Here is a 72,089-nt window from a genome sequence, read left to right as displayed (position 1 = left end):
TTGATAGTGTTTCCTGCTTGGCAGGGGGTTGGACTGGATGGCCCTTGGGGTCTCTTCCAACTCTAGGATTCTATGATTCATTCTAAAGGAAATCAGCCCTGAGTGCTCATTGGAAGGACAGATTCTGAAGCTTTGGCCACCTCATGAGAAGAGAAGACTCCCTGGAAAAGACCCTGATGTTGGGAAAGATGGAGGGCACAAGGAGAAGGGGACGACAGAGCACGAGATGGTTGGATGGTGTTCTCGAGGCTACCAACATGAGTTTGACCAAACTGCGGGAGGCAGTGGAACACAGGAGTGCCTGGCGTGCTCTGGTCCATGGGGTCACAAAGATTTGGACATGACTAAACGACTAAACAACAAAGTAAATTTGGGGTTTGTTCCTTGGCCCATCTGTTGCAACACTTTCCATTAGGAACAGAATGGGGGTGGGGGTGGGGATTATCACCCGGAGTCGAAGAAAACAGCCCTCCGCATGAGGCAGCCACATGCTCCACCAGCCACATCCCACAGAATTAACTGTCTCTACTTAGAAAGGGTTAGGAGTCCCCCGAGGTTAATTAGCAGATGCAGCTCGGCTGTGGAAAACCTTGTAAGAACGTGTCGGCATCTCCGAGAAGCCCAGCATAGGATTACTACGAACTCGGCAGGAACCCTTTTGAATTAGCGGCGTGTGGATCACGGCCTGTTTCATCCACACTCGGAGCTTGGAACATTTTAGCCTCGGCTGGTCTAGTTGCCCATTGCAAACCTCGCCATTTGTTTAAAAAGAGAATAGTTCATTGGGCGCGAGGGGTGATTCTATAACATTTTCTACGTAGCGATGGCGACACAGTCCCTCGTGACGCAGGGTGCAATTTTCAAAAGCACAGCATGCAAATCAGCAAGCAAAACTTGTGGAATCGTAGAGCTGGAAGGGATTACATACCACATTTTTCGCTCCATAAGACGCACTTTTTTCCTCCTGAAAAGTAAGGGGAAATATCTGTGCGTCTTATGGAGCGAATGGTGGTCCCTGGAGCTGAATTGCCCAGGGGCCAAAAGAGGATCATGCTTTTTATTTTACAAAGAGAAAAGGGAGTGTTGAAAGGACCCCGCTCAGCAGCTGATCAGCAAGAGATGGGGAGAGAGATAAGAGTCCCGGCTCCCTTTCAGCCCAGCCCTCCTTTGTTGAATGTGCTGCAGAGGGAGGTTGTTTGTTTCCCCAGCGACATGGGACTGGCTGACTAGATTATCTGTCTGGAAACTGTAGAAAAGGCTCCCTTTCCTTTAGAAGCTGCAGAAATGTGAGTTGAACCCCATAAAAACGGAGCTTTTCCTCTTTGCTTTTCCCCCTTTGCAAAAGGAGCTTTGCTTTTCCCCCTTTGCAAAAAAAGCTGCAAAACTTTTAGCTGATCCTCAAAAAAACCAGGGATTTTCCCTTTGCCAAAAAAGGCTGCAAAACTTTTAGATGATTAGAGACGGGATTGTGGACAGCGGAGTCTTGTCTCTTTTCTTTTCAAACATAGTTTGTGCCACTGTGAAAGTATTAATCCGCTTCTGTTTGTATGTATGTTTGTTTGTTTGATGCCAATAAAAGGTTGATGATGATGATATTAGTTTCGCCTTTTAAGTTGAATAACTGAAAGAAATGAACCTTTCCACGATATTCTAATTTTTCGAGTTTCACCTGTATATCCTCATCCACATCCCTAAGCATTCCCACACTAGTCACATGCAAGGAAGGTTGCTCCAGGCAAGGAGGAACAGGAAGTTCCGACTGGCCGGACGAGACATTCCCTTGCATGTCCACTCTAGGAAAACACGGAATGTTGTATTTGACTGCTCCCACTGGATTACAGCCAAAACTCATCTCTCCTGTAATTCCACTCCCTGTGGGGTTTATAAAAGCCCTCTTCCCTGTGCAGTCTCCTCCAGATTTCAAGAAGCAACGGAAATTTCAAGAAGCAAATTTCTAATTTATAACAAACACGGGAAGAAATAAAGAAGGGTCATAAAACAACGAAATGAGCGTTCCGTGTTATGGAGGATACATGGAACTTTTTATCGCCGGCAATAAAGCAAGCAACTTTGCCAGGAGATCTTAGGGCCGTCAATCGTGGGGTTTTAGGTGCTATTTAAAATTTTTCGAGTTTCACCTATGTTTGAACACTTTCCCCAAATGACTTTTGTCCCAAAGTCTGGAACCTTGCAGGGACATCTGACTCCACCCTCTGAGCTGTCATTTTCGGGGCCTTGATCTTCAGAGGCATTCAATCCAAGCCGGTAGCGGAGCCTCTCTCTGGGGGGGGGGGGCGGGGAGGGCTGGCGTCTCCTTCCCTTTGCGATTCCATCCATCTATCTCCCACGTTGCGCTGACGCCTCCCTTTGTCAAAGCAATTTCCATTTGCTCTGTCGGAAGGCAAAGAACTGCCATCGAGTCATGGGAGGTTTGTCACTGCGGGTCTAATTAACAATCGCGCAGAGTGGTTTCTCTGATTTGACATAAGAGCAAGAGAAATGAGCCTGTGCAAATTTGCCTTTGTTTCCACACACTGAACTGAGCAACCTCTGGGATCTCGTGAAAATGTTTGCAGCCCCTTTCGGATGCTGTGGAAGTGAGCGTGGCGGGTTGGCTCTTTTGGGAGACGAAAGATGCACTCCAAGACCAGGGGAGAGATGTCTGCCGGCACTTCCCCTTACGGTTCGCCTTTGACAGGACTTAACTGTCCAGAGGTCCTTTACCTTCACCAATACATGATTGCAGCCCATGATGGTGGCCCTCCAGTTATTGCTGGACTTCACCTCCTGCCAGCCCTAGCCAGGAAAGATGGGAGTTGGAGTCCAGCAACATCCGGATGGCTTCAGTTTCCCCATCCATCCCTGGCCTAAGCTTTAGCTTTCAACTCAAAACAGCCCCTAGGGAATCCCTGACCTGCTAGGATCCTTAATCCACAAAGGAAACTGCTCTGTATCCATTAGACTCATTATCGTCAATCCTGGGGTCTCAGTTGGTAATAAAACCAATCTGATCCTTTAGTCTTTGCATGAGCTAAAAGTCCCCCACACCGAGTCCATTTCCCCCTGCTCTCCAACCCACTTTCTGGCCCATATCTCTTTCCATAGCCTCCAGGGACATGGGTGGCGCTGTAGTCTAAACCACTGACCTTCCTGGGCTTGCCAATTGGAAGGTCGGCGGTTTGAATCCCCACGACGGAGTGAGCTCCCGTTGCTCTGTCCCAGCTCCTGCCAACTTAGTAGTTAAAAAGCACACCAGTGAAAGTAGATAAATAGGTACCACTGTTGCAGGAAGATAAACAGCGTTTCATGCGCTCTGGCTTCTGTCATGGTGTCCTGTTGCTCTAGAAGCAGTTTCGTCCTGCTGGCCACATGACCCGGAAAGCTGTATGTGGACAAACGCCAGCTCCCTCGGCCTGAAAGCGAGATGAGCGCCGTAACCCCATAGTCTCCTCTGACTGGACTTAACCGTCCGGGGTCCTTTACCTTATACCTTTTTCTTAGCCTCCATTCTTTATGGAGTCTCTTTCCCCTCTACATTCCTGCACTACTAACATATCCTGCCACCAGCATGTACAGTTGTTGCTGTTGTTTTTTAGTCGTTTAGTCGTGTCCGACTCTTCGTGACCCCATGGACCAGAGCACAGCAGGCACTCCTGTCTTCCACTGCCTCCCGCAGTTTGGCCAAACTCATGTTAGTAGCTTCGAGAACACTATCCAACCATCTCATCCTCTGTCGTCCCCTTCTCCTTGTGCCCTCCATCTATCCCAACCTCAGGGTGTTTTCCAGGGAGTCTTCTCTTCTCATGAGGTGGCCAAAATACTGGAGCCTCAACTTCAGGATCTGTCCTTCTAGTGAGCACTCAGGGCCGATTTCCTTGAGAATGGATAGGTTTGATCTTCTTGCAGTCCATGGGACTCTCAAGAGTCTCCTCCAGCACCAGAATTCAAAAGCATCAATTCTTCGGCGATCAGCCTTCTTGATGGTCCAGCTCTCACTTCCGTACATTACTACTGGGAAAACCATAGCTTTAACTATACAGACGTTTGTCGGCAAGGTGATGTCTTTGCTTTTCATGTACAGTAGCTCCTCTCATCTCTAGGTGTGTGAGGTTTACCAGCCAAACTGACCATTTCCTTCCCTCACAGGAGCTAAACTACAATCGGGAGCTGCCTGAGCTAGGAACATAGAACCCACCAATCTATGTGCTGCTGCCCCAAGTGGTGAAACAGCAACACTACAGAATAGAACATTCCCGCTGCCCAGAGCAGTGAATAGATTATATATAGTTTTAATTCCACATCTCTTTTTCCTTGTTTCTCGGGGACTCTTGTTTTAATTGATTGTAGATATACAGCCCTGCAAGTTCTTTTTAGCTGAGGAGTAATGGCAGGAGGGAGCTCCAGTTCAATAAATAAAATATCAGCACGAACTGCCTCTAGGGACGGGGGGGGGGGGGATGCGATTCGGTTAACATTTAAAGGTGTATCTACCTGATTTGAATCTACCTTTCCAAACACACACAAAAACTGATACACAGTCATCATCAATTCACACTTCTCCACATTTTGAAATGTGGCTCTCCGGCTAAGTTAAGTGTCAGAACGTGTGTGGTGTTTATGCTTAAACCCACGATGCGTGAGTTCAAAGAAAAGAAAGACAAAGGAAGTTGACCAGCAACAACCTGTATGAGAGAATGGGGGAAAGAAAAGAAGTTCCCCTTGCTCTCATCCAGGAACTTTTATCGAACACACAAAAAAACCACCTTACAAGATTCAAATCAGCCAATCACAGTGTCCAGAGCAAACTCCCCCCACAGGCCATGTGGCCATGAGGAGAACAAAGAACTCTTTGAACTTAGCAGAAACCAGTTTAACCTAGTAACTAACTTCCTAGCTACAGGTCATCAGCATTCCAAGATCAGGTAGAAGAAAGACACAAGATTGATAGGAGAAAGTGAAGAACAAGCATCCTGGCCATATTGACACTTCCCAGGCCTCCAGGATGTTAGCAGATATACTTCAAAGGAACAAGATGCTCAGGGGTTATCAGAGGTTATCAAAGAACACATCCTTTGCCATGTGCTTGTAAATTAAACAGCAACCAAATTGAAAGAAGAGACGTGACTCTGTGCTTCCCAATGATGGAAGCTTAAGGAACACAGCCAATTGATACAGCCAGATTCAGGTCATGTAGGATTTATCATAGGAAATCATATTTTGCCAACAAAACCAGCAGGAAGCTTTGCACTCAGCACAACCTCAGGGGTATCGGAATGTCCCGCTCTCCGCACAATGTCTTTAGACAATGTATTATTCCTTATTTTATCCTGCATGAACACTACAAACGTGCACAAAGTGTGCACAAAAATTCATTGATTGCTGGAAAAAAGAGCATAAAGTGCATTATTGTTATTTTGTATATTTGTACCTCTTTTCAAGGGAAGTAATAGTACCACTGTATTCCGCTCTGGTCAGACCTCACCTGGAATACTGTGTCCAGTTCTGGGCACCACAGTTCAAGAAGGATACTGACAAGCTGGAACATGTCCAGAGGAGGGCAACCAAAATGGTCCAAGGCCTGGAAACGATGCCTTAGGAGGAACAGCTTAGGGAGCTGGGTATGTTTAGCCTGGAGAAGAGAAGGTTAAGGGGTGATATGATAGCCATGTTCAAATATATCAAAGGATGTCATATAGAGGAGGGAGAAAGGTTGTTTTCTGCTGCTCCAGAGAAGCGGACACGGGGCAATGGATTCAAACTACAAGAAAGAAGATTCCACCTAAACATTAGGAAGAACTTCCTGACAGTAAGAGCTGTTGAACAGTGGAATTTGCTGCCAAGGAGTGTGGTGGAGTCTCCTTCTTTGGAGGTCTTGAAGCGGAGGCTTGACAGCCATCTGTCAGGAATGCTTTGATGGTGTTTCCTGCTTGGCAGGGGGTTGGACTGGATGGCCCTTGGGGTCTCTTCCAACTCTATGATTCTATGATTCAAGTAGGTAAAGAATAACAAAGACGTCTTCAGCAGTAATAATATAATAATAATTTATTATTTATGCCCCGCCCATCTGGCTGGGCCTCCCCAGCCACTCTGGGCGGCTTCCAACACAATATTAAAATACAATAATTCACCAGACATTAAAAGCTTTCCTAAACAGGGCTGCCTTAACATGTCTTCTAAAAGTCTGGTAGTTGTTGTTCTCTTTGACATCTGGTGGGAGGGTATTCCACAGGGCGGGTGCCACTACCGAGAAGGCCCTCTGTCTGGTTCCTTGTAGCTTGGCTTCTCGTAATGAGGGAACCGCCAGAAGGCCCTCGGCGCTGGACCTCAGTGTCCGGTTAGATAGTGTTAGAGATTTCAAAGTGCCTACGTGCAGAAAGTCAGCTATCCACCTCTGGCAATTAACTGTTGGCTGCAGGCCAAGATCTACTCTCTCTCTAGACCCTTAGTAACAATCTTGTTATGTATTGAAGTTCTCACCCTAGGCCACTAGGGGTGTGTGTATATATTCTGCTGCAGTTTTCACTCAGGTCCGCATATGCAAATGAAGGATTGTAAACTGACGTTCAGGGATTGGGTAACTGCAGAAAGTTGTTACTGTTGCTTTGTAGCTGAGTTCTATATAAGCAGGTTGCTGAGCCCTTCAGCTCAGTTCTGTTCCAGCCTGAGAATAAACAAGAGCTGTTTGGAAATCACTGTGTCGTCTGCTGTGTCCACCCACGACTTAACAGATCTTGTGGCTGGTTAAGGAGTTCCTAAAGAGATGAGCTCTGTGTGGGGTTTTCTGTGGTGATGTGTAGTTTCGTTAATGAAGGCTGAGAGAAAGAGAGAGAGAGAGAGAGAGAGAGAGAGAGAGAGAGAGAGAGAGAGAGAGAGAGGTTTTACTTTTGTTTCTTTTATTTCCTAAGTCTGTGTATAGTAACTTATGGATACTTGTTGCTTCAATAAATGCTGTATATAGTTATCCAAAGCGTAGTTGCTGAGTTAATGCGTTGTGCTGTCCAGTCAATGCTCTACAGCCAGAAGCTTCCAAAAAACCTGCGTTCACTCTGCTGTGTCCAGGACTACGTTATTCCTGACACTGAATCTTAATAGATAGATGGGGGTGGAGACGCTCCTTCAGATATACTGGACCGAGGCCATTTAGGCTTTAAAGGTCAGCACCAACACTTTGAAATGTGCTCAGAAACGGAAGCAGTACAGATATGTGTCATTTTTGAATCCGTAACAGTTATTTCAATGGTTGATGTATATACAATACACCAAGTAACAATAGAACAAATTACTATTTACCCTCCTCGCAAAACAAGACATAAAATGTATTATATTAGGGGAAATTGCTATGCAAAAAAAAGGGTACACTGGGCAAATTTTCATACAAACATGTGTATACTAAGATATATTTTCACTAAAATGCTCATGAATTTTCATGAAGTTTTATTTTTTTATATAAAAAACACACACACCCAAAAACTGATGTGAACTGAATTTACAATCGGGAAAATGAGAAATAGAGAGAAACCAAAACTTGCACGTTCACCAAGTGTGGTGTAGTGGTTAAGAGAGCGGCGGACTCGTAATCTGGTGAACCAGGTTCGCGTCTCCACTCCTCCACATGCAGCTGCTGGGTGACCTTGGGCTAGTCACACTTCTCTGAAGTCTCTCAGCCCCACTCACCTCACAGAGTGTTTGTTGTTGGGGAGGAAGGGAAAGGAGATTGTTAGCCGCTTTGAGACTCCTTCGGGTAGTGATAAAGCGGGATATCAAATCCAAACTCTTCTTCTTCTTCTTCTTCTATACCAGAAATCTCTCCCTATTTGAGCAGCTCAGTCATAAGGTTGTGGCCCAAAAAAACTATTCCCATATGTCTCACTTTACGTTGTTGTTCCTCCCACATTTTTCTCTCCACTCAGTCCCTTTTCTCTTTCCATTCCTCTCTTTTCTGACTTGTTTCCGTATTAAAAAATTGCATAATTAATCAGTCGTAAAGAGACATCTCTTGAGGGGAGAGGTTATGGGGTGTGGGGGGTCGAACCTGCCACTTTTTCCAGCGAGCGCAGGAGACAAGATTTAACAGAGTGTGCCAAAATTGGCTAAACAGCGCCAGAAAGGATTAGCTAAAATAACAAAAAGAAACAAAAAATCCACCTCTTTGGAATATATAACTTCTTTGCAAGTGGGCTGCTGTTACATAGCTCAGAGTTCCCCAGAAAGCCTTGGGGAGAGGCCAGGAAACAGATTAGGGGTGGAGTGAGATTTTACACCGAATGTTTTACCTCTGCTTTGTCCAGAGCTGTGCTGTTTTCACTCCCCGCCCTTGCCACTCATTATCGAACATCTCCGTTTACAGATGAGAAATGGGGGGGCACTTTCAAGACTGGGGGGGGACTTCAGAGGTCGGGGAAAACAGCCAGTTGTGCTGCCGATGATTCAGTCTCAATCTGGCAGGCAGCTGCCCTTTTCCTCCCAGAACACCTCTTGGAATAACAAGGCAGCGAAAACGGATCCCTGAGACGGGGGGACGATTTGGAGAATGGACGTGAAAATTTCCTGAGATTTTGGAGCGCAGCTGTAGTCCTTGTTGCACTCAAAGGGGTGCCTTCAGATTCCTGGGTGAAACCTTTAGTGAAAAAAGGCAGAGGGCCTTCTCGGTGGTGGCGCCCACCCTGTGGAACGCCCTCCCATCAGATGTCAAGGAAATAAACAACTATCTGACTTTTAGAAGACATCTGAAGGCAGCCCTGTTTAGGGAAGTTTTAATGTTTGATATTTTATTGCTTCTTCTTCTTCTTCTTCTGTTGGGAGCTGCCTGGAGTGGTTGGGGAAACCCAGCCAGATGGATGGGGTATAAATAAATTATTATTATTATTATTATTATTATTATTATTATTATTGAATGAATTTATTTTTACAGTCACAGACCAACTTACTAAATCAATAATACAAAAATAATACATTAAAATTTGCACAACAAAAACCATACACGTGTATATATACGTATACAGCAGCATTTAAAATATATAAATTAGAATTGGAGCATTAAAATATGGCCTAAAAATTGCCATTTAGGATCCTATTCATAGCGATAACACCACTTGTTCTCTGAGCTTTATGGCTGCTACACAGTATTATTATTATTATTATTATTATTATTATTATTATTAACCCTCTCTTAGAAGTGTCTTATGGAGGCACTGAAAGTCAAAGAACAGAAAACCGTAAGGACATTGTTGAAGTTCCAGTTTTGTACATTTTTGTCATTTTTACTGGTGTAATATACCATGTATACATCATTTTCATATAGTCTTCCTGACAGTAAGAGCTGTTGGACAGTGGGATTTGCTGCCAAGGAGTGTGGTGGAGTCTCCTTCTTTGGAGGTCTTTAAGAAGAGGCTTGACAGCCATCTGTCAGGGATGCTTTGATGGTGTTTCCTGCTTGGCAGGGGGTTGGACTGGATGGCCCTTGGGGTCTCTTCCATCTCTATGATACTATGATTCTAAGATTCCTTCAAAAGAGAACAGTCTGTAAATTTCAAATCTACCTTCCACAATTTCCCCCAATCATCAAATTGTATGTTACGTCCTACACCTTGCGCCCACTTGATCATAACCGATTTAACCTCTTCATCTTTCGTTTCCCATTCTAGCAGAATACTACATACTTTTTCCAACAGCTTCTTGTCTTCTTCTATAACCTCCTTTTGAAATCTAGAGATTGTATAGCTAAACCCTTTTTTTGTTGTCTTCCTTGTAAATCTCATTTAAATAATAATAATAATAATATCATTTTTATTGTTTTTATATAAATACATTGAGAAAAACTTTCACATTTATCTTTCCATTCATTTAACATTTTGGCCTTTTAGGGCCATGACTTCCCTCAAACCCTCCACATGATTTTCTAATATCTATTACTTTATACTATACTTCTTAACTCAGTCATTGCTTTAGATCATCTTATCCAACTTAATCCCTGCAATTTCATATTTACAATGACATTTCTTCGAAATCTCATTTAATTGTCTGTAGCGCAGCCAACTCTGAACATGTTCTTTAATTTCATCAAAAATATTTTAATTTCCATTTTCCTTCTTGATCTCTCAATAAGTCTCTGTGTGTAGGCCACTTTCCCTTTTTGCCAAGTGGTTTGAGTAACGAAGCTTCAGTTGGTGAAAACCACCATGGTATCTTTTGTTCTATTAAATCTTTGTACCTCTCCCACACTCTCATTAATGATCTCCTAATTATATGATTGTAAAATCCTTTATGCACCATATTTTTTGCTCCATAGGGCGCACCGGACCATAGGGCGCACCTTGTTTTTAGAGGAGGGAACAAGAAAAAAAAAAAAAAATTCTGGTTTTCCTCCTCTAAAAGCCCTGTTTTTTTGAGGATCAGCTAAAAGTTTTGCAGCTTTTTTGCAAAGGGAAAAGCCCTGTTTTTTGAGGATCAGTTAAAAGTTTTGCAGCTTTTTTGCAAAGGGAAAAGCCCTGTTTTTTTGAGGATCAGCTAAAAGTTTTGCAGCTTTCTTGCAAAGGGAGAAAAGCAAAGTTCCTTTTGCAAAGGGGGTTCAACTCACATTTCTGCAGCTTCTGAAGGAAAGGGAGCCTTTTCTACAGTTTCCAGACAGATAATCTAATCAGCCAGTCACATGTAGCTGGGGAAACAAACAGCCTCCCTCTGCAGCACATTTAACAATGGAGGCCTGGGCAAGAGGGCAGGGCTGAAAGGGAGCCTGGACTCTTATCTCTCTCCCGATCTCTTGCTGATCAGCTGCTGAGCGGGGTCCTTTCAACACCCCCTTTTCTCTTTGCAAAATAAAAAGCAGTATCTGCTTTTGGCCCCTGGGCAATTCAGCTCCAGGGACCACCATTCGCTCCATAAGACGCACAGATATTTCCCCTTAATTTTTAGGAGGAAAAAAGTGTGTCTTATGGAGTGAAAAATACGGTACTTTCCCTTTCCCAAGGTATGACTATATGCCTTTTAAGCATTCTCCTGCTCAGTACTATATGGAATTGAGTGATAACCAACCCTGGAAAGCCTTGTCAAGATCTTTCCGACTACTATTATTTCCCAGAACTGAGCTCTGCTTTGACCTTGAGTAAGTGACAACTAAAGGATTGGCTTAGACGGGACCATCAACTAATTAGAAACACCAGATTTCCCCCTTGGTATCCACTCTTGAGAACAGAGCATATTAGACCTAGTTATCTGACCAAACTCCCACCAGGCTTCCTTAATAAATGCCTTTACTGAGCTGTTTTTTCCAAGTGACGCCAACCGCAGTCTTGGATGGCAACTACAACAAAATCCCGTACACAGACGGACGTCATATTTGTGGTCAACCCGAGGTGGGAGACATCACTCAGTAACTGTTAGTTTGCCCCTTATATAGAGAGACCCAAGAGATCGCTTTCTGAAACCTTTATTCACAAAAGGAAGCAGATTGCATCGCAGCAGAAACGGTCCAGTTTCTTTTGAGTAACAACAATCTTCGTAACACAGAGAAGGCCCCTCTGTGCGCTGGCTGCAAACAAACAAACAAAGAACAGGAAAAAGGAGTTAGATAAAATCAGCGTAAATAGTTGGGGCGATTCAGAGATTTAATCTGAAATGAAGCTGGATTTGAGTTCGTTGGTTTCTCTGATAACTTCTCCCTTACATCATGGATGTTGGCTCATATTATAGATGTGTGATCTGTACTGTTTTATTGGCACTGCTGCAGGGTTTGTCACGGCCTTTGGCTAGAAAGATAAACTCGTATTGAACTGATAAATAAAAAAATTCCTTCCAGTAGCACCTTAGAGACCAACTAAGTTTGTTCTTGGTATGAGCTTTCGTGTGCATGCACACTTCTTCAGATACACGAAAGCTCATACCAAGAACAAACTTAGTTGGTCTCTAAGGTGCTACTGGAAGGATTTATTTATTTATTGTTTTGTTTTGACTATGGCAGAGCAACACGGCTACCTACCTGTAACTTGTATTGAACTGTTTGTGTCTTGTTTGTGAATTAGGGAAGTTTAGGTTCAAATGCAAAGGGAATCAAATTTCTCCCCAGTCCCTACCTAAGCAGCAGACTGAGCAGCACGCAGGACAGAGTCTCCCCTGCTGTTTGGGGGTGTGGGGTGTTATTGCACTTCTATTTAAATAATTCTTTCTAAATTTGCATCGATGCATAAATTAGCATATGCAGATCTCGCGATGCACCCCCCTCCTTATGGACAACGCCTTACTTGCGAACTGAGCTGTGGATGCTTTCCTGGAATGTAAGCAGCCCCTGTCTCTTGGAAATAGCCTACACTGCAGATCCAAACATCTCCTAGACTGAAGCCTGGATCCTTGTAGCTATAGCTCCCCGGGAGGGAAGGCAGCTTCGTTCCAACTGCTGCACGAGCTTCGCTCAATCTTGCCACATAATAATAATCATTTTTTATAAAAATTTATTATTTATACCCTGCCCATCTGGCTGGGTTTCCCCAGCCACTCTGGGCGGCTCCCAACAGAATATTAAAAACACAATAAAACATCAAACATTAAAAACTTCCCTAAACAGGGCTGCCTTCGGATGTCTTCTAAAAGTCAGATAGTTGTTTATTTCCTTGACATCTGATGGGAGGGCGCCACTACCGAGAAGGCCCTGTGCCTGGTTCCTTGTAACCTTACATCTGGCAGTGAGGGAACCGCCAGAAGACCCTCGGAGCTGGACCTCAGTGTCCAGGTTGAACGGTGGGGGTGGAGACACTCCTTCAGGTCTACTGGGCCAAGGCCGTTTAGGGCTTTCAAGATCAGCACCAACACTTTGAATTGTGCTCGGAAACGTCCTGGGAGCCAATGTAGGTCTTTGAGGACCGGTATTATATGGTCTCGGCAGCTACTCCCAGTCACCAGTCTAGTGGCCACATTCTGGATTAGTTGTAGTTTCTGGGTCACCTTCAAAGGCAGCCCCACGTAGAGCACATTGCAGTAGTCCAAGCGGGAGATAACTAGAGCATGCACCACTCTGGCGAGACAGTTTGCAGGCAGGGAGGGTCTCAGCCTGCGTACCAGATGGAGCTGGTAGACAGCAGCCCTGGACACAGAATTGACCTGTGCCTCCATGGACAGCTGTGAGTCCAAAATGACTCATAAATGACATGTGTCTTTATCAGCCTTACCCTAGAGCAGGTTCAGCTCTTCTCCAGTCAGTTTTCAATAGCACAAACACCTTGGAAGCTCCTTCTTGAGGAAGCCACAGGCAACTTGCAAGAAGCCAAGGGGGTCCTTTGGCATAACACGCTGAATGAGATCCAAGGGGAAAGAGAGAACGCTTTTGGCAAATCCCACAAGTGACAGCAACGTGTTTTCTGCTTCCTCCCATCCCAGATTCCGAGACGCTCCCAGTTTGCTCATTGCAGAGATTCTGATGAGGATGCACCTGCCGTCTGCCTACATCAGGGCCATTTAAACCAGGGAATTCACAAATGCCAAACGAAGGGGAAATCTGGGAATTAACAATGTCTGCTTGAAAATGATCTCTCTCTCTGCTGCTGCCCCACTGTTCCCCTCCAACCGCCCCAAAGGTGTATCCTTTTGCTCAAAGGACATTGACTGCTCTCTGCTGACTCCGGTGAAGTCAAGGCAGGCATGTTACCATCAAGCTGGGCTGGGACAAGCCACCTGAGGAACAAGTGAGGAAGGCCCAGGCAAGATGGGCAAAGTCAGGTCCAAAGCCCTTATGCAGGAGGGCAGGCAAAAGCAGCACCTTGGACAGCACCCAGCAATCAAGGTCTCAATAGGGAACAAGATCTCCACTGGGCAAAGGATTTGGGTCATGGTATTGATGCACAAGGAGAAGGGGACGACAGAGGATGAGATGGTGGGACAGTGTTCTCGAAGCGACTAGCATGAGTTTGGCCAAACTGCGGGAGGCAGTTTAGGATAGAGGTGCCTGGCGTGCTCTGGTCCATGGGGTCACGAAGAGTCAGACACAACTGAACAACAACAACAATTCAGATTTCAGACTGGGAAAGGTTATGGAAAATGGATTTGAAACTCATGGAGTGTTGTACGCTGAAAGCAAGTTATATGAAAGTGATGTACCAGTGGTATTTAACTCCTAGTAAGTTAGAGGCAGTGAGAGATTTTACTTTCTTGGGCTCCATTATCACTGCAGATGATGACAGGAGTCATGAAATTAAAAGACTCCTGCTTCTTGGGAGAAAAGCGATGACAAACCTAGACAGCATCTGAAAAAGCAAAGACACTACCACTCTACCACTCTTAACCACTACACCACACTGGCTCTCGTTTTATTTGTTTTTTATCTTATATTTTGGAAATGTACATCCCGGTGTTTTATTTCCTTTACATTTTTTTGGGGGGGGGCAAGACAGTGGGGCCCTAAGCTATAGCTTGTTTAGCTCATACATAAATCCGGCACTGCCTGCACCTGTGTGCAGTGTGGTGTAGTGGTTAAGAGTGGTAGACTCGCAATCTGGTGAACCGGGTTCGCGTCTCCACTTCCTCCACATCCAGCTGCTGGGTGACCTTGGGCTAGTCACACTTCTTTGAAGTCTCTAAGCCCCGCTCACCTCACAGGGTGTTTGTTGTGGGGGAGGAAGGGAAAGGAGAATGTGAGCCGCTTTGAGACTCCTTCGGGTAGTGATAAAGTGGGATGTCAAATCCAAACTCTTCTTCTTCTTCTTCTTCTTTCTCCGACTGCTCAGACGCTTCGCCTTCCTCCAGTGCTGCCTCCTGCCTCGCGGGTGGCACAAGACCCAATAAATTGCTGACTTCTTCCACTGGATCAGCCCCTGGGTCCCTTTAGCCCTGCCACACACACCTCTGTGTGCCAGTCTCTGACACCCAGCGAAAATCAGCCCTACACCTGAGCCGGCCAGCAAGGAAACTCGAGGCGCACGGCCACCTTGCAGCAGAGCTAAATCCGGGCCGTCGAATGTTAGTGAGCGACGCTTTGGCCCTACCTGCAATGTAATTATACGTGAGATTAAGTGGGGAGGGATATACCTTCCATTTAATCGATAGCTCAGCTCCGTCCGAAGCTTGTGGCGCACTCCCTTGCTGAAGGCAGGAGCCCCCCCCCCCCAAAAGAGACATCTGTGCCACCACTCAGAGCTCTTAATTACTAGCCGTCTCCCGCAGGGTGGGGACAAAGAGGAACAGCCAAGCTTCCTCCCTCTGAGCACTCCCCGCTTGCCTTCTACGGAAGAGAAGCCAGTAATGTCAGGCTTAAGGACATAATTCTCCCGTTAGCTTCTAAAATCCAGGGCCCCTGGAACTGTGACAATTAGAACCAGCGGGCTTTGATCTCCCATCAAAGAGCATCCCCGAAACCTAGTGCGGAGCTCAGTCGGCCCCTTCCAGTGAAAGATCCCCCTCCCGCCTCCTCCACGATGATTTACTACTTCTTATGCACTTCCTACTTTTTAAGTTCACTGTACTTGGGGCTGTTTCCAATGCTGGACCAGCTCAGAGAAGAAACGTTGCAATGAATGGTCCGAAGTCAGTCACAGAATCGTAGAGTCGGAAGGGACCACAAGAGTCATCTAGTCCAACCTCCTGTAATGCAGGAATCTCTCTCTCTCTCTCTCTCTCTCTCTCTCTCTCTCTCTCTCTCCCTCTCCCTCTCCCTCTCCCTCTCCCTCTCTCTCTCCTGATTGGCCTGCAGGAGCCTCCCAATCCGGCTCCAGGAGGAAGTGAATCAGCAACCTGATTGGCCTACAGGAGCAGCCCAATCAGGCTCAAGGAGGGGAATTGAATCAGCCAATCACATGAGACCCATTGTGTAAATAATGTACGGTATATATAGCCAGAGGTTTTGGGGGATCGGTTTACGAACTTAATCTGTCCCGGAAGTCCGTTCTTAAACCAAAACTGTGACACCCCTCCTCGCTGGCCGCCCTTGCAGCTCCACCCCGGCAGTGCCGAAAATAGCCTAAAAAGGGGGGGGAGGCCCAGGGGGCGGGGCCACCACCCGAAGTATCCCCCCCAGCAGGGTCGCTGCCCGGGGCCCCCCACCCCCTCTGCCCCCCTTGCTACGGCCCTGCTTGCACACATGGCTCAGTTCCCCCCCCCCTGCCCTCCTGTGTGTGGGGAGGTCAACCCTGTAGCAACAGAACAATAAAGATCAAGCTTACTAGCTGCTTTGCTTCTAATTATTCTCTGGTTGGCCTCTGTTTTTTACTCCTACCGATGGAGAACCTGCAAAGGACTTTATAAGGGAATAAGGGCAGATTTTTTTTTCTTATAACACCATTGGGCTAGATGTGCCACCGGCCTGATCCAGCAGCTGCTCTTACATTGCCAGCCACAATTCTCAGTCTGCCGGCAACGCTGGAGCCTCTATTCTGGGCTTCTCTGCTTCTATTTATGCTCTGTTATTTATTTAAAAGATTTATAACCTGCCCTTCGTCAGGACAGATGCCAGGACATTTGCACAACATACAGATAAGCAGCAACCGCACTCAGAACCAGCACATAGAATCGAGAACAAACAAACAGAGGAAATCGTCAGGAATGGTTGGAGTTCGCAAAGCAGTAGAAGCTACATGAAGGCACCCTTGAAACGCTCATGCCCCCAGCATTATTTTTTCAGCCCCCTAATTTACGGGGGTCCGTATAGTTAAAGCTATGGTTTTCCCAGTAGTAATGTACGGAAGTGAGAGCTGGACCATCAAGAAGGCTGATCGCTGAAGAATTGATGCTTTTGAATTCTGGTGCTGGAGGAGACTCTTGAGAGTCCCATGGACTGCAAGAAGATCAAACCTATCCATTCTTAAAGAAATCAGCCCTGAGTACTCACTAGAAGGACAGATCCTGAAGTTGAGGCTCCAGTACTTTGGCCACCTCATGAGAAGAGAAGACTCCCTGGAAAAGACCCTGATGTGGGGAAAGATGGAGGGCACAAGGAGAAGGGGACGACAGAGGATGAGATGGTTGGACAGTGTTCTCGAAGCTACTAACATGAGTTTGGCCAAACTGCGGGAGGCAGTGAAGGATAGGCGTGCCTGGCGTGCTCTGGTCCATGGGGTCACGAAGAGTCGGACACAACTGAACGACTGAACAACAACAATTTACGGGGGAAGTTGTGGTTCGTTGCTGCTGCTGTTGAACTTTGGGGAGTCAGAAGCTCTCTCTCGCCGATCTGCCAAAAATGGCGACTGGGCACCGCTCCCCTCCACAAGCAGGATGTCGCCTACACTATGTCGGAAGCCCCCAGGCCAGGGAGTGCTGTAGCAGGTCAGGATTGCACCTTGCAATTAGTAACAAACGCACCTCGCCAAAAAAAAAAAAAAATTGCTCCCAGTAAACACCGAATTTATTTTCTCCCCTTTGGTGTTGTGGAGCAGCTATTTTTAAGATATATATTCAGAGAGAGAGAGAGATCTGTATCTCTATCTATATCTGTGCGCGCAGATAATTATATCTAGTCCGCGATGATGAAAAGGTATTTAGATGCTTTGAGGCAAGATCATTTGAAGTTCTAAATCTTCAGAAGATAGCATCGCTGCCGGGGCTTGCCAGGGGGGTCGCCTTCTGTCACATGCGCCGAGAGATAAACAGGTTACTGAGCGCCAAAGATTAAAGGCTCTTTGCAGGGGGGGTCTCTCTCACAGCCATGCACTTACCCCAGACTCAAAGGGCAGTTGCTGCCCTTTGACAGTGACCAGTGCAAATCCCAATCTGCTCCCTTCCCTCATCCTCCTAGCATCTCCTTCCTCCATCTACCTGCGTAGGTAGGTGTGCCCTCCAGCAGAGCCAAACCATTGCCAGTGTGGTGTAGTGGTTAAGAGCGGTAGACTCGTAATCCGGGGAACCGGGTTCGCGTCTCCCCTCCTCCCACATGCAGCTGCTGGGTGACCTTGGGCTAGTCACACTTCTCTGAAGTCTCTCAGCTCCACTCACCTCACAGAGTGTTTGTTGTGGGGGAGAAAGGGAAAGGAGAATGTGAGCCGCTTGGAGACTCCTTCGGGTAGTGAAAAGCGGGATATCAAATCCAAACTCTTCTTCTTCTTCTTCTTCTTCTCCTTGTCTGAGCCGACGAGCTCAGTGGGCAGAGCATGAGAATCTTGATCTCGGGGTTGTGGGTTCGAGCCCCACGCTGGGTAAAAGATTCCTGCTTCGCGGGGGGTTGGTTCGGCGACTCTTGAATGCTGTAAAGCAGGCATGTCCAACAGGTAGATCACTACCGGTAGATCACCGGACGTCTGTGGTAGTAGATCACCAGCAGATCAGTGGCTCCCCCCAAAGAAGCTAAAAAACTATACTTACCTGGCAGGGGAGATACCATGATCACAAAGAAGCTAAAAAACTTTGGCTCCCCTAAAAGAAGCTCAACATCTTTGCCCTGCACCTCTAAAATGACCTGAACCACCAAAAACAGGGTTTTCCTTCCTAAAAAAAAGCTCAATGTTGCTTTCCTCGTCCCTAAAGAAGCTCAAGAACTTTTACGTGAACCCCCCAAAACAGGGCTTTCCTTCCTCAAAAAAAAAAGCTCAACAACTTTGACCTGAACCCCCCAAAAGGGGGTAGATCACTGCCAGTTTTTAAACTCTGTGAGTAGTTCGCAGTCTCTTGGAGGTTGGCCACCCCTGCTAGAAAGAATTCTAAGGTCTCAAATCTAAAATTAAACACATACATAAGTCTATAAGCCACGTGTCTGAAATAGTACAGGAGAGCAATCCTGAAGCCATTTTGACTCTCCCAAATTGACCTCAAATATTTCTCTGCAGTAAGGGGGGGAAATGGGGAAAGCCTCCCTATTGTCTTTTCACTTACAAATCCTGTCTTAAGGGCATATTTGTGTATGGATAGGGTGAGCCTGTGACCCAGACTCAGGAACTAAAGTATTAACCATCACAAAAGAATGGCCACGCTGCCCAGGTAATGCAATCAGTGACCATTATCAGGTATCCTGGCAGACGGAATTTCTGCTGTAGACAGCCTCCTTCTGTGATGTAGTTATGATGTTTTTTGGGGGGGTGGGGGTCTTGGGCTACAGGGTGGGCAATTTCAAAAGTCTATTTAAGGGCTTGCACACCATTGTTCAGGGTTCTCCTCCCTCCCGCACGTGGTGAGTGGGGACGCTGTTGCAACAGTTTATTTCATTTAATAAAGATCAGGCTTCCTAGCCACTTTGCTTCTCAATATACTCTCGTTAAAGGTAAAGGTAAAGGGACCCCTGACCGTTAGGTCCAGGGGTTGCGGCGCTCATCTCGCTTTACTGGCCGAGGGAGCCGGCGTACAGCTTCCGGGTCATGTGGCCAGCATGACTAAGCCGCTTCTGGCGAACCAGAGCAGCGCACGGAAATGCCGTTTACCTTCCCGCCAGAGTGGTACCTATTTATCTACTTGCACTTTTTCGCATGCTTTCGGACTGCTAGGTTGGCAGGAGCTGGGACCGAGCAACGGGAGTTCACCCCATCATTGCGGGGATTCGAACCGCCGACCTTCTGATCGGCAATCCCTAGGCTCTGTGGTTTAACCCACAGCTTTCTCCTGCCAATAGGGAACCCACTTAAGGACTCTATACGGGCTCTTGGATAGCCCATAAGGGAAAAGGAGCAGTTGTTTTTTGTTTTTTTCTTATAACACATTGCCCCTTCCAGCTTTGCAGTTCTTTGATTCTATGTACACGCCGCATGTTGAAAATGCATAGGTTCCCCGGGAGAAGCCCAGGAAATGCATAATCGTAGAATCATAGAATTGTAGAGTTTAAGGGGACCCCAAGGATCATCTACCCCACTTCTTGAAATGCAGGAATCTATCCCCCAATGTGGGACTTGAACCCATGACCCAGAAATTAAGAGTCTCATGCTTTGCTGACTAATGTAGTTTCCCCGTTCACAGAGCTGAAGCCCCCAGCACCCTTAGCGCACTATAGTTCCCAGGATTCGCGTGGACATTTTTTTCCCCCTTTTCCTTCTTAAAAGAAAAATAAATTGCAAACTCATGTACCGGTAGAAAGGTGGAGATTGTAAGGAAGAAGGCGAGATTCTGTGGGCACCACAGTTCAAGAAGGATACTGACAAGCTGGAACGTGTCCAGAGGAGGGCAACCAAAATGGTCCAAGGCCTGGAAACGATGCCTTATGAGGAACGGCTTAGGGAGCTGGGTATGTTTAGCCTGGAGAAGAGAAGGTTAAGGGGTGGTATGATAGCCATGTTCAAATATATAAAAGGATGTCATACAGAGGAGGGAGAAAGGTTGTTTTCTGCTTCTCCAGAGAAGCGGACACGGGGCAATGGATTCAAACTACAAGAAAGAAGATTCCACCTAAACATTAGGAAGAACTTCCTGACAGTAAGAGCTGTTGGACAGTGGGATTTGCTGCCAAGGAGTGTGCTGGAGTCTCCTTCTTTGGAGGTCTTTAAGCGGAGGCTTGACAGCCATCTGTCAGGAATGCTTTGATGGTGTTTCCTGCTTGGCAGGGGGTTGGACTGGATGGCCCTTGGGGTCTCTTCCAACTCTAGGATTCTATGATCCTATGAGATGGACGTCATGTTAGCTGCGGATGTTATTTTAAGACGGTTAAAAAAATGAGAAACTGAAATTGACAGATACACCCATCTCTAATTGTGACTGAGTAGCGAAAGGGGTGACCGAGACTGCTTCACAACCAATTACCATTTCCCAGAGCCTGGCTAATTTTTGCATAGAGTCAGTGAACATGCATCAGATCAATTTCTCAAGGCAATGTGCCACCCATGCTTGTCCGAAATACTGAGAATCCTAGGGCTTCTTCGGGTTTTAAAATAATAGTTTCCAGGGAGTTCTCTCTAAAAGGATCAAAAGGAGAGGCACGCAGGGGAGTTCTACATACATGCTGGAGGAGGGGCGATGCGGGTGGCGCTGTGGTCTAAACCACTGAGCCTCTTGGGTTTCCTGATCGGAAGGTCAGCGGTTCGAATCCCCGCAATGACGGGGTGAGCTCCCGTTGCTCTGTCCCTGCTCCTGCCAACCTAGCAGTTCGAAAGCACGTCAACGTGCAAGTAGATAAATAGGTACCACTCTGGCGGGAAGGTAAACAGCGTTTCCGTGCTCTGGTTTCAGTGTTCCGTTGTGCCACAAGCGGTTTAGTCCTGCTGGCCACGTGACCTGGAAAGCTGTCTGCGGACCAACAAGCAGAAACCAAAAACATGCACCACAACGGCCAATAAAAATGGTGTATATATTTTTTATTTTTTATATTATGTATAATAACAGTCACAGAAAGTATAATAACTTTCACTTTCTTGGGTTCCATGATCACTGCAGATGGTGACAGCAGTCACGAAATTAGAAGACGCCTGCTTCTTGGGAGAAAAGCAATGACAAACCTAGACAGCATCTTAAAAAGCAAAGACATCACCTTGCCGACAAAAGTCCGTATAGTTAAAGCTATGGTTTTCCTAGTAGTAATGTAAGGAAGTGAGAGCTGGACCATCAAGAAGGCTGATCGCCGAAGAATTGATGCTTTTGAATTATGGTGCTGGAGGAGAGTCTTGAGAGTCCCATGGACTGCAAGAAGATCAGACTGATCCATGCTCAAGGAAATCGGCCCTGAGTGCTCACTAGAAGGACAGATCCTGAAGTTGAGGCTCCAGTACTTTGGCCACCTCATGAGAAGAGAAGACTCCCTGGAAAAGACCCTGATGTTGGGAAAGATGGAGGGCACAAGGAGAAGGGGACGACAGAGGATGAGATGGTTGGACAGTGTTCTCGAAGCTACTAACATGAGTTTGACGAAACTGCGGGAGGCAGTGGAGGATAGGCGTGCCTGGCGTGCTCTGGTCCATGGGGTCACGAAGAGTCGGACACGACTGAACGACTGAACGACAACAACAATAATAACAGTAAGAGAATGGACAGCGATCTGGTATTAACACTGTTTCGTGTACGTCTTCTTCAGCATATGACTCAACATATAATGGAATCAACGAATTCCTATGCCCCACAAACCCAGAGATGCATTTTAAATAAAAGCACACATTCTACTCATGTAAAAACATGCTGATTCCTGGACTGTCCGCGGGCCGGATTGAGAAGGCGACTGGGCCGCATCCAGCCCCCGGGCCTTAGGTTGCCTACCCTTGGCTTATACCAACAACAAACTTAGTTGGTCTCTAAGGTGCTACTGGACAATTTATATATATATATTGACTGCGTCAGACCAACACGGCTACCTACCTGAATCTAGAACATGCAACAACAAAAAAAAATAATTCCTTTGTTTCACTCCTTGTGCTGCTGCTTCTCTGCTTGTCAGTTTCCCGAATCCACCATAAATGAAGTTGTGAAATTGTTGTGTCCAATCTCTTTAGCAATAAGCATTTTTCTACCTTCCCTGCCTTAGGACTAGGACCCCTCTGGACTGCTGTTGCTCTAGATCCCTTCCACGCCTAGGCAGCATTCCCCTAGCTAATTTCTCCTCTTGTCTCAGCCTTGTTCCCCCTAGTCAGCTCAACTGGGAAATGATGGCTCCTTCTTGGCTACTGGATTTATGAAACACCAGCAACTGCCCCCTTCGGCCATTCAGCTTGCAACAACACTTCAGATTGTTTTCAGGAAAGCAGGTCAGAGTCCAGACTGTTCAGAACCTCCTCTTGCATACTAAGATAAAATCACAGAATCATATGGCCTGGAGGGTTCTTGACGGTCATCTTGTCCTGCCTCCGACCAATTCCTTCAAATATGCCCACTGGAGGAGATCCTACCATCCCTCTAGGTTAGGAGGAAGCAACCACAGGCCCTCAAGCCTCTCTGCCTGGCCCCTGAAACCCTCTCCTGGAAGAGATGGGCAAATATGTCCATTTCTGTTCTTCACGGTTTCTTTTAAGTTCAGATCAGAGTTGCGGGTCGATTTATTTTTAAATCCTCATGACAATTCATCAGCATTTTGGTGAGAATTTCTCCTAATATACCATCCAACGTGTTGGGAAATAGATTCTCCAACGGACAAATATCGCTCTTATGTGACTGTAATTGCAGAGCACCAGAATCGTTGTATCACATAATCTTTGATTGTGTTCTTCACTCATCATCGTCCAGAAGTAAGTTTCTTGCTCCATATTTAAAGGGAATTGCCGATGACTCGAACGAAGCCAAACTGAGATACCTACTGAATGATGAAGATCACTTACGGTTGCCTCCAAGATCACTTACGGTTGCCAGATTTCTGATCACCGTCCTATCCCAAAAGAAGAAAAACGGACTTCTGGGCGGATTGGACATTCCTTTTAAATCATGACTCAGGATGTAATTATGTGTTACCTTAATTGATGTTATTATAATTTTTTATAGTTTTTATAGTTTTTATAATTTTATAATTTTATAAATAGGGGGTGATGTTTTATGTTGTAAATTTACTGCTTAGTCTGTAACTTTAAAGTCCTTTCGAAGTTCTAAGTAGAAAGGCTAAGTATACATATGTTGTTTGAAAAATTGTGTGTGATGGGCCAATGGCCGTAATAATAAATATCTATCTATCTACCTGTACATACCCTTATATGCCTTTTTGCATAACATATGCTTTTCCCCCTTCTTTTTCCCCCCTAACAGAATATATATGTTGTATGTTATTTCCACGAATATATTACCGTTTATGCACGTTTTCCTTTAGCATAAGCATTTGCGAACCAATTCATTGGCTGGAGAACTACACCACAAAATCTGAAGACATGTGAGTTTTGATGGATAGCTTCAGTTCGGGTCACATATTGCTTTGGAAAGTGAGAATCGCGTAGATTCGCTTTTAAAAGTGAACCAAACTGATTTTCTCCCCATCCCTCTCCCTTAGCCACTCCTCTCGCTGACCCCACGTCACACCCCAATACTTCTTATTTATTTTCATTTGGCGCATTTGTACCGGTCTCTCCAGCCAAAAGGGCTTTCCAGAGTAGTTCGAATCCCCGCAATGACAGGGTGAGCTCCCGTTGCTCGGTCCTGGCTCCTGCCCGCCTAGCAGTTCGAAAGCACGTCAAAAACTGCAAGTAGATAAATAGGTACCGCTCCGGCGGGAAGGTAAACGGCGTTTTCGTGCACTGCTCTGGTTTCGCCAGAAGCGGCTTAGTCATGCTGGCCACATGACCTGGAAGCTGTACGCCAGCTTCCTTGGCCAGTAAAGCGAGATGAGCGCCGCAACCCCAGAGTCGTTCGTGACTGGACCTAACGGTCAGGGGTCCCTTTACCTTCACTTTTATGCCTATTTGGCGGGGGGGGCAGGAGCTGGGTTAACAAGTCAGGATAGAAGAGAAAGAGGAACAGCCTGGTGACTTCTGTTTCAGTGTATCTGAAGAAGTGTGCATGCAACACAAAAGCTCATACCAAGAACAAACTTAGTTGGTCTCTAAGGTGCTACTGGAAAGAATTTTTTATTTTGTTTTGACTACGGCACACCAACACGGCTACCCACCTGTTTCGGTGACATGTTGAAGAAACTATCAAATCAGAAATACAGTGTGTCCCTTACAGGGGGAGGTGGTCATCCGTCACGAAGAGTCAGACATGACTGAACGACTGAACAACAAGCTACTTATAATTGGTGTTATAATTGGTAATTGGTGTTAGCTTGCCTTCAATAGAGACAATTTATGCTACCCGCGTTAGGAAGAGAGCAGAGAGAATTGTAGCAGATGCTTTGCATCCCGGTCATCATCTGCTTGATTCACTTCCATCTGGACGTCGCTACAGGACAAAATCGGCCAGGCACAAGAATAGTTTTTTCCCTTGTGCCATTAAATTGTTAAATTCGTAGTTGTATAGCTGAAGGGGGGGTAAATTATGGGTAGGGTTTCTTTGCTTCTTTGTATTGTGAGAGGAACAGTGTCTGTATGTTTACATTGCAATGTAGCCGAAACAAATTCCAAGTATGTTGGAAAATGTACATGGCCAATAATAAATTATTCCTCTTCCTAATTCCTAATTAAATACCAGGGGGGCAGCGTCATGATTTGTGTAGGTCCAAAAAGCTGGGCATTGACATAATTTTAAGGCTAGAAGGATGAGGACCCCAAATTGGTCTCCAAGCTTCAGAAGGGAGGGGCAACTCTGTCATTCTGGAAGACACAGCTGCTTGCTGGAATAGGTATTGATCTGCCGTTTTAATCTTTACCCTCACTTTTCCATAAGGGAACAACCTTTCTCGCAAATAAAATCCTGCCCTACTAATCTATTTCTGGTGTCTTCCGGTCTGGTCTGACTATCTGGCATGCCCCGGCGAACCTAGACTGCGTGGTGGCCGAAGGGCTATCTGCAATCAGGTGTTGCAATTGAATTAGGATTATGCCTTCAGAAAAAATTAGATCTTGCTTAATTAAATTTCCTTTGCACCTCGCCCCCCCCTCCCGTCTCTTTTTCTGCGACACTCCATCGCTCTCTGAGCATCCCTGTCTGAGGATGTCGCATGAAATTAGGCAAAGGCCACTGGGCTGCAGAATCCTCACACCAGAAATGTGTGACAAGGTCTAGGACCCCCCCGTGGCTGAGGTAGGATTTGAACCCAGCCCCATCCTCGTTGCTACCCATCCCTCCTTCGGGGACAGAGAATATATCCACATTTTCCCACAAGCAAAATTCTTCCGGGCTGCTATTTACACAAACACCTAATCTTTCTGTTGTCTCTTCCCCCCCCCCCCATATTGCTCTCTCCGGTGGGAATTAATCCCCTCTCCTTCAAAATATTTTGGATCAGATGCAGCTTTCTCTCTCTCTCTCTCTCTCTCTCTCTCTCTCTCTCTCTCTCTCTCTCTCTCTCTCTCTCTCTCTCCACTGAGGCAACAAAATGTTTTACATAAGAAAACAAGCTGCCAGCTCCATCTCTTTTTGGCACTGGGCGCCCGGTGCTTAAGTTGGCGGTTCTTAAACATTCAATACATTCCCCTGCCATTCCTCTCCTCCTCCCATCACCACGACAAAAAGCAGCTTTCTCCTCCCTTTCCCCCCCCCCATTCCATCCCGCCACAGAATACAGTATTTTAAAAATGACCCCAAGTCAGGCTGAACTGAGATTCTTTCCCTAATGCAGTGACTTTACGGGGGGGGGAGATAAAGAAAAGAGAGAAGTGTTGGAAAGAAAACTGGTTGTCTCCCCCCCCCCCCGGTCATTCACGGCTTTGTATATATTTGACAGTCAAGGAGTCTGAGTTTTCCGCTGAGGCAGGTGGAGGGGGGTATTTTGTCGCCACTCTGCACGTGCCGTTGTTCCTAAGCTCAGCAGTATTCGGAAAAATACTGTGTTTAAGCTTCATTCTTGGGCTTTAACTGTGCCAAAATCGCAAGGCTTTTTAAACTACGGGAAGGCAAACTAAGGCTCGGGGGCCGGATGCGGCCCAATCGCCTTCTCAATCCGGCCCTCGGACGGTCCGGGAATCAGCGTGTTTTTTACATGAGTCGAATGTGTCCTTTTATTTAAAATGCATCTCTGGGTTATTTGTGAGGCATAGGAATTCGTTCATATATTTTTTCCAAAATATGGTCTGACCCCCCCCCCCAACAAGGTCTGAGGGACACAGGAATTCGTTCATTTGTGGGGCACAGGAATTCGTTCATTTATTTTTTTTCTCCAAAATCTATTCCGGGCCACTACCACGTGGTCTGAGGGACGGTGGACCGGCCCACAGCTGAAAAAGGTTACTGACCCCTGGTCTAGAATCTATAAAATCTAGATTCCACCAAGCTCCACCCATTGACCCATCAAGCTCCGCCCCAAACTGGCCCCAGGCATTCTAGATTCCTCCATATTTTGCTCCAGGGCCTCCACCCAACCTTCCACATTCCTCTAGGCTCCGCCCAGAATCTGAACTTCATTTTGATCCAGCTTCACCCCATAGCTGTATCTGGGGTGTGTGGGTGTGGGTGTGGCAGGAGTAGTTCTGAAATCCAAGTCAGAAAAAATCTGTTGGTTGGGCCCAGCAGCGAGCGTGAATTTCCCCTCCTTTGCGTGGATCAATATTTTTTTTCCCTTATCACAGTCCTTGACAAACCTAGACAGCATCTTAAAAAGCAAAGACATCACCTTGCCGACAAAGGTCCGTATAGTTAAAGCTATGGTTTTCCCAGTAGTAATGTACGGAAGTGAGAGCTGGACCATAAAGAAGGCTGATCGCCGAAGAATTGATGCTTTTGAATTATGGTGCTGGAGGAGACTCTTGAGAGTCCCATGGACTGCAAGAAGATCAAACCTATCCATTCTCAAGGAAATCGGCCCTGAGTGCTCACTAGAAGGACAGATCCTGAAGTTGAGGCTCCAGTACTTTGGCCACCTCATGAGAAGAGAAGACTCCCTGGAAAAGACCCTGATGTTGGGAAAGATGGAGGGCGCAAGGAGAAGGGGACGACAGAGGATGAGATGGTGGGACAGTGTTCTCGAAGCGACTGGCATGAGTTTGGCCAAACTGCGGGAGGCAGTGAAGGATAGGCGTGCCTGGCGTGCTCTGGTCCATGGGGTCACGAAGAGTCGGACACGACTGAACGACTGAACAACAACACAATCACAGTCCTAGTTGGGGCTTGCTGCTGCATCCCAAAAGGACACACAAACAATTTCTTTTGCCCAGTTCTCCCCTTTCATCCACCCACGGAAAGTATACAAAAGCATGTTCTATTGGGTGAAATTGCTTTGCAGAAACATGTAGATTAGGCAAAATTGCAGGCAGGCAGATGCTGATTAGGGAAAATTTACACTAAAACGCTGGCGAATCCCCATGAGGACTTTAAAGGAAATCACAAGCATGCTCTCCAACATCCCACTAATCAAAACGCAGGTGCTCATTTTTGGGGGGTCCCTAGCTCTCATCGCGAGAGCCAGATAACTCACGCGATGCAAAATAATAATAATAATAATAATGAGTGTCTTTTGGTCCGGCGTTCTGGTGCGACCCAGCTGATGATGGCTCCTGCAATTCCAGGAAGTCCCGCTCAGATCGGGATGGTTGAGGAATATGAGATTGGAAAAATGAGAAAGTGGGGGGAACCAAAATGGTCCGCTTTGCCCCCCTCCTCCTAGGATTTGGCCTCACAATCCTGGTCAGCCTTCTATGTTTCTCAGTGGCATTCTTAACATGTGGGGTGCGGGTGGCGCTGTGGTCTAAACCATCGAGCCTCTTGGGCTTGCCGATCGGAAGGTCAGTGGTTCAAATCCCCACGACGGGGCGAGCTCCCGTTGCTCCGTCCCAGCTCCTGCCAACCTAGCAGTTCAAAAGCACGCCAGTGCAAGTAGATAAATAGGTACCACTGCGGCGGGAAGGTAAACGGCATTTCCGTGCACTCTGGCTTCCGTCACGGTGTCCCGTTGTGCCTGAAGCGGTTTAGTCCTGCTGGCCACATGACCCGGAAAGCTGTCTGTGGACAAACGCCGGCTCCCTCGGCCTGAAAGCGAGATGAGCGCCGCAACCCCATAGTCACATTTGACTGGACTTAACCGTCCAGGGATCCTTTACCTTACCTTTTACCCAGAACTGGATTGCGTCCAAAGTTAACCATGCTCAGAGCAGACACCTTGAATTTAAAGGACAAGACTTACTTGAGCCTGTTAATTTCAATGGTCCCAACTTTGAGTAGAAGTTGGGACTTTAGATGCAGCCTGGCCAGCCCTGCTAGGGTCACATAGCCAGCTTATTGGGGAGAATAAAAAGGTAAAGGGACCCCTGACCATTAGGTCCAGTCGTGTCCGACTCTGGGGTTGCGGCGCTCATCTCACGTTAATGGCCGAGGGAGCCGGCGTACAGCTTCCAGGTCATGTGGCCAGCATGACAAAGCCGCTTCTGGTGAACCAGAGCAGCGCACAGAAATGCTGTTTACCTTCCTGCCAGAGTGGTACCTATTTATCTACTTGCACTGGCGTGCTTTCGAACTGCTAGGTGGGCAGGAGCTGGGACCGAGCAACAGGAGCTCCTCCCCTTCGCGGGGATTCAAACCGCCGACCTTCTGATCAGCAAGCCCTAGGCTCTGTGGTTTAACCCACAGCGCCACCCGCATTCGGGAGAATACCACCACCTTAAACTTAACCCCACACCCTGTGGAGAGAGGGTCTTGCGAACCCTTTCCTCACGCTCTTCCCTCGGTGGCGGAGCAGATCCGAAGACTGCTGATAAAGACGGGTCTCGAGCCATGAATTGTAGTATCTGGAGATCTGTGCGGAAAGAGTAGTTTGATACCCTGTCTAAACAGATTGACTTTCAATCCATCAACTCCAGGCAGCTGTTGGCTAGCTCGCTTTTTCCTTTTCGTTCTTTTTTAATTTTTATTTTAAAGGAAGCAGCTGCAGAAGTGGGCCTTTGGGGAAAAGAAACCTCCAGCTTCCAGAGAAGGTGTGGGGGAGTGGAATTGGGGGGGGGGAGCGGCGCCTACCTGGTGCCAGTGAGGGGCCAGCGCTAGATGTGGCTCTCAGTTTCAGCCTCCTTCCAGAGGAATACAGGCAGCCCTGAGCGCAGAGCTGAGTCAGCGGCGAACATCCACAAAGCAATTTCTCTGGGGACCAAGGGAGGAGAAGGAGAACTGCAGGAAAGTCAAGCGCTTCTGACGGCTCCTGGATTAACTAAAAAGGGAGCCGTTTAAACCAGCCGTTTAAACCGAGGCAATAAGTGAGTTAAGGAGGGTGTAAAAGCAGACCCGGGGGTGAGGTCCCGGCAGGACTGCAAATCTGCCGAGCGGAAAGGAAAGGCTTCTGTAAACGGGTTGCTTGCCTTTCGCCTCTCTGAAGTGGCATCTCACTTGGCTTTCCCTCCAGCGCGGGTGGCGCTGTGGGTTAAACCACAGAGCTTAGGGCTTGTCGATCAGAAGGTCAGCGGTTCGAATCCCCGCAATGACGGGGTGAGCTCCCGTTACTCGGTCCCTGCTCCTGCCCACCCAGCAGTTCGAAAGCAAGTCAAAGTGCAAGTAGATAAATAGGTACCACTCCGGTGGGAAGGTAAACGGCGTTTCCGTGCACTGCTCTGGTTCACCAGAAGCGGCTTTGTCATGCTGGCCACATGACCCGGAAGTTGTACGCCGGCTCCCTCGGCCAGTAAAGCGAGATGAGCGCCGCAACCCCAGAGTCGTCCGTGACTGGACCTAACGGTCAGGGGTCCCTTTACCTTTACCTTTACCTTTACTAATAGGCAATTTGTTCCTCCAAGAGTGGGTCTTTGTGCAGTCAGATTGAGGACCGTGCAACTGCCCCAGTCAGATCCTGGATCCCAAGCCAAACTTTGCTGAATTAGGCTGATCTGGAATTAAGCTGGAGCAGGTTGAGGCAGCTGCAGATCACCCCAGGCCAGTTGCACCTAGAGAGGCGTGGGGCTTTCGAAAGTGGGCAGTCAGGGGGCAAGGAGGGAGGGGAGAAGGTGGCTGTCATGGACTGGTTTAACCCACAGCGCCACCCGCGTCCCTTGCCTATTAGTACATAGGATAAAAAGGCAAGTGGATTTTGGAGCGCTTGCTCCTCATTCCTTGCCGGAATCACAATCCCCATGAAACCACCCGCCTTCGTAGCTGCTGAGACTCCTTTGGGGATTGCAAAAGGGTGACGGTGGTGGGTGCTAAATGCTGCGTTCCCCTCTGCTTCAGCATCAAACGGCCCCGTGTTCGAAGCTCCCCCAGAAGGAGCGAAGTATTAAGCATCCATGCACAGATGCGAGTGAGGGAGATCGGAGGGGGAAGGTCCCCCGGGACGGCGGCAACGCAACTCTGTTGTGTTGCTGTTTTAAAAAACACACAGGATGAATGCCGCCGTAGCCTGATTATGCAGCCTCCTTGCCCTCCAGAGGATGCGCCACTGGGAAGCTGGCAGCTTCAGTTCCTGTTGTCTTCCGGGCACAATTAAGAACCTTTCTGGGAGCTTGAGAGATTCCAGCTTTGCCTTGTCTTAAAGCATCGGGTGCGCCGATTTAAGGAGCCCCAACAGGGCGCTTCGGCTAAGCCCGAACAACTCTCCATCTCTTCCCTGTTAAGATGATCCACCTTCCTCCCCGTGCAGAATTCGGAGAAGTGCAGATTTCAAAGGATAGCTGCGTTTCGGGTGTTGTTTCAGAAATAATGGTTTGCCAACGAGAAGTTTGTCAGCCCACGGCTGAAAACTATGGCCAGAAAAGCCACTTCGATTGGACTGCCATCATCCGTCTTATATCATCTAGGTTACGACACTTGCCCTTGAATCCCTGAGGCAAAGGCTCTGGGCCATCTCACCTAGCGACCTGCGATCCCAATCTTATGTAATTTGTAGCCTGGTTGCCTGTTGTCTTTGGCACCCACATAGAAATCTCTATGTGGGACAAGAAGCTACAGTTAGAACTGGATATGGAACAACTGATTGGTTCAAAATTGGGAAAGGAGTACGACAAGGCTGTATATTGTCTCCCTGCTTATTTAACTTATATGCAGAATTCATCATGCGAAAGGCTGGACTGGATGAATCCCCAACCGGAATTAAGATTGCCGGAAAAAATATCAACAACCTCAGATATGCTGATGATACAACCTTGATGGCAGAAAGTGAGGAAGAATTAAAGAACCTTTTAATGAGGGTGAAAGAAGAGAGCGCAAAATATGGTCTGAAGCTCAACATCAAAAAAAACTAAGATCATGGCCACTGGTCCCATCACCTCCTGGCAAATAGAAGGGGAAGAAATGGAGGCAGTGAGAGATTTCACTTTCTTGGGTTCCATGATCACTGCAGATGGTGACAGCAGTCACAAAATTAGAAGACGCCTGCTTCTTGGGAGAAAAACAATGACAAACCTAGACAGCATCTTAAAAAGCAAAGACATCACCTTGCCGACAAAGGTCCATATAGTTAAAGCTATGGTTTTCCCAGTAGTAATGTACGGAAGTGAGAGCTGGACCATAAAGAAGGCTGATCGCCGAAGAATTGATGCTTTTGAATTATGGTGCTGGAGGAGACTCTTGAGAGTCCCATGGACTGCAACAAGATCAAACCTATCCATTCTCAAGGAAATCGGCCCTGAGTGCTCACTGGAAGGACAGATCCTGAAGTTGAGGCTCCAGTACTTTGGCCACCTCATGAGAAGAGAAGAATCCCTAGAAAAGACCCTGATGTTGGGAAAGATGGAGGCACAAGGAGAAGGGGACGACAGAGGATGAGATGGTTGGACAGTGTTCTCGAAGCTACTAACATGAGTTTGGCCAAACTGCAAGAGGCAGTGAAGGATAGGCGTGCCTGGCGTGCTCTGGTCCATGGGGTCATGAAGAGTCGGACACGACTCAACGACTGAACAACAACAGCCTGGTTGCAGCTGGAATCCAATATGGGTACGACTTTCAGATATCCTCATACCTTAGGAATTTGTCTGTACCTACCTATCGGCGTTTATTTACCAAACACCCTGGCGTTTCCTTTTAGGTATTATAGGTATCGAAATCCCAAAGGAACTGAAAAGACTTCTAATGTATGCAGTGACAGCTGTACGGATTTTGCTAGCCCAGAGATGGAAAGATGAGAAAGTCCCAACCAGAGAAGAATGGCAGACTAAGTTGATGGTTTATGCCGAAATGGCGAAACGGACTGGAAAAATTAGAAATCAAGATGATCAAAACTTTAACAAGGAATGGGGGGAAATATATAACTTCCCTTAAAAACCACTGTAAACAGCTAAAATCGTTAGAGGGATTTTTAATAACACTTGTAATGTAACAGATATTATGAATGAAATGGAAACATAAAATTTTAGACTAAGATGCAGTAAGAAAACTATAAAAATAGGGGAGGCAGGGAGCCAAGGGGATTTGAGGGAATCCTGTATGTAGATAATAAGATGTGCTATGAATGTAAACTTTAACATGGAAAATCAAATAAATATATTACAAAAAAAGAGAAAGGAAGTGCAAAATAGGTGGGTTCGCCTTTCAATGTCAACCTGTCCCTGAATAAAAGTGCACATGCCCCACCTGGTCTAATATCTTGCTTGGGAGACAACGGAGGAGCCTGCCTTTGGGAATGAGGTCATGCTATGGCTTTAGAGTCAGACGCAGAAGAGACATGTTTTGTTGCAGCTTGGGCAGATGAAGGCGTCCAGTTGTGCTGCTACAGATGCACCCTGGCGTTTCATCTCTCTGCACTCCTCCCAGCGGTCATTCCTCCTCTGGTCATTGCTGCAGACGCACAACCTGTCTGTCTGCTGAATATAAAAAGAAATATGCCTACAAACTGATGTGGCGATTTGGAGAGCCGAACTTAAGAATGGGAAAACGCAAAACCAAATGGTACTGAAATTGACGGTTTTGTCCATGCCTGTTCAAGACCTTTCATTCTCCCGATGCAGCTCTGCTCTCCGTCCTGTGACTCGGCCTCATTCCAAGTAAATGGGAATTGTTGGAACAATTCAAAGGTACCCCAACTGAGGCTTTTTGGCTGTGAGTAAATCCATTTCTGTGGCTCTTCCCGTTAAACAACAACAACAGAATCTCCTCTCCCCAAACCCCTGAGCCCCGATTAATTGTTTTTAATTAAGCAAATGCCGCTTCCACTCCAGACGGCTCTTTGCCTGCAGAAACGTCACTAATTACAGTAAGGGAAAGGCAGCGTGGCGTCTTAGAGCTGCTTGTGGGCGAAGAGAAATGAAAGAAATTCTGGGCATGGTCTCAGCAAAACAGGTGGGAAGGCTCGACACAGCGTAGGGTGCCTTCAGACACGGGGATTGCCGCATAGGTTTCAATGGTTACCTAAGCTTAGTGCTTCTAGTGATACTACCTTGATGGCAGAAAGTGAGGAGGAATTAAAGAACCTTTTAATGAGGGTGAAAGAGGAGAGCGCAAAATAGGGTCTGAAGCTCAACATCAAAAAAACTAAGATCATGGCCACTGGTCCCATCACCTCCTGGCAAATAGAAGGGGAAGAAATGGAGGCAGTGAGAGATTTCACTTTCTTGGGTTCCATGATCACTGCAGATGGTGACAGCAGTCACGAAATTAGAAGACGCCTGCTTCTTGGGAGAAAAGCAATGACAAACCTAGACAGCATCTTAAAAAGCAAAGACATCACCTTGCCGACAAAGGTCCGTATAGTTAAAGCTATGGTTTTCCCAGTAGTAATGTATGGAAGTGAGAGCTGGACCATAAAGAAGGCTGATCGCCGAAGAATTGATGCTTTTGAATTATGGTGCTGGAGGAGACTCTTGAGAGTCCCATGGACTGCAAGAAGATCAAACCTATCCATTCTCAAGGAAATCGGCCCTGAGTGCTCACTAGAAGGACAGATCCTGAAGTTGAGGCTCCAGTACCTTGGCCACCTCATGAGAAGAGAAGACTCCCTGGAAAAGACCCTGATGTTGGGAAAGATGGAGGGCACAAGGAGAAGGGGACGACAGAGGAAGAGGTGGTTGGACAGTGTTCTCGAAGCTACTAACATGAGTTTGGCCAAACTGCGAGAGGCAGTGAAGGATAGGCGTGCCTGGCGTGCTCTGGTCCATGGGGTCATGAAGAGTCGGACACGACTGAACGACTGAGCAACAACAACAACAGTGCTTCTACCCCTGTTTCAGACATCAATTTTGCACTGCATTAGCTGTTCTGTTATGGAACTCTGGCATTTTGAAAGCTGTGCTCTGGTGACCTCAAGGTTAGATTACTGCAACGCATTATACGTAGGGCTGCCTCTGAAGACGGGTCGGAAACTTCAGCTGGCGCAGAATTCAGCAGCCAGGTCTCACCGGAGCAAGACGGTTTGAGCATATTGCACCGATCCTGGCCCGACTGCATATTGCTGGGATAAAATGCATTTGTTGCTGTTGTTGTTCAGTTGTTCAGTCATGTCCAACTCTTCGTGACCCCATGGACCAGAGCCCGCCAGGCACCCCTATCCTCCACTGCCTCCCGCAGTTTGACCAAACTCATGCCAGTCGCTTCGAGAACACTGTCCAACCATCTCATCCTCTGTTGTCCCCTTCTCCTTGTGCCCTCCATCTTTCCCAACATCAGGGTCTTTTCTAGGGAGTCTTCTCTTCTCATGAGGTGGCCAGAGTACTGGAGCCTCAACTTCAGGATCTGTCCTTCCAGTGAGCACTCAGGGCTGATTTCTTTAAGAATGGATAGGTTTGATCTTCTTGCAGTCCATGGGACTCTCAAGAGTTTCCTCCAGCACCATAATTCAAAAGCATCAATTCTTCGGCGATCAGCCTTCTTTATGGTCCAGCTCTCACTTCCGTACATTACTACTGGGAAAACCATAGATTTAACTATACGGACCTTTGTCGGCAAGGTGATGTCTTTGCTTTTTAAGATGCTGTCTAGGTTTGTCATTGCTTTTCTCCCAAGAAGCAGGCGTCTTCTAATTTCGGGACTGCTGTCAACATCTGCAGTGATCATGGAACATAAAATGCATACAGCAAGCATATTCTAGTAGGAAATGCATGTGAAAAGACACATTTGAAGGAGAGGGAAATGTACAAACGCAATGCAATTTTTGTTGATTGAATTCTGAATGACCACATGGAAAGGAAAAGTGGAACAGAAGCAGACATATGTGTCCAAACCTACCCATCTCTGGTGAATATAACAGCTCTCAGCAGCCCCCAGGATCAGAGACAGGATGCCTGTAACTAACCCATTCCTGGGATCCTGAGGAGGAAATGATTGCGTTCCCTGTACTCTGTTTGCGGGCTTCCCAGAGGCAATTTCACACCAGACACAGTTAAACTGTGGAATTTGCTCCCTGCAAGAGACAGAGCTGGCCCAGTGGCATAGCGAGGTCAGGTGGTAGCCGGTGTGGAAAAATTTCTTGTCACACCCCCACACACATTGATTTCTTATTTTTATCTTGCCTGCAAAAATGGTTTGACTTTGTTTCATATTTTCATATTTATTTCATATTTTCTTTTTTATTGATTTTCAACAACACATACGAAAAGCAAACAAACACTGATACACTTACATAACCAAAAGGTCTTGATTAAATATAAGTCAAGATATTTGCAAATAATAATTTCCTAGCCATTCCTTTCTTAACAGAAAGAGGGCTGGTTTTATATTAATATATTTATATTAGACTTCCTAATCTCATCTCTCCATTAAAACGATTCAAACAAGTTTAAACCATAGAAAAAGAAAAAAAATATGACACTGACATCGACAACTCTATTGCGTTATTTCATTCCTATAATTTCACATATCGCTTTATCACCATATTAAATCAGATTCGGACAAGGGTTATTCCAACACAAGGACCGTGTTGATGTTACACCGCTTTTTTAAATAATACAGAAAACTATTCCATTCCTCAATAAATCTATTCCTCGGTTTTTCTTTAATTTTTTTCTGAAAGGTAAGCCAACTCAATACCGTATTTTTCACTCCATAGGGCGCACCGGACCATAGGGCGCACCTTGTTTTTAGAGGAGGAAACAAGAAAAAAAATATTTTTCTGGTTTTCCTCTTCTAAAAGCCCTGTTTTTTGAGGATCAGCTAAAAGTTTTGCAGCTTTTTTTGCAAAGGGAAAAGCCCTGTTTTTTGACGATCAGCTAAAAGTTTTGCAGCTTTTTTGCAAATGGGGAAAGGCAAAGCTCCTTTTGCAAAGGAGGAAAAGCAAAGAGGAAAAGCCCCGTTTTAATGGGGTTCAACTCACATTTCTGCAGCTTCTTAAGGAAAGGGAGCCTTTTCTACAGTTTCCAGACAGATAATCTAATCAGCCAGTCACATGTCGCTGGGGAAACAAACAACCTCCCTCTGCAGCACATTCAACAAAGGAGGGCGGGGCTGAAAGGGAGCCGGGGACTCTTATCTCTCTCCCCATCTCTTGCTGATCAGCTGCTGAGCGGGGTCCTTTCAACACCCCCTTTTCTCTTTAGAAAATAAAAAGCGGGTACCGATTTGTCACGTAATATGCCCTCTGGCAAAGGGATGAAGTTGCACAGTGTATTTTCCCCCCTGAATGAAACAGAGCCAGCCTTCCACACTGGCTCTCCACCATACCAGCTCCAAAGGGGTTAATAAAAGAAAATAGCTATCTTACCCTGCCTCCCCACCCGAGCCTATTAATGGTGATTTAAAGCCAAGGTTTTCCTATGTCTGAAGCTGAAATGAGCACCTAATTCAACAGCCTTTTCATCAGCCTGGACAGGGGCACAGAGTCACTTTATCCTAGCTGCTTTTATGACTTTTAATGGGCAATCTCCTTCGGTGGGGATGGGGGGTGATTCCCGCCCCCCAGCCCAGTTTGCATTTGAAGGTGAACCTATGTTGATTCATGCTCTCCAAAATAATCAGCTCTTCTTCAAAATTCACACTTTGCAGAACTGGCAAAGTTAACAGCGAAACACCGTTTATGGGAGAGCCTTTCCGTCTTGTTTTGTTTTGTTTTCCGATTATTTGAAGGAAAGAAAATCAAAACCAAATGAAATCACGGGCAGGATTTGAAATTTGAGCAACAGGAAGAAATGCTAATATATGAAACAGAGGAATATACAGTTGTTGTTTTTTCTATTAAAAAAATGTTTAGGGGTATTCTCATTTTCCTACTCATATTGAAATAAGGTAAAGGTAAAGGGATCACCTTGCCGACAAAGGTCCGTATAGCTAAAGCTATGGTTTTCCCAGTAGTGATGTATGGAAGTGAGAGCTGGACCATAAAGAAGACTGATCGCCGAAGAATGGATGCTTCTGAATTATGGGGCTGGATGAGACTCTTGAGAGTCCCGTGGACTGCAAAAAGATCAAACCTATCCATTCTCAAAGAAATCAGGCCTGAGTGCTCACTGGAAGGACAGATCCTGAAGTTGAGGCTCCAGTACTTTGGCCACCTCATGAGAAGAGAAGACTCCCTGGAAAAGACCCTGATGTTGGGAAAGATGGAGGGCACAAGGAGAAGGGGACAACAGAGGATGAGATGGTTGGACAGTGTTCTCGAAGCGACTGGCATGAGTTTGGCCAAACGGCGGGAGGCAGTGAAGGATAGGGGTGCCTGGCGTGCTCTGGTCCATGGGGTCACGAAGAGTCGGACATGACTGAACGACTGAACAACAAAAAAGATAAAGGGACCCTTGACCAATAGGTCCAGTTTTGTCGGACTCTGGGGTTGCGGCACTCACCTTGCGTTACTGGCCGAGGGAGCTGGCGTACATGTGGCCAGCATGACTAAGCCACTTCTGGCGAAACCAGAGCAGTGCACGGAAATGCCGTTTACCTTCCCGCCGGAGCGGTACCTATTTATCTACTTGCACTTTGACGTGCTTTCGAACTGCTAGGTGGGCAGGAGCAGGGACCGAGCAACGGGAGCTCACCCCGTCATTGCGGGGATTCGAACCGCCGACCTTCTGATCAGCAAGCCCTAGGCTGAAATCTCAGATCAGCTGCCAGAAGAATAAACAGACTACAGTCCGACATGAGATAGCCAAGGCACAAAACTGCACTACCTTTGTAAATCAAGAAAATCTTTAATAAAAAAATACTTTTTTAAAAAAAGTGGGCAGGGCATCCCTTATTTTTCTCTTTCTCATTCCCTTTGCCCCAACCATGTGAATTTATTTTTTTAATATACATATATGTAATAGCATCCTCCCTTTATTCCAGAGATCTCTCAGTACAGCCTTTTAGTCCAAGGGCCGTGTGAAATCGCAGAATAATTGGGAAGGGGGGAGGGGCGGCCTTTGGACCGAGGGGGGTCAAATGAGGTAACTTCTGGAAACCAATTCAGTCTTATGAGGCGATTAGCATTCCTCCCGTCTCCCTTTCCTGCTCTCCCTTCCTCTGGATTTTTCTTGACATTCAGGCAAAGATAGGAAGCTGTTTCGATTTTTTTTTTTTTTTTAAGAGAGAGACAGAGAGAGAGGCTGAACAGCTGACGGGTTGCTAAGCGAGTTGCTATGCAAACTGCCAGGGAAGGGAAGATGCCTGCAAAGCGGATTCCTCGGCAAGCGACAGCCACGCCCAGCAACCATCCAGGTCACTGGCGTTGGCCAATCCCTCCCTGCAGAAGGAGCAGGAAGTGTGCTTCTTTGACTGTCCCTCGGTCCCAGGGCAAACAGCAGAGTGAAATGACACAGGACCGACCGTCGAAAGGATTTTTTTGGAAAAGAAGCTTCCAAATAATGGCTCGAAGAAAGGAAACGCGTCGTGTGTTTTCATAGAATCGTAGAATTGGAAGGAGATCCCCGCGATGTGGGAAGCGCAGGTTTTTCAAATCCCTGGATTCGATGTTTCAAAACTTCCAAAGAAGGAGAGTTCGCCACCGTCCGAGACTGCCCATTCCATCACACGAAAGGAAGGGTTTTGCAAAGGGGAGGCGAGAAAGAAATAGAATCACAGAATCTTAGAGTTGGAAGGGACCCCGAGGGTCATCTAGTCCAACCCCCTGCAATGAAGGAATCTCAGCTAAAGCATCCAGGACAGGTGGCCCGTCCAACCTCTGTCCAAGGAAGGAGAGTCAACCACCTCCCGAGGGAGGCACCATTCCAATGTCAAACAGCTCTTGCCTGATGTTGAATCAGGAATCTCCTTTCTTCTCCTTTGAATCCATTGGTTCAGGTCCTCCCCTCTAGGGCAGCAGCAAAAGCAAGCTTGCTTCATCTTCCAGCCTTTCAGATATTTGAAGTCGGCTCTCCTATCTCCTCTCAGTCTCCTTTTCTCCAGGCTAAACATCCCCAGCTCCTTCGACCGTTCCTCATCAGGCTTGGTTTCCAGACCCTTGATCACCTCGGTCACCCCCCTCTGCACACCTTCCAGCCTGTCAACATCCTTCTTAAACTGTGGTGCCCAGAACTGGACACAATATTCCTGACCGATGCAGAACAGAGAGGGACTATGACTTAATAATAATAATAATAATAATAATAATAATAATAATAATAATATTTATTATTTGTACCCCGCCCATCTGGCTGGATTTCTCCAGCCACTCTGGGCGGCTTCCAACAGAAATCAAATACAAAAATATCACAGATTAAAAACTTCCCTAAACAGGGCTGCCTTCAGGTATTTTCTAAACGTTAGGTAGTTGTTTATCTGTTTGACCTCTGATTGGAGGGCATTCCACAGGGCGGGCGCCACCACCGAGAAGGCCCTCTGCCTGGTTCCCTGTAGCTTTGCTTCTCGGACTGAGGGAATCGCCAGAAGGCCCTCGGCGCTGGATCTCAGTGTCCGGGCTGAACGATGGGGGTGGAGACGCTCCTTCAGGTATACAGGACCGAGGCCGTTTAGGGCTTTAAAGGTCAGCACCAACACTTTGAATTGTGCTCGGAAACGCACTGGGAGCCAATGTAGATATCTCAGGACCGGTGTTATGTGGTCCCAGCGGCCACTCCCAGTCACCAGTCTAGCTGCCGCATTCTGGATTAATTGAAGTTTCCGGGTCACCTTCAAAGGTAGCCCCACGTAGAGCGCATTGCAGTAGTCCAAGCGGGGGATAACCAGAGCATGCACCACTCTGGTGAGACAGTCCGCGGGCAGGTAGGGTCTCAGCCTGCGTACCAGATGGAGCTGGTAGACAGCCACCCTGGACACAGAAATGACTTGTGCCTCCATGGACAGCTGTGACTCCAAATGACTCCCAGGCTGCGCACCTGGTCCTTCAGGGGCACAGTGACCCCATTCAGGACCAGGGAATCCTCCACACCTGCCCTCCTCCTGTCCCCCCAAAACAGTACTTCTGTCTTGTCAGGATTCAACCTCAATCTGTTAGCCGCCATCCATCCTCCAACTGCCTCCAGGCACTCACACAGGACCTTCACGGCCTTCACTGGTTCTGATTTGAAAGAGAGGTAGAGCTGGGTATCATCCGCATACTGATGAACACCCAGCCTTGATCTGGGCACTAGACTTCTGTTGATACAACCTAGAATAAAATACTTTGGTTTTTTTTTTGCTGCTGCATCACACTGGGGACTGTGGCCAGCATGACTAAGCCAGCATGTGGCAAACCAGAGCAGCGCACGGAAACGCCATTTACCTTCCCGTCGGAGTGGTACCTATTTATCTACTTGCACTTTGCTTTTGAACTGCTAGGTTGGCAGGAGCTGGGACTGAGCAACGGGAGCTCACGCCGTTGTGGGGATTCGAACCTCCGACCTTCTGATCGGCAAGCCCTAGGCTCTGTGGTTTAACCCACAATGCCACCCGCATTGAACAAGGAGAGTAGCAGTGGGCTTTACACGGATTTCCTCTTTTGCGGGTTTGCTATGCAGTCCCGAATAGGTTGGGCTCCTCTCCTCTGCAGGCAACCCAAGTTCCTGGAGAAACAGCAGCTGCCTCGCTCCTCCTCCGCCCTCTGGCTCCGTTCGACATCTGCTCTTCCTTCCTGAATTAAAATTCACAAGCGTCACTCACCCGGGGCTGCCCTATCAACGATTCTGAGCAGGATTTTCTTTCCCCCGACGGTGACTTTATCTGACAGTAAGATATGAATTTATATCCCTGTGGAAGGAGCAGCTAAGTTCGGTAACACAATGACCTTTTTGACCTGTAAGCAGCTGGCAGGGGGAGGTTATGCACACCAGGAAATGTCAAGGGTCTGGAGAGAGACCACACTTGGGAGGGTGGGAGTTTGGGAAGGGGAAATGCAAAATCCAGCAGCACCCCCTAAATTCTTGGGGGGAGAGGTCTGGAAGAGAGATTCTAGCTTTCTCATAGCAAGAGTTAAGCACAATGGTGACTGCTCCGAGTACATTAAAACGTGGTTAGATTTGCATCTGTCCTCATCCACCTTTAAACAATCATTACCCTTGAAAATACCTAGGCTTGAATAAATCCCAGACCCTTAGTGTTATGTATTGAAGTTCTCACCCTAGGCCACTAGGAGTGTGTGTGTATATAGTTCATGCTGCTGCAGTTTTCACTCAGGTCCGCACATGCAAATGAGGGATTGAAAGTGACGTTCAGGGATTGGGTAACTACAGAAAGTTGTTACTGTTGCTTGTAGCTGAGTTCTATATAAGCAGGCTGCTGAGCCCTTCAGATCAGTTCTGTTCCAGCCTGAGAATAAACAGAGCTGCTTGAAGAATCACTGTGTCGTCTGCTATGTCCACCCACTACTTAGTACTTAGCTTTGCAAATAAGTGAATGTTTTACAGAAGTCACAGTTTACAGAAGTCACAGCAAACAAGTCTCCATCTGCTAGCGGTAAAACAAAGAGGGGAAAGGTTCCAAAGAACTTTAAAAAGGGAAAGAACTTGGTTTCCTTAACAAAAGGATCATGCAATGTTTGGGTTAGCAAAGATGCAGACTGTAAAATCTCTATTCCTTCACTTGGTTTTTCTTGCAGTTGGGTGCCATAGCTGTCTGGTCCCTGGATTGTTCCAGGAATCACAGACGGGGGACGGGACAGAGGTTGCTGAGAGTCTTTGAAATTTTGCACTGAATTTTGCAGTGAAGTTCTCCAGCCAAGCAATGTGTGCAAAAATGCAGTTAATATCATAGTGTGCCTAAAAATGCCTATATTAGTTTTTTTTAAAAAAAAAAAAAAACCATACAAAAATGCATTAACTTAGGGAAAATGTGGATGCTGAGAAAATGCACTTTGTTGGACTATATTGTATACAAAAATGTGTATAGTGGTACCACTGGTTACATACTTACCCCTTGCCTTTTTCTGTAAGACCAATTGCAGTCGTTAACAGTCGTCAACAGGTTTTCCACACCTATCAGCCAATCGCCCATCTCCCACCGCCCTTCTGAGTAATACCCCTCCCCACTTCCTCACTATATATAAGGGTCTGGTGACTTCCGTTTCAGTGTATCTGAAGAAGTGTGCATGCACACAAAAGCTCATACCAAGAACAAACTTAGCTGGTCTCTAAGGTGCTACTGGAAGGAATTTTTTTTTTATTTTTTTTATTTTGTATTAAAATGCTTGTGAGTTGCAAATGTAACAGAGTCCAAACGAAACAAGGTCAAGCAACAGAGAAGCCCTCTAGGTCCAAATGGGATCCAGCCACAAAAGCCGCAACAGGCAAAGGTCATTATTTGCCTGCTTGTTTTAAGGGTTTTTAGTACCCCCACCTGCTTTAGCAAGTCCTCGTGGTAACTTTAGAAGCAATTGAATTCTGACCTCCAGAGCCTTTGAAGCCCACCCTGAATTGGGTGTGGGTATGCTGAAGCTGTCGAAATTTGAGGTCGATGCAGATCTGCGGGCATTCAAGGACTTTGCCATTGCTTTATATACAGGTGAAACTCGAAAAATTAGAATATCGTGGGAAAGTCCATTTATGTAAGCGATCGTTTTCATTAGCTACTGGAGTTTAATATACGAGATAGACTCATGACATGCAAAGCGAGATATGTCAAGCCTTTGTTTGTTATAATTGTGGTGATTATGGCGTACAGCTGATGAAAACCCCAAAGTTGAGATTGTTAATTTGGGGTTCTCATCAGCTGTACGCCATAAACATCGCAATTATAGCAAATAAAGGCTTGACATATCTCGCTTTGCATGTCATGAGTCTATCTCATATACAGGTAGGTAGCCGTATTGGTCTGCCATAGTCAAAACAAAATAAAATAAAAAATTCCTTCCAGTAGCACCTTAGAGACCAACTAAGTTTGTTCTTGGTATGAGCTTTCGTGTGCATGCACACTTCTTCAGATACACAGGCACACGAAAGCTCATACCAAGAACAAACTTAGTTGGTCTCTAAGGTGCTACTGGAAGGAATTTTTTATTTTATTTTGTTTTGTCTATCTCATATATTAGTTTTACCTTTTAAGTTGAGCTACTGAAAGAAATGAACCTTTCCACGATATTCTAATTTTTCGAGTTTCACCTGTAGAAGAGTGGGGCTCATCCCCACATCTGCTTCCCCTCCCCTGGCATGCCTCCAATTCCCCCCCACACACACACCTGTTCTCACCACAGCCCCATTTCCCCCTCCCCACCCGCAGTGCAGGGTCTTGTAGGGTGTGGCCCCCCATTCGTGGCGGATAGCTCTCCCAGCCATTTCCAAAATGCAATATGTGCAACAAGGGTTCCGAAGGAGAGGAAGGGAAGAGAACCATCTTCCGGCTTTGCCGATCCCTCCGTACGGCTGCTTCTTCTACTTCTTCTTATCTCTGCCTCAGATCAAATAGCTTTTTTGCTTAGCCTTGTTCATCAAAGATTTATCTGTCTGACTTACATCTGGGGGGAACTGAGGTCTGAATCTCCCGGCTCGGTTTCCTTTGGTGCGATAAGGCGAGGTCTTTTTGCTTACTGATCCCTGTACGGTCTTAGCTGGTCGGTTTTAGCACCACGCCGCAAGTCTATCTTCCACTTAACACCTCCCCCCCCTCCCGATCCCATCACAGCTTCTCAGCTACGATAAATAAGCCTTGTGAGATCTACAGGGAGTCACACTTTCTTCCTCGGTGGAAGCGGCATGTGTTCTCGATCTCTCGGGATTCTGCTTCGTTACATAGCCATGTCCGTGTGAGTCTCCTTTGCTGCCTCAATTCAACGCCCCCCTCCCATGTACCTCACACCTTCTGAAGGGATCAAAGAGTCATCGTCTCAGACCATTCGCAAAGGTATCGCCTGTTCCACCCCTCTCCTTGGTTTCTGCATGTTTCAGGTGACTGGGGGACACCCAGTATTTAAAATTTCCTGCAACGTCCCAGAATGACATTTGTTTGGGCATTGCAGGAAATCTGAGATGGGGTATATCACAGTTGGAATGTACAAATCTGTCAAATTTGCTTTCTCTCTGTTCTGTTCTGTTCTGGACATGCTGAACTACAACAAGAACTAGTTCCTTAAAACAGTATAATCTGCATCTGGGTCCATGTTTAAGCCATGGAGGGGATGCGGGTGGCGCTGTGGTCTAAACCACTGAGCCTCTTGGGCTTGCCGATCAGAAGGTCGGCAGTTCAAATCCCCACGACGGAGTGAGCTCCCATTGCTCTGTCCCAGCTCCTGCCAACCTAGCAGTTCGAAAGCACGCCAGTGCAAGTAGATAAATAGGTACCTCTCCAGTGGGAAGGTAAATGGTGTTTCCGTGAGCTCTGGTTTCCATCACGTTGTTCCGTTGCGCCAGGAGCGATTTGCCACTACACCATGCTGGCTCTCCACAGGTTTCCCATTGCCACCGTGCCTCTCCCCACCCTATCCCACCTATCCCACCCCTCACTGGCTTGAACGATGCCCATAAAGCAAGCTTTCTCATCAGGCCATAGCTGTCAAGTTTTGGATTTGAAAATAAGGGATCAGCAGCCTCACCTATCCCGGGGACAGTCACATGTCAGTGGTGGGCGGAGCCAGAAGCAAAAGTGGGCGGAGCAGCAATGCAAACTCCAAGCGGCCTCGGGCTCGGAGCGGAGCAAAGAGGAGGGCAGCCATGTGCTCCGTGCAATGGAGCCCCATTGTCTTCTTGTCTGATCCCATCGAAACAGGACAGGAAGCAGCATCTGCTCAAAGGCAGCCAGGCTCCGCCCTCCAGCTAACCCTATTGGCCGGCTGAGGGGTTTTGGGGGCAACGGATAGGGGCTGAGGCAGGGGGAGGAATACACCCCCCTGTAAGCATGGGAAACGGCTCCCACTTGCTTTGAGGGCTGAGGCTTTTCTCTCCAAGTAGGCGAGGTCTTCCCACCCAGTCCCTGGCCAGCAGGGGAGGAGCTGCTTCCATTAAAAACGGGAAATTTAAGGGAAATAAAAAATAAGGGAGAGCATGGGGAAACTGCTTGAAATAAGGGAGAATCCCGGGGAAAACGGGGTACTTGACAGCACTGTCATCAGGCTCTTCCTGTCGAGGCCACAAATATAATGCCCAGTTCCTCAGAGTTACTTAGCTCATTGGCGTGAGTAATAACGTTATCTGCCATCAGCTCATTTGCCAGTGCGAGTGCTCGAGTTTCCTCCCGCTTCTCCTTACAGCGCCATTAATTAACAGCCGTGAACTTTTACGCGCCCTTTTTATGCTGCCAGAGACGGCGTTCTGTCCGCAATGCTCTAGCTTCCTTGCTGCTTTTATTGTGCCATTGGTGTGCCAGCTCTGGGTAAGGAGGAAGCGTGGGGAGAGGAGCAGGAGGACTGAGATGCAGGCAGGTGCCGCCGCAGCGATGCTCCGGCAATCCTTGGAGAGTCTCTCCAGACTTTGGAGTTGTGGATTACGTGGGCTTCTCTCTGAAGTGGAACCGATGAGTTCAGTTACGCCGTTTTTTTTAAACTCCCAAGTTTCATACACGGGCAATTTGCCACGGCGCCGAATGCTTTCAATGTGTTTTATGCCTTCCTCTGCATTACTGATGTGCAGCTCCACACTAGGGCACCTGCCTTGCATGCAGAAGGTTTTACACCCAATCTCCAACAGCATTTTCAGGCAGGTCGGGGGAAAGCAGTGCAGGAGTGTTTCGCCCAAGGTGGGGCTCAAACCCATGACCCTGGTTTGTTGTTCAGTTGTTCAGTCGTGTCCGACTCTTCGTGACCCCATGGACCAGAGCACGCCAGGCACGCCTATCCTTCACTGCCTCCCGCAGTTTGGCCAAACTCATGTTAGTAGCCTCAAGAACACTGTCCAACCATCTCATCCTCTGTCGTCCCCTTCTCCTTGTGCCCTCCATCTTTCCCAACACCAGGGTCTTTTCCAGGGAGTCTTCTCTTCTCATGAGGTGGCCAAAGTACTGGAGCCTCAACTTCAGGATCTGCCCTTCCAGTGAGCACTCAGGGCTGATTTCTTTAAGAATGGATAGGTTTGACCCTGGTAGGGGCACCCTTAGAATTGTAGAGTTGGAAGGGACCCTGAGGATCATCTAGGCCAACACCCTGCAATGCAGGCATATACAGTTGTCCCACACAGGGATTGAACTTGCAACCTTGGCATTATCAGCACCACCCTGATTCCCCTCCCTCCACCAAGGGGGCCCCTTCCTTTGCTTCATGGCTTGGTCATCGCTGGACACCTTGTTCATTCATTCATTCATTCATTCATTCAATCTGAAACCATTACAAAGGATAGAATACATAAAGCAGAATAAAATACATCGCACCGTTGCAACAATCATTAGGCATTCTGTCAGATAAGAGTTCCTTCCCTTGAAGAAGATAACTTATCATCCCCACAAACTTTCCTCCTTAAAATTTGCCGCTCTGAAGGTGTGTCGGGGGGACCTGGGTCAGTTTGCATTTCTCAGTACAGGAAGTATGGATCTGATGTGTGGAGATCTTCCCTTGTTGTTGTTCAGTCGTTCAGTCGTGTCCGACTCTTCGTGACCCCATGGACCAGAGCACGCCAGGCACCCCTATCCTCCACTGCCTCCCGCAGTTTGGCCAGACTCATGCCAGTCACTTCGAGAACTCTGTCCAACCATCTCATCCTCTGTCGTCCCCTTCTCCTTGTGCCCTCCATCTTTCCCAACATCAGGGTCTTTTCTAGAGTCTTCTCTTCTCGTGAGGTGGCCAAAGTACTGGAGCCTCAACTTCAGGATCTGTCCTTCTAGTGAGCACTCAGGGCCGATTTCCTTGAGAATGGATCGGTTTGATCTTCTTGCTGTCCATGGGATTCTCAAGAGTCTCCTCCAGCACCATAATTCAAAAGCATCAATTCTTCGGCGATCAGCCTTCTTGATGGTCCAGCTTTCTAGTGTTAGCGAAAACCTAAGGGCAAGGATATGCCTTCACTGAGCAATGATGGAGAATCAAAGACTCGCTGGCCTTTGGGTGCTCGAAAACAGCACAGATATTTCCACATTCAGGTTTTTTGAGATCCTCCTATTTGTGTTGTCTAGACGCAAGATGGGCAACTCAGAAGCCATGCTCAGCGCATCGTTTTCTAAAAGGGAGGTTGAGTCGCTTGGTGATTATTCCAAACACACGTACGCTCACACTTCTCGTGCCTTGATTAGGAAGGTTCATTATGGTGGTAGGGAAGCTTCCGGCATTCGGGAGTTCATTAATGGAAATGGGCCATTAAGGGAAAATGAAGCAATTTGGGGGCAGGGGAGGTGGGTACTTTGGCTCCGTAATGGAGAAACTCCTTCCTTCCCTTGGGCTTTGCATCTCCAGTCAGTGATAAGGGAACTAGCAGGGGTGGGCAGGGAAGGGAAGGGAAACCAGGGTGAGAAAGCTTTAAACATGAGGACTAGAAGCTGCGAAGTGAAGCTGGGAGGCAACTGCTGCAATTTTCGTGTTCGTCGGAGGACAGAAATGGAAATCGCAGGAATGGATATGAGCAGTGTTCACAGATTATGAATATTTGCAGACTGTTTGCAAATACGAGCAGCATTTGCCAATACTGTGGTTTGGTTTGGTTTTGTTTTTAGTCTGCAAATACCACATTTTTCGCTCCATTGTTGTTGTTGTTCAGTCGTTCAGTCGTGTCCGACTCTTCGTGACACCATGGACCAGAGCACGCCAGGCACGCCTATCCTTCACTGCCTCCCGCAGTTTGGCCAAACTCATGTTAGTCGCTTCGAGAACACTGTCCAACCATCTCATCCTCTGTCGTCCCCTTCTCCTTGCACCCTCCATCTTTCCCAACATCAGGGTCTTTTCTAGGGAGTCTTCTCTTCTCATGAGGTGGCCAAAGTCTTGGAGCCTCAGCTTCAGGATCTGTCCTTCCAGTGAGCACTCAGGGCTGATTTCTTTGAGAATGGAGAGGTTTGATCTTCTTGCAGTCCATGGGACTCTCAAGAGTCTCCTCCAGCACCATAATTCAAAAGCATCAATTCTTCGGCGATCAGCCTTCTTTATGGTCCAGCTCTCATTTCCGTACATTACTACTAGGAAAACTTTTGCTCCATAAGACACACTTTTTCCCTCCTAAAAAGTAAGGAGATGTCTGTGCGTCTTATGGAGCGAATGCATGGGCCCTGGAGCCGAATTGCCTAGGAGCCAAAAGCAGATCGTGCTTTTTTTTTTTTACAAAGAGAGAAGGGGGTGTTGAAAGGAAGCCGCTGAACAGCTGTTCAGCAAGTGATCGGGAGAGAGATATGGCTCCCTTTCCAGCCCCGCCCCCTTGCCCAGGCCTCCATTGTCGAATGCAGAAGGAGGCTGTTTGTTTCCCCAGTGACATGTGACTGGCTGATTAGATTATCTGTCTGGAAACTGTAGGAAATGGCTGTAGGACTAGAAGCTGCAGAACTGTGAGTTGAACCCCATAAAAACGGAGCTTTTCCTCTTTGAAAAAGAAGCTGCACCACTTTCAGCTGATCCTAAAAAAACAGGGCTTTTCCCTTTGCAAAAAAAAAGCTGCACTACTTTCAGCTGATCCTCAAAAAAAAACAGGGCTTTTCCCTTTGCAAAAGAAGCTGCACCGCTTTGAGCTTATCCTCAAAAAAACAGGGCTTCCCCCCTTTCCTCCTCTAAAAATTAGGTACGTCTTATGTTCAGGTGTGTCTTATGGAGCAAAAAATACGGTAATTGTCTTGTTTTCTGCATGGTTTTTTTTTACACACTCCCTCCCCTGCACTGAAATGTATTGGAATCGATTGCCTAATTAATTGCGCGAGTTTTGCCCATTCCAGTTAGCAAGCTGAGGTTTTAGCGGGAGCTGAACTGCAGCGGAATGGAAGCAGCACTTACTGTGATGGGCAGAAATCCCTGCCTCCTTTCATCTTTTCACACACACACCTCTCTGAGGCCCTGCTCCTTTCTTTTCTCTCCACTCAGCTCTCCTACAGAATTCCTGCAAGACAAGGGGAATGGAGAGAGGTTAGAAGTACCCCCCTCCCGCCCCCCGCACGCTTTTTTCCCTTTCTGCTGCTGCAGCAGCTGCTGGAGAATTTACAGCGCGCACTTCATAAAGCTAAGTGTTTCTCAGACAGCTGTTGGTAAACATTACAAATTATTCTGTCTCATCCCCGGCACAGAGCACGCCTGTGCTACCCAGCAGAGAAGCCAGGAACTGGTGGAAAATTTTACAGGCTTCCCTTGGAGAGAAATAAGATTCCTTCCATCGTCTGACACAGTTGAAAGGGGGGAAAGATTATCAGAGGGCAAAAAAAAATGGCACCCTCTCAGAACCGAGAATCGTAGAGTTGTAGAATTTGCAGGGACCACCACCACCACCACACCCCCCCCAGGGATTCTACCAAATGGTGGCCTTGCCTTAGGTGACGCCGCAGATTTCGAACCCGCCGTAAATCAGCACCACGCCGTAGAAATCTCCCGAAGAACTTCGGGATGCTGTGATGGTGTGTGGTGTGGAGGAAGTGGATTGCGAAACCTGCCTGCATAGCTCAGCTGGTTAGAGCCTGGTGCAGATGATGCTAAGGTTGCAGGTTCGATCCCTGCATTGCAGGGGTAGATCAGCGTTTTCCCAAACTTGGGTCTCTCCAGCAGTTTTTGAACTACATGTGGGATGTAAAACACAGGAGCAGGTCAAGCACAACATTGCTAGAGTGGACATGAAGGGGGTCTCAGTCCGCCAGCCAGAACTTCCTGCTTATTCTGGGATGGGATGGGCTTCCTCTGCGTGGGCGTGGCTTCACCTGTGCAGGTAATACAAAACCACAGGCTAGCCACCATCTTTCTCTCTTTCCGACCGTCTTTCAACAGAGCAACATGTGCTTAGGCAAGCTGCCTCCAGCCAAGAGACTAGAAGGAGCTATCGCCCTTAAGGAATAGTTTCCTAATGGTGTATATACAATTTCCTAAGCTAAAAGTCTGCATTCCGGGATCCGACTGTGAACAGGTGATATCTTGTAAGTAAACTCTTTATATGCTTTTATAGAAGACTGTGCCGTGTCTTATTTTAAGAGGGATTAAGGGGGGAAATACCAGAACACTATTATTATAGAGACTCGAGAGAGTCTGAGCAAGCTATCCGCTGTGTGTGTTTAAAAGGGGAACGAAAACTCTGCTAAGTTCTGGGACTTGTAAACACAAGTTGGAATAGGATATCTTAAACAATATATCCTCTCCTGCATCCCTAAACACCCCCACACTACAGTTCCCATCATCCCTAACTACTGGTTCTGCTAGTTAGGGATGGTGGGAGTTGTGGTCCAAAAACAGCCGGAGACCCAAGTTTGGGAAAACACTGGACTAGGTGATCCTTTGCATCTCTACAATTTCATGATTCTGCAGAGGCTGGTAACTCGTAACTGCTGCCTCCTGTGCTGTTTTTGCTGCATTTGTAGCACCAAAGTGTCCTATCCGGGATGCAAGCCTGGGCACTGTACATGGAGGTCCTGGGCTGCCCAGACGACAAGAACCGCCCCCCCCCCCAGCTTCTCTGATGTGGTCCATTATAGAGGAACATTGCTGCCTGGAGCCTAAAATACGTAATGAAGGCACCAAGTGAGCCTCCCTGGGGAGAGCATTCCACAAATGGGGAGCCACTGCAGAAAGGGCCCCGTTCTTGTGTTGCCACCCTCTGGACCTCTTTTGGAGCAGGCGAGCGAAGAAAGAAGCTACTGGGAGCCATGTGGTGTTCAGTGCCGTGAGTCCAAGTTTGTGGAACTCCCTCCCAATGGAAATTTGGCAGACACCTTCCTCGCTGAACATCGGGCACATAGCAAAGACTTTCCTATCCCAGCAAGCACTTTTTCGGGTTTATAATGAATGTTTAATGTTTTATTCTTTGCGAACACTTACTTTTATGTAGTGCAAATGATTAATCAGCATTTTTGTTGTTGTTGTTCAGTCATGTCCGACTCTTCGTGACCCCATGGACCAGAGCACGCCAGGCACGCCTATCCTTCACTGCCTCCCGCAGTTTGGCCAAACTCATGTTGGCAGCTTCGAGAACACTGTCCAACCATCTCATCCTCTGTCGGCCCCTTCTCCTTGTGCCCTCCATCTTTCCCAACATCAGGGTCTTTTCCAGGGAGTCTTCTCTTCTCATGAGGTGGCCAAAGTACTGGAGCCTCAGCTTCAGGATCTGCCCTTCTAGTGAGCACTCAGGGCTGATTTCTTTAAGAATGGATAGGTTTGATCTTCTTGCAGTCCATGGGACTCTCAAGAGTCTCCTCCAGCACCATAATTCAAAAGCATCAATTCTTCGGCATCAGCATATAAATGCTTTATTTAAAGAAGAATACCTTTGCCCGGGGCGAGGGGAGATGAGTCAGAGAACATACAGCAGGAACATAGGTAGTCTGGCCTATTTGTCCAGTTAAGCCCAGTATTACCTTCTCTGATTGGCAACATCCCTGGAGCGTCTCAGGCCAAAAAAACAAATTCTTCTCCATCACCTGCCACCTGGTCCTTTCTTGCTGGAGATAACTGGGGACTAAGCCATTGGCTGTCTACATACAAGGCATGTGGTCTGCCTCTGAGTTATGTGCCCCACACAGCTCTGGGAGATGCTGTAGGTATGGTAGGTGAAGAGATAATTGAAGTGGAGAGGTGGGAGGGAGCAGACTCGGGTTGCTTTGCAAAGTTTGAAAACCTGCTGACAAGCACGCGTTTAACTTTACGAGAGAGATATTTGTGGTACTGCGACTCCATCTGCTCATGTAATCGGGGCAGTCGCGCTGACCCTCCTCCTAACTTGAATCAAGATGGAGTGTGAAGATTTTTGAAGTCCGGCAGCTCAAACAAATAGGGGGGAGGCCAGCTTTCCCACGCACATTCTCTCCTACTTCAAGTATCCTTGTAAGAATGCAAATCCTTGCATATAGTGAATCGGGGGTTGTTGATTTCTTCTTCTTCTTCTTCTTCTTCTTCTTCTTCTTCTTCTTTCCTCCATTATGGATGCACAAAAACCAAGCAACAACTTCTTGTTGTTGTTGTTGTGGTTCAGTCGTTCAGTCGTGTCCGACTCTTTGTGACCCCATGGACCAGAGCACTCCAGGCACGCCTATCCTTCACTGCCTCTCGCAGTTTGGCCAAACTCATGCCAGTCGCTTCGAGAACACTGTCCAACCATCTCATCCTCTGTCGTCCCCTTCTCCTTGTGCCCTCCATCTTTCCCAACATCAGGGTCTTTTCTAGGGAGCCTTCTCTTCTCATGAGGTGGCCAAAGTACTGGAGCCTCAACTTCAGGATCTGTCCTTCTAGTGAGCACTCAGGGCTGATTTCTTTGAGAATGGATAGGTTTGATCTTCTTGCAGTCCATGGGACTCTCAAGAGTCTCCTCCAGCACCAGAATTCAAAAGCATCAATTCTTCGGCGATCAGCCTTCTTTATGGTCCAGCTCTCACTTCCGTACATTACTACTGGGAAAACCATAGCTTTAACTATACGGACCTTTGTCGGCAAGGTGATGTCTTTGCTTTTTAAGATGCTGTCTAGGTTTGTCATTGCTTTTCTCCCAAGAAGCAGGCGTCTTCCAATTTCGTGACTGCTGGCACCATCTGCAGTGATCATGGAACCCAAGAAAGTGAAATCTCTCACTGCCTCCATTTCTTCTTATGGAAACCTTAAAACTACAAAACCAATGGTGCAGTATGGGTGTGATTCAGTAGCCTTGGAAACAGAAAGAAGGACATGAAGTCAAAACTGGGTACCGGTTGATATTGCAGTGTAACAAGATATACATGAAGACATATAGACTTGTTGAAACTACACTCATAAGTAAGAGTGAATCATACCGTTGGGTCTGATAGGAAGTCGGACGGGTTTGGAAAATTTGTTGGTATTGTTTTTCTTAATTTTGGGGTGTCTTAGAGGGGGGTTAGTTTTCTTTTCTTTTCTTCTTCTCTTCTTGTTTTCTTTTTATGGTTGTAGCCAGCAGGACTAAACCGCTTCTGGCACAACAGGACACCGTGACGGAAACCAGAGCACACGGAAACGGCGTTTACCTTCCCGCTGGAGAGGTACCTATTTATCTACTTGCGCTGGCGTGCTTTCAAACTGCTAGGTTGGCAGGAGCTGGGACCGAGCAACGGGAGCTCACCCTGCTGCGGGGATTCGAACCGCCGACCTTCCGATCGGCAAGCCCAAGAGGCCCAGTGGTTTAGACCACAGCGCCACTCGCGCCCTTTTCATGTCGGACTGTGACCTGGGAGACCAGGGTTCAAATCCCCCCTTGGCCATGAAGTGACCTTAGGAAGGCCAGTCTCCACTTCTCTGCTTACCCTACCTCACAGGGCTGTTGTGGGGATTGAATGGGGAGCTGGGTGACCACATGGAGAAAAAGGAGGGATATAAATGCCCAAACCAGTGTGCAAAACTTTAAAAAGCCCAAACCAGTGTGCAAAACTACGCTTGGCACCATCCCAGAGCATCAGAACACTGTAGCTAATTAGATTACAGGGGGTTTTTTGCGGGGGGGGTAGATGAGCGAGGGAGACAATCCTGAAGCCCAAGCGAGCGTGGCTTTCATGATTAAGGGAGCTGAGTCGGGCACCACTGCCCTCCCTCTGCTCCCACGCAGATCATGCACCAAAGTGACAGGGTAGCTGAAGTCATGATAACAAACTCAACTGCCTTGGCCTCCCCAAACCCACCCCCACCCCGTTTCTCAAGGAACGTGCCGTAATTGGAGTGACACGGCGGAAAATCAGCCTGAATGAATGAGGTCACCTGCTTTATAATAATTCATCAGGCACACGTGTTAACACAGAAACCCACCCACCCACCCCCGGTGTGCCCGTCAGGGAGAGTCAGAAATGAAAGATGGAGAGAGGAGGGAGGGAGGGAGGGAACAGAGAGTTGTGTTGTTGTTTTTAAAGGCTTTAAAATACAGTGTTTTAAATACCCCGCCTGCACTTCAAAAAGATCCTAGGGTCTCGGGCACTTCTGTCGCAAATGGGAAAGGGTCGCCTCTTCCCAAGGCATGCCTTTGTTTTGTCAGAGCAACAGAGAAAGAACGCCCTTTTCTTCGAAACTTTGAAGACTCTCGAACTCAGGACGAAACGTGCTAAAAGGAAGGCATGCTTGGCGAACCTTCACCATGATCAGCTCCTACCCAGAGACCTATAGGTGAAACTCGAAAAATTAGAATATCGTGGAAAAGTCCATTTATGTAAGCAATTGTTTTCATTAGCTACTGGAGTTTGATATATGAGATAGACTCACGACATGCAAAGCGAGATATGTCAAGCCTTTGCTTGTTATAATTGTGATGATTTTGGCGTTCGGCTGATGAAAAACCCCAAAGTTGAGATTGTTAATTTGGGGTTCTCATCGGCTGTACGCCATAATCATCACAATTATAACAAATAAAGGCTTGGCATACCTCGCTTTGCAAGTCATGAGTCGATCTCATATATTATAGAATCATAGAATCCTAGAGTTGGAAGAGACCCCAAGGGCCATCCAGTCCAACCCCCTGCCAAGCAGGAAACACCATCAAAGCAATCCTGACAGGTGGCTGTCAAGCCTCCGCTTCAAGACCTCCAAGAAGGAGACTCCACCACACTCCTTGGCAGCAAATCCCACTGTCTAACAGCGCTTACTGTCAGGAAGTTCTTCCTAATGTTTAGGTGGAATCTTCTTTCTTGTAGTTTGAATCCATTGCCTCGTGTCCGTTTCTCTGGAGCAGCAGAAAACAACCTTTCTCCCTCTTCTCTATGACATCCTTTTATAGATTTGAACATGGCTATCACATCACCCCTTAACCTTCTCTTCTCCAGGCTAAACATACCCAGCTCCCTAAGCCGTTCCCCATAAGGCATCGTTTCCAGGCCATCGACCATTTTGGTTGCCTTCCTCTGGACACGTTCCAGCTTGTCTGTATCCTCCTTGAACTGTGGTGCCCAGAACTGGACACAGTATATTCCAGGTGAGGTCTGACCAGAGTGGAATTAGTTTCACCTTTTAAGTTGAATTACTGAAAGAAATGAACCTTCCCACGATATTCTTATTTTTCGAGTTTCGCCTGTATGTCCCCACTGTGGAAGGACATGTGGGTCCAGAATTGGCCCCCACAGTCACTTTTACAGACTCGCTGCTAAGACCGTGCTCATGGACGACCATCTAACGTGGCTACGAGGGAGAAAGATTAGACTGGCTATTCTGATATTCTAACTTTAAAAGGAAGAGTTCCAGCTCTCTTGTAGCAACTGCAATGCAGAAATTGCTCAGGGGAATGTATGCCCCGGTGAACTGTCAGGGGTGAGGAACATTTTCTTCCATCAACTGCATTCTATCAGGGAGTGAGCCTGAAGTCGGTGCTGCGTGAGACCAGAACCAAAACAGGTGTTGACCCCCTCTTCTGACTCTCTTTCTGCCACCCACAGGCACCCCTCTGTGTCACTCCCTTTTCACATTCCCTGACCATAGCTGCCAAGTTTCGGATTTGAAAATAAGGGATCGGCAGTCTCACCTATCCCGGGGACAGTCACATGTCAGTTGTGGGCGGAGCCAGAAGCAAAAGTGGGTGGAGCAGCAATGTAAACTCCAAGCGGGCTCAGGCTCGGGCTCGGAGTGGAGCAAAGAGGAGGGCAGCCATGTGCTCCGCGCGATGGAGCCCCATCATCTTCTTGTCTGATCCCATCAAAACAGGACAGGAAGCAGCAGCTGCTCAAAGGCAGCCGGGCTCCGCCCGCCAGCTAACCCTACTGGCCGGCTGAGGGGCTCGGGGGCAACGGATAGGGGCTGATGCAGGGGGAGGAATACACCCCCCTGTAAGCACGGGAAACGGCTCCCACTTGCTTGGAGGGCTGAGGCTTTTCTCTCCAAGTAGGCGAGGTCTTCCCACCCAGTCCCTGGCCAGCAGGGGAGCAGCTGCTTCCATAAAAAATGGGAAATTTAAGGGAAATAAAAAATAAGGGAGAGCAGCGGGAAACTGCTTGAAATAAGGGAGAATCCCGGGGAAAACGGGATACTTGACAGCACTGTCCCCTGACACCCCCTTCTTTCTGCCCCCCCCTTCCTTGCCATCCGCATGAAAACAGGTAAACAGCTACATGCAGTTTGACGGAGGGCCACATGTAGGAATGGCAGGGCAGGGAATTCAGTTAAGCTGACACTTGAGAGCGGACCTCCCTGATCCACACTTTCTGAAACAATACACAAAGCCCGATATACACACCCCTCCCCTGAATTTTGCAATGCAGTTCTCCGAGCAACTCATGTGTGCATGACTGCGTGTGCTAATGCCAAGCATGAGTCAAGATGCACACATACCTGTGGAAAGAACATGCAAAATACTGCGCGTGACATTAGAGGGAAATTGCTCCGCAAATACGTGCACATTAGGCAAAACTGCACCACAATCGTCGGTGTGTTGGGAGAAATTTCACGTTGGAATGCTGGTGAATTTTCACAAGGACAGCTTTAAGCACAGACAGACATGGAAAGTGATGGAACTGTGGAACTGAAAGGGCTACCAGGGGTCAAACAGCCCAACCCCCCCTGCGACACAGGTGGAACTGATGTGAACACCTGGAGGACTGGGGGAGGGTATGAGGAATGGCGAAAAACCCCAAGTTGACCAATTCACATGTGCCCAGTTGCCCTCGGAAAAGTGGGTTACGTTCCTCTAACTTCCCCACTGGGTTATGGGAAAGAACAGAAGAGGGCAACCAAATGGTCAAAGGCCTGGAAACGATGCCTTATGAGGAACGGCTTAGGGAGCTGGGTATGTTTAGCCTGGAGAAGAGAAGGTTAAGGGGTGATAGGATAGTCATGTTCAAATATATCAAAGGATGTCATATAGAGGAGGGTGAAAGGATGTTTTCTGCTGCTCCAGAGAAGCGGACACAGGGCAATGGATTCAAACTACAAGAAAGAAGATTCCACCTAAACATTAGGAAGAACTTCCTGACAGTGAGAGCTGTTCGGCAGTGGAATTTGCTACCAAGGAGTGTGGTGGAGTCTCCTTCTTTGGAGGTCTTGAAGCAGAGGCTTGACAGCCATCTGTCAGGAATGCTTTGATGGTGTTTCCTGCTTGGCAGGGGGTTGGACTGGATGGCCCTTGGGGTCTCTTCCAACTCTAGGATTCTATGATTAACTCTGGCTTAGCAAGAAGCGCCGTTTTTGTCCTCCTTGTGCGCTTCATGGCACCTGCGCGGCACAAACAGGTGACCTCAGTGGGCGGGCGACTGTGGGGAAGAGCCGCCGTCTACAAAAGGCTGATTGAGGTCAGGGTTTCCGCTAGCTAGCTGGCTGGCGGCAGGCGCCGTCGCAGCGCATAGTCAGCTCGGTTCTGCGGCAGAGACATCTGGAATGGCCAGACCGAGGTCCCAGTGGGCATTGTTAAGAGTTTCATTACTGCTTCCAGGCCTGGGTGGTTGCTGGAAGAGGAAGGTCGGAGCTGTGCAGATGCTCTAGCTTTGTAGGGGGGGATCAAAGACGAACAGGCTCTTTATTCTCCCCCTTTCCAAAATATAATTGAAGGCCAGCCCGGGAGTGCTCCTTGGCCCGCAAATTGTCTCAAAACCCAGCCTCCTTGTTTAGCAGAGTTCTGGGAGAAGGAGAGAGCCTGCCTTTGCGAGTCTGCACTTCACCCACGTCTCCGAGCAGGGGGTGACAAACCGGGCACAGTGTCAAGGCTGGCATCTGGCTGCCAACAAGGTTGCAGAAAGGCCAGGTTCTTGAATTTGGTAGGTCCAGGTGGGTCCCTATGGAGCCTTGGCGTCAAGGCTGCCTTGAGTTGAACCACAAAACGGTGTGCATGTCTCTACTTGGGGGGAAGAGGTGAGTGAAGGTCTGTGTCCGGAATCGAATCAGCTGTCATGGACAGGCTGGACGCAGAGGTGGGTGGGACCAGCTGGGGAACCCCCAGGGGAAGAAGACTCAGAACCCGGGCAGTGGTGGTGGGATGACAATGAGTGGTCAGAGGGAGAAGAGGTGTGGAAAGCTGAAGAGGAAACAGGGTTTGGTGAGCAGGAAGAGGCTGTGGCAGAGAACAGTCCAGAATCAGAGGCAGAAGCTGGAGAGGACAGGAGAGAAGATGCAGAGACGAGGCAGACTGGCAAAGAAGCCAGGAAGTCTGCCCCTCCTGTTGCCACAAGATCCCTTTCTGTCAGGAGTCCAGTACCCGGCTTGATCACACAGTAAGCGTAGTTAATTAAAAAGGATGATTTATTGTCAAACAACAGCCTCCCGGCATCATCAGTCATGATGACCCTTCTGAAGACTCCTTCCGGTTTACAGAAGATATTGAACTTCCTCACTTTTGCGCCTCCCCCTATATATCTCCAACATTCAGATGCCCAAGGCTTCTCAGGTTATGAGAGAGGGAGAAAAACATTTGTCTATGCCATGCCTCATTTTATAAACCTCTATCATGTCCCCTCTCACTCGCCTTTTCTCTAAACTCAAAAGTTCCCAGCATGACAATATTTCTTTATCGGTGAGTCGCTCCACCCCCTTGTCTGTTTGGGTTGCCCGAACTGTATAATCTGCATCTGGGTCTATTTTAAGCCATGGAGGGGGTGCGGGTGGCGCTGTGGTCTAAACCATTGAGCCTCTTGGGCTTGCCGATCAGAAGGTCGGCGGTTCGAATCCCCGCGGTGGAATGAGCTCCCGTTGCTCTGTCCCAGCTCCTGCCAACCTAGCAGTTCAAAAGCACGCCAGTGCAAGTAGATAAATAGGCACCGCTTCGGCGGGAAGGTAAACAGCATTTCCGTGAGCTCTGGTTTCCATCACGTTGTTCCGTTGCACCAGGAGCGATTTAGTCCTTCTGGCTACAACCCGGAAAGCTGTCTGCGGACAAACGCCGACTCCCTCGGCCTGAAAGCGAGATGAGCGCCGCAACCCCATAGTCGCCTTTGACTGGACTTAACCATCCAGGGGTCCTTTAGTTTTAGCTTCTTACCCTTTATTTAAGCCACGGAGCGGATTGCGGGAGAGTGCGTTTGAGAGTAATCGAGGCATGAGTCCGAGGATGTGGTCCGAGAGAGTGGCTTCACGCCTCGACCACTTGCAGCCACGATCCGCCCGATTCTCCAGACATGTCTCGGGGCAAGAGACTGCATTAGCAAACCTCCGGCACTTTCCCGCAGCCTTACAGTTCTATATTCTGCTCAGGGCTGCTTTCATCCCAAGGCCTCGGCCGGTTTTGGATATTTCTCCCCGCCCATATTCCTCTCTCTCTCTCCTTTAGTTCCTCCAGTTTGGTATTGACATTAACCGAGCCCCCAGGGCACTCAGAAACCTCAGCAGCTCCAGGGCATTTAATAATCTTGACAGCCGGCCCGGCTTGGCATTCTTCGGCGGCCATTTCCTCCTTACCCATAATTCCCCCTACTCTCCCCCATAACCCCTTGGGGGGGATACTTGTCTAATTCCACCCACCTTATATTAAGCTGTTCTGCAAGAACGATGAGAGAGGGGAGGGGGAGATAATGAGAGGGGCGAGTGAGAGGGAGAATGCAAAAAAAAAAAAAAGCAGAGATTTAAATGTTTCCAAAGAACATCTTGGGGGCATTTTGCCATCTGTTCCGTTTTCAGGGTAATTGAGCAGGTGGCATTGCTGCAACTGCACAGGAGAATTCTCCTCTGCCCCCTGAGCTGCCGTTGTGGTCAACCACTGCCCACCTGCTCAGCAGGGCTGGATCTTTTTGGAAAAGAGGAAACCCTGGACCAAGGGTGCCCATCTTGGAGGGGCAAGCAGCTGAGGATGAGACCACAGCGCAGCCGTTTCGCCTCCGTTGCCAAAGTCCCTGCTTCCCCCCCCACACAACACACACATACACTCCAACTTTTGCCTTCGCAACTTCCCTGCGACCATAAAAATGATAATCAGACAAGTCGTTAGCGGGGAGCGGGAATCGAACTCTGCACTCCCCCGGAGCTGATTGCTAGGCTAAAGCCGAAGCTGAGCTGCACATCTGCCCTCGGGGTAGAAAATAAAAGGGAGAGAAATCCATCGCGCGCGGGAGGGCCCCCCACCCCTTTTCCTCTGCTGGGCGTGCCCACAAACACAAATTAACAGCCCGGCTCGCGTCAGGCCTCTCTCTCTCTGCTCGCGCTTCTGCCTGTCATTCAGCAGAGGCGCCTCGGGGCGAATCGATCGCTGGCTACCTATTGCTTCTCAGATTCGGCGGCCACTTCACTTAGGAGAACCGTGAGGCTGCGCCAATGGCTGATAGCATGGTGGGGAGGAGCGGGCGGAAGCTAATTTGGCACCTTCGCACAGAGGATTAACCCTGCATATGACAGGCGTCCGGTGGCAAGCAGGTGTGACAGATGCGATGGAGTATTTCTTCTGGGCCTTGGCATAGTTAAGAGGCGTGGAAGGTGCTGGCTCGAAGGAGCATTGGGTTACTGCTGGCTACTAAAGGGGACCCCTGACCATTAGGTCCAGTTGTGTCTGACTCTGGGGTTGCGGCGCTCATCTCGCTTCACTGGCCGAGGGAGCCGGGCGTACAGCTTCCGGGTTCATGTGGCCGGCATGACTAAGCCGCTTCTGGCAAACCAGAGCAGCGCACAGAAATGCCATTTACCTTCCGGCCGGAGTGGTACCTATTTATCTACTTGCACTTTGACGTGCTTTTGAACTGCTAGGTTGGCAGGAGCAGGGACCGAGCAACGGGAGCTCACCCGTCGCGGGGATTCGAACCACCGACCTTCTGATCGGCAAGCCCTAGGCTCTGTGGTTTAGCCCACAGGGTCACCCATGTCCCGCGTTAATTAAGTTTATTAATGCCCTATACCTGGAGGTCTCAGGACGGTTCACAAAAAAGATCACAACATATATTATCAGAATAAAAACAACAACCCAATAACTACCGCCCTCCCAAGAAAGAGCCACATTTTAAATGGGTATAGGATATCAAACAGATCAACCAAAGGCTTGGTTAAAAAAGGAACATTTTTGCCTGGCGCCTAAAGGTGTGTAATGAAGGCACCAGACGGACTTCCCTGGGGAGAGCATTCCCCAGACAGGGAGCCACTGCAGAGAAGGCCCTGTTCTCATGTTGCCACCCTGCAGACCTCTAGAGGAGGAGGCACACAAAGGAGGGCCTCAGAAGATGATCTCACGGTCCAGGTAGGTTCACATGGAAAGAGGTGGTCCTTGAGGTTATGCGGTCCTGATCCGTTTAAGGCTGCAGAGGACTCAGGGCTGGAGAGAAGGAGGGACCTGAGTACTCTGTTCCAGACCTTTTAAAAAACAACCCCTAAAACAGCAATTTAAAATGAATTTTACTATCTAACGACACCATTGATCCATAAAATGAAAGCAATAAACAATGTACTGCAGTCACACAGTCAGTCAATCAATCAATCAGTAGCTGAACTGGTTCCCCACAGTCACAAAAACAAAATGAAAAGAGCTGCAAAAGCGAAAACGCAAAATAAATAGCAAAAAACAGAGAGGCCTCAGCGCAACACTCAAAACGAAGCAGGTTCGGCTTCCGGAAAAAAGTTCGCAAACCGGAACACTCGCTTCCGGGTTTGCAGCGTTGGGTTCCAAGTCGTTTGAGTACCAAGGCGTTTGAGAACCAAGGTACCACTGTAATAGAATTCTGCAGAGGGCTGACGAGGACAAGGCAGAGACTATGGGAAGGGCTTATTTAGATTTTCGGACACTGACAGGTAAGCAGATGGTGCGATCGATTCATTCTGCGCCTCTACAGTTTAAAAGCAACAACGACAAGAAGAAGACAGGCACTGCTGGAATCTCTCCCCCCCCCCCCAGCTTCACCGTGGCTCCATTTCAGTTCTATTTTTGTCTCACCCCGGAGCGTTCTGCAGCCTAGATTCCCAGGAGAGAGTCTCTCCACATCTCTCTCTGCCTCTCGCAGCACACTGGACCCAACCTTCGTGCTGCTTAATGAGTCCTGCAGACCCAGCCGCCCAGCAGCTACTCCTCAAGGCCGTTCCAAGAGGGACCCTCCGATCCTTCCTTCTGCAGCCTTGCCGGAAAAGGCCGGATGGATGCAGGGAATGACAAAGCGTGGCCAGTTGAGGCCTCCTGAAATTCATCGTTGTTGTTGTTCAGTCGTTTCAGTCGTGTCCGACTCTTCGTGACCCCATGGACCAGAGCACGCCAGGCACCCCTATCCTCCACTGCCTCCCGCAGTTTGGCCAAACTCATGTTAGTAGCTTCGAGAACACTGTCCAACCATCTCGTCCTCTGTCGTCCCCTTCTCCTTGTGCCCTCCATCTTCCCAAACATCAGGGTCTTTCCCAGGGAGTCTTCCCTTCTCATGAGGTGGCCAAAGTACTGGAGCCTCAACTTCAGGATCTGTCCTTCTAGTGAGCACTCAGGGCCGATTTCCTTGAGAATGGATAGGTTTGATCTTCTTGCAGTCCATGGGACTCTCAAGAGTCTTCTCCTGCACCAAGAATTCAAAAGCATCAATTCTTCGGCGATCAGCCTTCTTGATGGTCCAGCTCTCACTTCCGTACATTACTACTGGGAAACCATAGCTTTAACTATACGGACCTTTGTCGGCAAGGTGATGTCTTTGCTTTTTAAGATGCTGTCTAGGTTTGTCATTGCGTCTTTTAATTTCGTGACTGCTGTCACCATCTGCAGTGATCATGGAACCCAAGAAGTGAAATCTCTCACTGCCTCCATTTCTTCCCCTTCTATTTGCCAGGAGGTGATGGGACCAGTGGCCATAATCTTAGTTTTTTTGATGTTGAGCTTAGACCATATTTTCATAATTTATTTCACCATGAAACTGCAAGAAATATTGTCAAAGGCCTTTTCAGCATCTATAAACATCAAAATAGCTTTTGTATTAATTTTCTCTACCTAACCTTTCTAATATATCCACTAATTTCTAATATTTCCATTCATATGTCTGCAGGTAAAAAACCTGCTTGGTCTTTGTGGATATATTCCTTTAACACTTTTTTCAATCTTGTGGCCAATATATTTGCCAAAAAAATTATAATCCACACTTTAATAATGAAATTGGACGGTAATTCTTCATTTGAGCTTTATCGCATCTGGTTTTGTTATCAGAGTAATATAAGCTTCTTTCCATGCAATCGGGTGCCCTGCTTCCCTTTAAAATGTCATTGCATACTTCCATCAAAGGTTGAATCATCCAGTCATTTGCAGTTTGTAGTATTTAGCTCATAATTTATTTCACAACCAGGAGCTCGAATCAACTCGCAGAAGCAAACAGGTAAGTATCAAAGCAGCTCAAGTTACAGGTGGGTAGCCGTGTTGGTCTGCCATAGTCGAAACCAAAATAGAAATTCTTTCCAGTAGCACTTAAAGACCAACTGAGTTTGTCTTGGTATGAGCTTTCGTGTGCATGCACACTTCTTCAGATACACTGAAACAGAAGTCACCAGACCCTTAAATATAGTGAGGGAGTGGGGAGGGGTATACTCAGAAGGGTGGTGGGAATGGGTGACCAGCTGATAGGTGTGGGAAACCTGTTGACGACTCTTAACGGCTGCAATTAGTCTTGCAGGGAAAGGCAAGGGGTGAGATGGCTAAAGATAGCTTTCTCATGTCAGACCAGGTTTCTCCATGGTTTTAAGTTTGGTGATTAGTTGCAATTCACCCACTTCTCTTTTCAGTCTATTTCTGAAATTTCTTTGTATTCAAGACAGCTACTTTGAGATCTTTTCTAGAATGTCCTGGGAGATTGAAGTGTCCTCCTACTGGTTTCTCTGTCTTGTGATTCCTGATATCAGATGGACATAAATCAAAGGAGGCCGTGGAAGCGGCAGTCCGACGACAGAGTGCGCCTGCGCGAAATGTCGCACAGGCGCACTCCGTCATCGGGCCGTGCGCTGCTGCTCCCCGGGGCGACGGAGCCAGCGGCTGGTGGCGCGTGAGGGTGACAAGCGGCAGCCCCTCCCGCCACTCCCCACACACCGCCGGTCACCTCAGGAACAGCAGCACTGCACGGGACGGGGTGCTCACTCAGCCATGCGCTGTTGCTCCCGGGGGTGATGGAGAGAGGCGCGGCGCATGGGCGTGGCGGGAGGGGCCGCTGCTTGTCCCCACCCGCCTGTCACCCGGGCTCGTACCGCCCCCACCACCGCCCCCCCAAGCGACGCCCCTGGCCACGGCCTGGGACCGGTGGGGCCAACCCCCCTGCACCAGCTTGGAGCCCCTGAAGATGTCTCGGTTCCCTGGCGCATCAAGGTGCCAAGTCTGGCAGGTGCGTCCGCCTTCTGGAGGAGAAACAGCTGCCAGCTCGGGTCTCGTCACTCAGCTCTGCCTCTGTGTTGTTGTCGCCGTTGCCGCCGCTGTTAGCTTTAACCGTAACATTGTTTTATTCCATTGATCTTGACAGGGGAAGTCGGGAGGCAAAGGAGCGTCTCCGGGGAATCGAGGCAGAGCCCGCTGTCGGCAGCTTTAATTAGGCATGTGAAATTCCCTCCGACAACAGTGACACTAGCAAACCAACACCGGAAAAGATTTCCGTGGGGCGGGGGGGGGGGAGCGAGGAGGAGAGAGAAATATTAAATTGCTCTCATGAGGAGAGTTTGAGCAGGCGAGGACATCTAGTCTGGACTGCAGTTCCGGGTTCAACGATGGTGGGGGGGGGAATCACTCTCTAAGTTCACGAGGCCTCAGGTGCCATTTTAGTTTCCCCACGATCGCCAGAGCGCGCGAGGCAGCATCGCACTTGCGCATAGCTGTCAAGTTTCGGATTTGAAAAGAAGGGATCGGGGCCCTCACCCGCCCCGGGGACAAGTCTATGGCAACCCTCCCCAAGGCTACACATTAATTTACACCAGGGAAGAGAAATCGGGGCAGAGGAAAGGAAGCACTTTGTTCACGGTTGACCTCTGGAACTGCCTGCCACAGGGAGCGGCGACGGGCGCCAACTTGGATGGCTTTAGAAAAGGATCAGGCAAATTCATGCAGGAGGAGAGGACCACTGATGGCTTCTGGCCAGGTTGGCTCTGCTCTGCCTCCAGTTAGGGGCAGCAATGCTTAATGCTTGTTGCCAAGAAACATTCGTCTATTTTATCTTCTTCTTTATATATCTGTCTGTCTGTTTGTTATTAGGTATTTATATTCCACCTTCTTTCTCCAAGGAGCTCCCTGGTCCTAGTCCTCATTTGATCCCCACAACAGTCCTGTGAGGTAGGCAGGGAGGCAGGGCTGAGAAAGGCAGGGACCCAAGGAGTCCCCGGACTCCAACTCTCCTTCCCGGAAATAAGGGAAATTTAAGGGATATCAACAATAAGGGATAGCAGCAGGAAACGGCTTGGAATAAGGGAGTTTCCCGCAAAAAAAGGGAGATTTGACAGCTAGGCACTTGGGGGATTTCAGGGACCGTGCCAGTCCCTGAGCCCTGGAACCATAAAACTGTAGAGCTGGGTGAGACCTCAAGGGTAAATCTAATCCACCCCCCACACACACACACACACAAAGCATGAATCACGCCTGAGAGAATCTCTGTACGTTTCCGAACACAATTCAAAGTGTCAGTGCTGTCCTTTAAAGCCCTAAACGGCCTCGGTCCTGTATACCTGAAGGAGCGTCTCCACCCCCATCGTTCAGCCCGGACACTGAGATCCAGCGCCGAGGGCCTTCTGGCGGTTCCCTCCCTGCGAGAAGCAAAGCTACAGGGAACCAGGCAGAGGGCCTTCTCGGTGGTGGCGCCCTCCCTGTGGAACGCCCACCCATCAGAGGTCAAGGAGATAAACAACTACCTGACATTCAGAAAATACCTTAAGGCAGCCCTGTTTAGGGAAGTTTTTAATCTGTGATATCTTAATGTATTTTAATATTTGTTGGAAGACGCCCAGAGTGGCTGGGGAGACCCAGCCAATGGGCAGGGTACAAAAATTATTATTATTATTATATTATATTATTATTATTATTATTATTATATTATTTTCTTGCCATTTGAATCGTGATGTGTTTTGGCTCACGTCTCGATTCAGAAAATGTGAATGAAGTTTGCCCTTAAATGTGAATGTGTTCTTCCCTACCTGGGAGCATCTGAGTGCAATTATTATTATTATTATTATTATTATTATTATTATTTATATTATTATTATTATTATTATTAATACCCCATCCATCTGGCTGGGCCTCCCCCAGCCATCTGGGCGGCTTCCAACACAATATTAAAATACAATAATCCACCAGATATTAAAAGCTTCCTTAAACAGGGCTGCCTTAAGATGTCTTCTAAAAGTCTGGTAGTTGTTGTTCTCTTTGACATCTGGTGGGAGGGCGTTCCACAGGGCGGGCGCCACTACCGAGAAGTGCAAAGCAAGGGTTCTGCTCATCCCTGTTTCCTCTGGAGCCACACTGATTTGTGTCCATTTCTTTGCTTGCACAACAGCGTCAGGAGAGTCGAGAGGCAAGCAATCCTGTTTCGCACACAAAACCGCCCCAGCCAAACGTTGCGATCTGATTGAATTTTGCAATTACATATTTCATAGCCGGGGTTTTCCGGTTGTCAACCCTGGCAGCAACAGCGACGAGGAGCAGGATAAAGGCCCGAAAACACCTTCTCCCACGTGCAGCCAGGGGATAAGAAGGATTAATAAGGAAAAGGGGGGGAATAACAGAGCCAGCCGTTTCCTTCGCTAATTAACAAACCTGCTTAATTAAGAATTGCCAGCCCAGGCGCAGCAGCAGTAACTGCTGATAAACGACAGTATATCTTTGTCCTTTCTTTGCCACAATTGCACTGCAGCGTGAATGTTCCTTTTGTTTTTGCAGTGCGAAGCAGAAACCACCGTGTGGCCAGGAAATGCTGCAAAACATCTGGAAACGACTCAGGCTTGGGATTCGGACAATCTCCGCTGGGAGATGGATTTTGAACAGCACCCAAGGAACACTCTACAACCTTTGCTGCCAGAAACTGGAAGATCAATACGATGATTACTATTATTTCTTAAACTTATCTGCCGCTACGAAGGACTTGCTCACGAATTTATTGACAGCTGCACGAATTATTATAGCCAGGAAGTGGAAGGGGTAAGAAGAATATAAAATGGAAGAATGGTACAAAGAGGTTTGGGATATAGCTGTCTGCGGAAGCGGACAAACGCCAGCTCCCTCAGCCTTTAAAGTGAGATGAGCTCCGCAACCCCAGGGAGTCCCAGCTGGAATCTTGCATTGCAACCTTTAAGTGCTCCGTGGTTGCGCAGCACCTAAATCGGCCTGATGAGGAACGCTGGCACCAGCCAGATGGAAGAGAAACCTTCCCCGGGACGCTGACTGAGTTACAGGATCGGGGAGAGAGAGAGTGGGCTTCTCCCTCTTTCCTAATTGTGCCATAATTCTGCCGATTTTCCAGGGGCAGTCCCGGAATCGCAGAAGCCATCCCGGTTTCTGATTTGATCCCCGAATGTCCCACTTTTCCTTTTCGTTTCTCTTCCCCTCTCGGAAAACACCCTGGAGGTTTTTAAGCAGAGGTTGGATGACTATCTGTCATGGATGTTTCCTGTGTTGGGGTGGGGGGGTTGGGCTAGATGATGAAGACAGAAGAAGAAGAAGAAGAAGAGAAGAAGAAGAAGAAGAAGAAGAAAAGAAAGAAGAAGAAGAAGAAGAAGAAGAAGAAGAGAAGAAGAAAGAAGAGAAGAAGAGAAGAGAAGAAACGAAGAGGAGAAAAGAAGAAGAAGAGAAGAAGAAGAAAGAAGAGAAGAAGAAGAAGAGAAGAAGAAGAAGAAGAAGAAGAAGAAGAAGAAGAAAAGAAGAAGAGAAGAAGAAGAGCAGGAGGACGAGGAGGAGGAGTTTGGATTTGATATCCCGCTTTATCACTACCCGAAGGAGTCTCAAAGCGGCTAACATTCTCCTTCCCCTTCCTCCCCCACAACAAACACTCTCTGTGATTGAGTGGGGCTGAGAGACTTCAGAGAAGTGTGACTAGCCCAAGGTCACCCAGCAACTGCAGGTGGAGGAGCGGAGAAGCGAACCCGGTTCACCAGATTACAAGTCCACCGCTCTTAACCACTACCCACACTGGCTTTTGGGATCCCTTCCCACTTGACACTTCTGGGCGTCAAACCAGGGAGCCTTAGGCTGGTTCTGGGCAGGTTTCCATCAGGACAAGTTCTCCGCTCATGTGACATGAATAGTCATAGGTAAAGGGTAAAGGGACCCCAGACCATTAGGTCCAGTCGCGGACGACTCTGGGGTTGCGGCGCTCATCTCGCTTTACTGGCTGAGGGAGCCGGCATACAGCTTCTGGGTCATGTGGCCAGCATGACTAAGCCGCTTCTGGCGAACCAGAACAGCGCACGGAAACGCCGTTTACCTTCCCGCCGGAGTGGCGCCTATTTATCTACTTGCACTTTTGATGTGCTTTCGAACTGCTAGGTGGGCAGGACCTGGAGACCGAGCAACGGGAGCTCACCCCGTCATTGCGGGGATTCGAACCGCCGACCTTCTGATTGGCAAGCCCCAGGCTCTGTGGTTTAACCCACAGGGCCACCCGCATCCCTATGATAATCATATCCAGGCCTTTTTTTCGAGAGCCCGAGGCCCCGGGGAATGCTCATTTGTCTTCCATTCGCTCACACTATTCATTTCTTTCAGTGTTTACGGGGAACGAAATGCACTTCCAGAAAGGCACATAATCTTATTTGAAGTGTCCATCACTTTCTCTGAGCAGGTTTCCATGGATACCCATCAACTTGGACATGGGCAAGATTCCTGGAGAGGTCCCCCCACCCCCATGCATTCGCTCGGCCCTCCCTGCCACCAAAAATGGCAAAGGCGTTGCCAGGGCTGGACCAAGACATTTTTTTTTATTTTGGGGGAGAAAGTAATAATCATAAAAATAAATAATAAATAAGAATAAAAATGTGCATCCCACTACCAAGACCATTCCATTTTAACTATCCAACAGCGTTACCTAGCCGCAGCTGTACCTGTTTATCTACTTGCACTCTGACATACTTTCGAGCTGCTAGGTTGGTTACCTTCCCACCGGAGAGGTACCTATTTATCTACTTGCACTGGCGTGCTTTCAAACTGCTAGGTTGGCATGAGATGGGACAAAGCAACAGGAGCTCACCCCGTCATTGCGGGGATTCGAACCGCCGACCTTCCAGTCGGCAAGCCCAAGAGGCTCAGTGGTTTAACCCACAGCGCCACCCGCGTCCCGTAATGTTAAGAGTCTTTTGACAGTGGGATTGACTTCTTTGGAAGGTGGCGGATTCTCCTACCCTGGAGTTTTTGAAACAGAGGCCTGTCAGGAGTTTTTTCGTTGTGGTTCCTGAACTGCAGGGGGTTGGCCTCAAAGGCATCTTCCAGGTCTGTAGTCCTGTGGTTCTACATGAAATGAAGCTCCGACCGCTGTTTGTTGGGCCTGCGGTTGATGGGAGCTGGGGCTCACCTGTGTCTGAAAGGCCACAGGTTCTCAGACCTCCTCTACAGTGTTGAGAGCGGGGAGAGGGGAGGCTGTGTCTTCATCTTCAGCATCCAACAAGAAAGTGAAGAACCCAAGAAAGTGAAATCTCTCACTGTAGTTGTTGTTAGGTAAAGGTAAAGGGACCCCTGACCATTAGGTCCAGTCGCGGACGACTCTGGGGTTGTGGCTCTCATCTCGCTTTACTGGCCGAGGGAGCCGGCGTACAGTTTCCGGGTCACGTGGCCAGCATGACTAAGCCACTTCTGGCGAACCAGAGCAGCGCACGGAAATGCCGTTTACCTTGCCGCCGGAGCGGTACCTATTTATCTACTTGCACTTTGACGTGCTTTCAAACTGCTAGGTTGGCAGGAGCTGGGACCGAGCAACGGGAGCTCACCCCAACGCAGGGATTCAAACCGCCGACTTTTTGATCGCAAGCCCTAGGCTTTAACCCACCGCGCCACCCCCGTTCCCTATCCAGCACTTGGCTCCATGGTATTTCATGATGGGCAGTCGTGTCACCAGCTGCTGCTTCTCTCGCAGATGCCACCTCCAGGACTCCTGGCAAATGCTGGACCTCATCCAAGGCTGGTCTGTACACCGGCGGGAAGACAATGAGTTTATTTCCTTGTAGAACTGCTAGGTTGGCAGGAGCTGGGACCGAGCAACAGGAGCTCACCCCATCATGGGGATTCGAACCGCCGACCTTCTGATCGGCAAGCCCTAGGCTCTGTGGTTTAACCCACAGCGCCACCCGAGTAGACATGGGGTGGAACTAATAGCACAAACTCTCACCGGGCCAGTTCCTCTCTTTCTCTTTCTCTTTCTCTCACACATACAACCCTTCCCCTGGGAACCAGAGGAGGTCGTGAAATGTCAGGGGAGACCCAGAAAGCTGAATCAGCAACAGAAGCAGCCTTTGAATGCCACTCTACCCTTCCTGCCTCTCCCTTACTGCTGAAATGGCCATGGTGGATTTTCTCTGGCAAGACGCATCCTCAGGAGCTCACAAGTCCAGGAAGGAAAGAAAAGAGGGGAGGAGAGGGAGAGAGAGAGAGAGAGAGAGAGAGAGAGAGAGAGAGAGAGAGAGAGAGAGAGAGAATAATGGTCGTCATGGCAATGGCATAGGATGGAGAGTGGCCTGTTTTGCAAAAACATTGGCCCTTAAACGGCTTTGTTTCCATGAGGGCTCTTTAGCGACAACAACCTCTGCCCCCCCCCCCCGGACACCACAAGCGCGTCCTGCTGATTGCTGGACCCCTAATATCTCCAAAGGAATCCCTGGAAGCACAAGGCTCCTATTGCAGAGGTGGGGGGGATTGTTCAACAGAACAGGAGGGCACTCTGCACATGCACAGCGACTTGCTGACTTTACATTACCAGGCCGTGTTGAATTTACGAACTTTCCAATTCCCAAAATCGGAGATGCTTTAAAAATTAAAAAAAAACTGTAACATGACTTGGGAATTCCACAGATTTTTTTTATTTATTTGTTTGTTTGTTTTGTTAATAAATGCAATTCAGCTTTGCTTGGTAATTGAAACGTGTGTAAAATTGCATAGAAATTTTACTGCCAAGTTCTTTCATCTTATTGCCATCCCTTAGTACCACCTGACATTTTCAGAAAGGTAAAATGAAAACTTCTTCGGTTTCCCGAGAGCGGTCTGTGTGCTTTTTAATAAAACGCAGACCTAGCAAGCAAAATGTTGTCAAGTCATGAAAACAGAATAATAGGACCATAGTTGGAAGGGACACCCGAGGGTCATCTAGTCCAACCCCCTGCAATGCAGGAATCACAGCTAAACAACCCCCGACAGAGGGGGTGGAAAGGTTCTTGTGGGGCTCAGGCAAGGAAACCCTGAGATAGGGCTCTTTGGGGTGCCTCTGCACTGCCGTTTCCGACCACTATCTGGGAATGTTGCTTTCAGATTGCTCTTATATTGCTTTAATGCAAACCCTCCAAGTGTCCCGATTTAGATCAAGGGAAGTAATAGTACCACTGTATTCCGCTCTGGTCAGACCTCACCTGGAATACTGTGTCCAGTTCTGGGCACCACAGTTCAAGGAGGATACTGACAAGCTGGAACGTGTCCAGAAGAGGGCAAACAAAATGGTCAAAGGCCTGGAAACGATGCCTTATGAGGAACGGCTTAGGGAGCTGGGTATGTTTAGCCTGGAGAAGAGAAGGTGAAGGGGTGATA

This window comes from Lacerta agilis, chromosome 18, assembly GCF_009819535.1.
Source record: "Lacerta agilis isolate rLacAgi1 chromosome 18, rLacAgi1.pri, whole genome shotgun sequence".
In the NCBI taxonomy this organism is placed as follows: Eukaryota; Metazoa; Chordata; class Lepidosauria; order Squamata; family Lacertidae; genus Lacerta; species Lacerta agilis.
This window is presented reverse-complemented; position numbering follows the sequence as displayed.